Raw genomic sequence first — 72,089 nt, 5'->3', positions numbered from 1 at the left:
GAGGCGTATCAAATTTGAGCCTTCCTTGCTGAATAGCCCTCTATATATGCTACCGGAAGATTCTGCATTCATTAGTGGAATGAGAAGTAGCGTTATGGAACTTGCAGAACTTCTTATTCTTCAACTGATCAGGGGGTAACATAACATGACCATTGGGCAACTTGTTCTGCCCTTTCTCAAGCGAGAAATCGAAGAGCTTATCTGATTTGGTGACAACAAAGTCATAGCTCTCCTCAACTCCTCTTCCCCAAGGATTTGGCACCATTACTGTCTTCTTACCCCAATTCCATTTAGCTACAGCAACCTCTTCCTCTTCATCTTCATAGCCGTCATCAACTGAGCATGGACTATAAGCTTCAGCCACTGTGGTACTCTTCTGGAATCGGGTATCTCTGTGCATACTCTAGAATTGGCTATTGAGTGCTGCCACTCATTGAGCCAATTGACCCAAGTTATCAAGTTCTTATCCTAGCAACTTTTCTTTCCACATTGGCAACATTCCTTGAACAACTAAAACAGCTAGTTGATCATCAGCCAAGTTTAAGGAGAAGCATAAGTTCCTGGTTTCTCGGAACCTCTGACGAAATTCAGTGCCTGATTCATTAGTCTTCTATCTTATAGTTGTCAAATTGGTAATCTTCTTTTCTCCAGTCCCAGTGTAAAAATATGTATGAAATTTCTTCTCTAGGTTAGCCCAATTGGCAATGGAATTGACTGGTAGTGATGAAAACCAAGTGAAGGTTGGCCCTGATATGGACAAGGAGAAGAAACAAACTCGATGGGATCCTCAACTTATGCTTCGCCCAATTGTGTAAGATACCGACTGACATGTTCTATCATGCTTGTACTATCTTGGCCAATGAACTTAGCAAATTCTGGGAGCCTGTAATTTGTGGGAAGAGCGACCAAATCATACCATTCTGGATATGGGCATTTGTACGAAAAGGTCAGCCCTTTTGGCTTCAGACCAAACTGATTTTTTATCATCTCGGTCACCTTCAGCAGCAACTCATCAGCATTTGAATTTGAATTTCTCTGTACTTGCTAAACCATATGTGGATTAAAATCTCATGTGCCTTGATACCCTGGATTTGGAATCATGTGAAGGGTATTATAGTCTGATCCATAGTGATATCCTTGTGGAACCTCTATCTACTGGGTCCTTTGCTGGCTTGCTGCTTGAAGTCTCTAATTATAGATATAAGGATCTATATCTCTACGGATCCTTTGCATTGATGGTGCTATTTTTTGAGCCGACGATGGTATGTGGCCTGATGTGCTAAAATTGATCACCTGATTCTAATCTTGCCCCGCCGGCTATTGCACATGCTATACTGACGGTCTAGGATTGTACTGTATTTGATTTGTAGTAGTTCCTTGAGCTTGTTCAGATGAACCCTGAACTGCCTGGACATCACCATTACCAGCTAGAGCTGCTTCTTGATGGCTGGTACCGACTTGATTAGTCCCTTGGGTCGATAGATCTAGAATGTTGTAACAAGCTGGCCTAACTTGACCAACTAGACACCCATGAATCGCTTCTTTCATGGAGTTGTGGAATGTGTCCAAGAAAGCTTCATTTTGGCTTGATATGGCATCACGAATAGACTTATCTACAACCTCCATAAAGAAATGCCTGTCTTTAGGTTCAGTTGTATCTATCTGCCCATGTAATAGACCTCTTGGTAGTGGAAATTTCTGAACAATTGCGTTGTCACGTGTTTTGGTGTAGGACAACAAACACTTGTTCTTTAACTCTTTTGTAGCTTTGCTGATGACACCTTTATCTCCATCGGGTAGATCTTCATAATGTATCATAAGGATGTCGTTGTTGTTGTGAGCCACCATGACGATTGTGGTGTCCCACCAGGCACGACAGAAACGTATGTCAACATGGAATTTCATCCTGTGCTAAGGATACACAAGCAAGCCGAAAGGGTCCGCTCGATGGAGCAGGAGATCCGCCTAGCTTTAGCGCAGGGGTGGTTGATCCTACGCACTCCTCCTGAGACGTGCCAGTCAATTTGACCCTGTAATTGATAAGGAGAGAAAGTTTATCAGTAATTAAGGGCGAAACATGACGGTGTTGCTAGACAGTCCTGAATGTGCGGCTCTAAGAGCCAATATGAAAGGAGATCGACTAAATAGTCGATTCCAGCATATTCATAAGAATAAATCGGTTAAAGCTCATGGGGTTGTGTAAGAAGAATCGGTTATCACTCTGGATGAATATCATTGTTTAAACAAATATTGGTCAATGGCAATAAGATATTAACAATAATTAGTTCATGCTAAGCCAATGACTGCAAGTAACCGAACTCCTTTATAAAAGAAATAGTTCATCATCATTCTATCATTTAATAGAGATAAATCTAATGAACATATTAGATCTCATCTATCGCTATAACCAGTGGGGCATGAGGCAGAATCATGCAGGCTATAGAAACAACAATAGACTCAACGACCCTAACTTATTACTAATATCAATGGGGCACGAGGTAGAATCATGTAGGCTATAATACAATAATAAAATCATGGGGCTAATACATCTTTCAACCTATCGCTACTTCAACGATCTCGTGATGCGAACTGTTTGTGAAAGCACTCGATATCGGATAAAATGGCCGATTCAGGCATAACGCACAGTTAAGGTCATGCCCTCTCAGGAATAGATCTACCAAATAACGATCCCCACTCCACGGTTCTAACAGTGGGGTGTGAGGCAGAATCACATAGGCCATGATAATGGACCATGGAATAGTTTTCGCTAGCCAATAGATCTACTCAAGATCAAAATGCCTTAACCGCATGCTATGCACGATCAAGATTGACGTAAAATAGCCGATAAAACATAACTCATCATTTAAAATGCAGATTAAATTAGTTTAGATTAACAAACGATGGGTTGACAAACATATAAGGCCGATCTACATCAATCCCAATCGGGCGAAGTGATATTGCAGTAATTAAGTAAATAATGGAAGCAACAAGCAATATCGATAACTTAATGAATCTATCCAAAGGAATGCCACCCTTAGATAGAGCCGATAACTTGACCTTAATCTAGTTCAAGCAGTGGAGGTCGACCAGATCAATGCAGCCATACTTGAACTAGACAAGAGTCGATAACTAACTTATACCAGAGTCACAGTGGAGGTCGACCGGATTGATGCAGCCATACGAATAGGGGTATAAGCCATGACGATACTTATAGACAAGCAGTGGAGGTTGACTAGATCGATGCAGCCGTACTTGCTGAAGAACTTGCCGAGATCTACTCTACTCCTACTCCTAAGGGGTGGCTAGAGCCAAAAAAAGTAAGTAACATGTATTTGATTGATTGTGTGTCTTTTATAATAGCCGGGGTTTGATATTTATACCCAGGACCTACGCATGACTCCTGTCTAAGCACGATTCATCACAATTTTTGACCCTAGAGAAAATATTCCTAATTTAAGATAACTTGGACTCTAATCTTTCCCTTTTTGTAGAGTCCAACATGTCTCGTCCTAGCGCCGATCATAGCCTTTGTCATTATCCGCTAGCACTATCTGAAGAAAGCCGATTCTAGTTTTGTATTCGAATCAGCTAGTTCCGATCTACACGCAATTGATTCCTTGGTGACATGATCTTCAGAGTTTTTGAGTCCCTGTGACTCTTCTTTCAAATTTTGGTGTAAACAGACATGCAATATGGAGTTTGAATTACATGATTGATGAATTGGCTAGCAAGTGTGTTGACATTAAAAATGAGACATGAGGGTTTGCATATGGATTGGTCTCACTCATAAAGCTTGCTAGTTTAAACCAAAGATGATGAATATGGTTTCCAATGTTGATGGGTAGATGCTAATGCTTGAATGGTCTATAAATGGAAACTGTTGAGAAGGAAACTCATGAAAACAATCTAGTTCAAGCAGAAGACAACAATGCAAATGAAATGGTTTTCAAAGTTTGCTTATTGTTGGTTCAAATCACTATGTGGCTTGAGATGGCTTGAAAGGTGAAGATAACAAGGAAAGGGCTTTGAAGGACTAAGCAAGGGTGAAGGGAAAGCGATGGCTTGGGCACCGATGGACCGAGGGTGTGGTGAAGAAGAGAGTACTTGCATTGAGTCTTACATGAGAAGAGCGCTTTGAAGTCTTAGAGTAAGGAGGACCAAATCATTGTTGAATAAATTGATGAAAGTGACTTGAAGCCATGGTTCTGTTTACACCAAAATTTGGGAAGAAGAACACGGGAACTCAAAGCTTCTAGGATTATATCATTGTCGACATAGAATTTTCATCTCCATGCTAAGGATACACGCAGCAAGCTGGAAGGGTCTGCTCGATGGAGCAGATCCGCCTAGCTTCAGCGCAAGGGTGGTCGATCCTGCACAATCCTCCCGAGATGTGCCAGTCAATTTGACCCTGCAATTGACAAGGAGAGAAAGCTCATCAGTAATTAAGGGTGGAACATGCCAGTGTTGCCAGACAGTCCTAAATGTGCGGCTCTGAGAGCCGATATGAGAGGAGATCGACTAAATAGTCGATTCCAGCATATTTATAAGAATAAATCGATTAAACCTCATGGGGTCATATAAGAAGAATTGGTTATCATTCAGGATAAATATTATTTAAGCAAATATTAATCAATGGCAATAAGATATCAATGATGATCAGTTTATACTGAGCCAATGATTATAAGTAACCGAACTCCTTTTTATATAAAGAGACAATTCAACACCACTTAACCATTTAATAAAGAAAAATCTAATGAACATGTTAGATCTCATCCATCGCCATGACCAGTGGGGCATAAGGCAGAATCATGCTGGCCATAGTAACAACAATAGACTCGATGACCCTAACTCATTACTAATATCAGTGGGGCATGAGGCAGAATCATGCAGGCCATAATACAATAATAAGATCATGGGGCTAACATATCTTTCAACTTATCTTTACTTCAATGGTCTTGTAATGTGAACTGTTCGTGAAAGCGCTCGATATCGGCTAAATAGCCGATTCAGGCATAGCGCATAATTAAGGTCATGTCTTCTTAGGAATGGGTCTACCAGCTAACGATCCCCACTCCACGGTGCCAATAGTGGGGTGAGAGGCAGAATCCCACAGGTCATGATGATGGGCCATGGAACGGTTTTCATTAACTAATAGATCTACTCAAGATCGGACATGCCTTAACCGCACGCCATGCACGATTAAGATTAACGCAAAACAGCCTATAAAAACATAACTTATCACTTAAGATGTAGATTAGATCAATTTTAAATTAGTAAACGATGAGTTAAACAAGATATAAGGCCAATCCAGATCAATCTCAATCGGGCAGAGTGATATTGTTGTAATTAGATAAACGATGAAAGCAATAAGCAATATCGGTAACTTAATGAATCTACCAAAGACTACCATACTAAGGTAGAGCCGATAACTTGACCTTGATCTAATTCAAGCAGTGGGGTGTGAGGCAGAATCACATAGACCATACTTGAATTAGACAAGAGTCGATAACTAGCCTATACTAGAGTCATAGTGGTGGTCGACCGGATCGATGTAGCCATACAAATAGAGGTATAAACAATGATGGTACTTATAGACAAGCAGTGGAGGTCGACCAGATCGATGCAGCCGTACTCGCTGAAGAACTCGCCGAGATCTACTCTACTCCTACTCCTAAGGGGTGGCCGGAGCCAAAAAAAGTAATTGACTTGTATTTGATTGATTGTTTTTACAATAGCCGGGGTTTGATATTTATACCCAAAGTCTAAACATGAATCCTACTCAAGCACGATTTGTTACAACCTTTGGCATAAAATGAAAATATTCCTAATTTAAGATAACTTGGACTCTAATCTTTCCCTTTTTGTAGAGTCCAGCATGTCTCGTCCTAGCGCCAATCATAGCCTCTATCGTTATCTGTTGGCGCTATTTGAAGAAAGCCGATTCTAGTGCTACATCTGAATCAGCTGGTTCTGATCCACACGCAATCGATTCCTTGCTGACATGATTTTGGGAGCTCTCGAGCTTCTGAGATCCTCTTTCCAAATTTTGGTGTAAACACATGCCCCCAATTTTGGGATAAAAGTAATTTTATTCCAAAATTATCCTGTCTACATCCCTGATTGGTCCACAGTCACGGGTAGAGAACCTTGATCTAGGGTCCACCGTTTGTCACCGCTTGCGTCCATTCACGAGCCTATGCCTCAAAACTTTTGCAAGAGCACCACTGTTTCACGGGCATTTGGATTCATCTTCCCGAACCGGCTATAAAACGCTTGTCTGACCCTGGCGAGAGCAACTCGACACTTTAGCCATGTTTTTCTTCCATTAGTCTTTTCGAGTGCTCCCAACTCCGCTGGACCCTCCATGGCCTATCTCTGTGCGATAAAGATCTTGAGCGGTTAGAAGAATTCTTGTGCATAGGGTGATTGTGTCGCCCATTCTAGCACCTTGTCGAGCAAGAGGATCAGCTGATGCGGCTAGAAGAAGCGTCTAATCAAATTATGATTAAGCTAATCAAGAAAAAGATCGAAGAACAACCAAGGAAGTGGCATTCAACGCTTAACGAGGCATTATGGGCGTATAGGATGGCCTATCATGGATCGATTAAAGCATCACATTATGAACTTGTGTATGGTCATAATGCAGTCCTTCCCTAGGAAGTTCAAACTGGATCGAGGCGTGTCACGCTGCAAAATGATTTGTCAGCCAAAGTTTACAAGCATCTTAAGATGGATGACTTAGAAGACTTAAGTTGCCATCGACTACGTGCTCTTGAAAATATCAAAGCCAATAAACTAAGGATTGCAAAGTATTACAATAAGAAGTTCAAGAGCAAGCAATTTTTTGAAGGGGACTTCATCTGGAAGGTGAAATTACCGATCGGATCAAGAGACAGCAAGTTCAGCAAGTAGTCACCTAATTGGGAAGGACCTTATTGGGTCAAATGTTGTGCGCCTGACAATGATTATATTTTGGAAACACTAGGAGGAGAAGAGGAATTTGATAGAGAAATCAATGGAAAATATTTAAAGAAATATTATCCTAGCATTTGGATTAATACTTGATAGCTAATTTGTTCGGTCATCGGCTCTAATAGCCAATACCAGAAGGGTATCGCCTCTAGTTCAAAAATATACCCGAAGGGGTAAAAGCCGATACGAGATGTATCACCTATAGAACAAAAAACAAACACAGACAAATTGGTACATGGAATATGAGTATAGGGCAAAAGAGAAACCACTTAAAATGAATAGATTGTTTGTTAGCTTCTCCTATTACAAGCTAAATGCTAGAAAACACTTTGTTCACTATGTCTTCGGCCAGGGAAGCAAGGGCTATGGAGTTGGTGGCATTGAAGAAATCCTTGACCAGGCACTCATGATCCTTAGGGTGTTCGGTGGCTGGGAAACCATGGGGAAGAAGTTGAAGTTCATGGCTAGAGCGAGCTTGCACAACAGCCAATGCCATGGTAGCACCATGATGAACACCGTGAAGGGCAACCTCTCTGACGCGGTTTGGGACGTCATACAAGCGAACCACAGGCACAACACCCCTAGCGTTGATGAATCATGTTGTGTACTCTATAGCTGATCAAAGGCTTTCCAACTGGGCCAATAGATCTAGAAAGATTCGAGGAAGGGATAATCAAGATCTTGAAGACAAAACTAAGAAGAAACAAAAAATTGTGGTGGGAATCTCACCCATGATTCTGGCCTCGGCCTCGACCAACCTCTCCCCCACATGGTCGACAGATCTACCCCTTAGGGCATCTTGATGAATGGTGGCCGTAACCCCTGGAGTTTTCTGATTGGCCTTCGATAGATCAAAATCGGAGGGTGGTCAGTGCTGAACCAAAGTGGTCAGAGCTGATTCCACAATGGAAAGGAAGTCAACGAGCTTCTAGCCAACCTAATCGATGGATGCAATTAGATCATCATTGTTGATCTGCTTCCTCGAGTAGCGAGGGAGCGGGCGACGAATTGTTGATGAAGACGACCTCGGAGGTTGAGTGGAGTCGGCCCTATGTTTTGAGGTGATGGGAGCATCCTACAGCATGGTCAGATGAAGGTCCATCTGCCCAAGATCATGGGTTGCATCCTCCTGATGATGAAGACGCTGGCGTGGTGACATAGACCCATCAGAGGCCTTTTCAGCAGACCTCTTGCCGTTCTCCATGCCTTCGAGCCTATGGGAAAACAAAATCACACCAAAGACATGGAAGGTTTGGGATGAAGCAGGTTGTTTTTTGATCCACAGCCATGGCCCGTATATATAGCCCGGGAGGTGAGAAGATAGGCTTCGTCGGGGTTATGGAATTAAAGTTAGTTATGGAAACAGATCGACACTCCGAAAATTCAGGGGATGGATCATGAAGAAACAATGGATTCAGACTTATTGCTTTCCATAATTACAAGATACCATGGGATTGATACAAAATGTTTATATTAACTAACGATCAACCCACTAAGACTTCTTTGGATTAAAGGGAGTCCAAATCCCCACAAGGTCGAAGGTCATCATGGACCGAGTCATATCGGGCCGCTGATAGAAGTGCATCAGGGAAGAGAAAAGGCCGCCTGCTTAAAAGATGCCCATATATCCAACCGATTTCTTGGTGGCTGAGAAACAATGGGAAAGAAAGCCGCCTGCTAAAAGATGCCCATTTCTTGGAGGCTGGGAAACTGTGGGAAAGAAGTCTATGGTTTCCCCGATGAGCATTTGATAAAGTGAACAAGGGAAAGGTGTCCACACATTTTAGCCCTTGCAAACACTAGAACAGCTCTACGATCATGGTGAGAAAACTCAGGTAATGTCACAAGAATTCTTCTAACCATAGTAGCTGATCCTCATGCTCGATAAGGCGCTGAAATGAGTGACACAATCACCCTATGCACAAGAATTCTTCTAACCACTCAAGACCCTCATAGCAAAGAATTAGACCATGGAGGGTCTGGAGGAGCCAAGGGCACTTGAGGAAGCAAGCAGAAGGGAAACATAACTGAGTTGTTGAGTTGCTCTCACTAGAATTGGATAGACATTTATAGTCGGTCTAGAAAGATGGATCCAAGCACCCATGAAGCAATGATGCTCTCGTGAAGCTTTGAAGCATGGGCCCATAAGCAGGCAAGGATGGTGACAGATAGTAGGCCCTAGATCAAGATTCTCTACCCGTGACTATGGAACTATCTGGGGTACAGACATGGTAATTTTGGAATAAAATTACTTTTATCCCAAAATTGGGGGCCATGTGTTTACACCAAAATTTAGAAAGAAGAACGTGGGAACTTGAAGCTTCCAAGATTGTACTGTCAAGGAATCGATTGCATAAGGGTCGATATCAGCTGATTCAGATGCGACACTAGAATCGGCTCTCTTTAGATGACGTCAGCACATAATGAGAATAAGCTACGGTTGGCATCGGAAAAGACATGTCAGACTCTAAAAAAGGGAAAGATTAGGGTCCAAGTTATCTTAAATTAGGAATGTTTTCTCTTATACCAAAGATTGTAATGAGCCGTACTTGAGTAGGATTCATGCTTAGGTTCTGGGTATAAATATTGGACCCCGTCTATTATAAAAGGACATCCAATCAATCAATACAAATTACTTTTTTTGGCTTTACGCCAACCCTTAGGAGTAGGAGTAGTGTAGATCTTGGTGAGTTCTTCAACAATCAGGGCTGCATCAGTTCGGCCGACCTCCGACTTGTCTGTAAGTACTGTCATGGCTTATACTTCCATTTGTAAGGCTACATCGATTAAGTTCGACCTCCACTACGAGCTCCAGTATAAGATAGTTATCAATCCTTATCTAGTTTAAGTATGGCTGCATCGGATAAGTTCGACCTCCACTGCTTGAATTCAATTAAGGTCAAGTTATCGGCTCTGCCTAAGGGTGGCATCCTTCGGGTAGATTCATTAAGTTACCGATCTTGCTGATGTTCTTACTATCATTAGTTTTCAGTAATATCAACCAGCCCGATCGAGATTGATCTAGATCGGCCTCACGCCCTTTTAACCTATCATTTATCTTGTCACATTGCAACGGTTCTCACTTTAAATGATGGATTACATTTCATCGGTTGTTCTACTTCGATCTTGATCGTGCATAGTACGCGGTTAAGGCATGTCTGATCTTGAGGAGGTTTGCTGACTAGTTAAATCTGGTCTATAGTTTGCTATTATAGCTGTAACGATCTGGTCAATCCCCACTGATGGCACTTTAGATCGGAGGATGCAAGTTGGTAGATTTATTTTCGATCAGGCGCGACCTTGACTATTTGCTATGTCTGCATTGATTAAATAGCCGATCGTCCGCACTTTAACGTTCATAGCATGTTTTCATGACACTGTTAAATGTGAATAGATCTGTTTTCTTTAAAGGTTTAATATGTTATCTTTATTATGGCTACCATCGATCCGGTCGAACTCCACTGTTAAAGATAATAGGTTTGATTTGAGGAGTTTATAGGTCTGCTCATATTGAATAGTCGATTGTTCATATGCTATGACCCTTTTTTTACTTGAATCGGCTATTTCAGCCAATTCGCCTGTGCTTTCACAGATATGGCATGTCTTTCAGAAAACCTATCAATGTATAGACAGTTTTATGCATTCTTCGGTTTAGTTTGTTATTATCATCATAGCTGTCATCGATCCGGTCGAACCTCACTATTGGTGGTAACATATTAGATTCAGAGCGTTTGTAGACCCGTTTGTACTAGATAGTTGGTTTGTTTATATGTTATATCCTTTCTAGTTAGATTGATTGGCTCAATGCTTTACATCGGTAATATCCACCTAGCTGATGATTTTACTTATGTCTATGTGCATTGTACTTGTCATCATAAAATCAATCGCAACCCATGAGCTGTACAGTCCATAAATAGTCAATTTCTTTGCGTATCGGCTATTTAGTCTATTTTCCCGTTTGGCTGCTCCTGTAGCGGCACACTTGGAACTATCTAGGCAAAACCGACATGTTCCACCTTAAATTACTGATAAACTTTCTCTCCTTATCAATTGTAGGTCAAATTGACTGGCATGCCTTCAGAAGGAATTTGCAAGATCGGCTAGCCCTGTGTTGAAGCCAAGAGGATCTCCAGCCTTGCTCCATCAAGTAGATCCTTCTGGCTTGCTGTGTGCTAGGCGCATTGACCCATTTTTGCGCCGACAATAATACAGCTGGCTTGTTGGCTGCACGGTTCCTTACAGCCTTCTTTCATCCCACCCATATACCTCTGTCCCTAAAAGAATGCAACTATGGTATACGTGCTAGTTTAAGTGTTTTATGTGTGACCAAGTTTTTAGTAAATAATATTCACATTTATGGCTCCAAATCAATTTATTATGAAAATACATTTCATAATTAATCTAATGGTATTTATTTGATATTATTTATGCTTTTTATCTCTAATTTGTCAAACTTGGTATTCTAAAACATGATAATGTTCTAGAATTGCATTCTAATAGTAGTAGTTAGCTCTTCATAGTTAATATATGGCCCACTTGTCTCTCTCATGGAGTTTCTTGGTTCTTGTGCTCAAGCCGGTTGTAAGCGTACAACCCGCTTCTCATCTCTCCTTCCTTCTCTCCACCTCAACATTTAAGGCATCCTCCAACTTCCAACACCATCCCCACCACTTGTAACACCAGGAACCATCGTATACCTCATCGTGCTCCCTAAACCGTGCATCTTAACTGCACTGAGTCTAGGTGCAGCTTCAAGGTGAGTGTTGAATGTCCGAACTTCCAATACCATCCCCACAACTTGTTACGCCGGGAACCATTGTATACCTCGTCTTCCCGGATGTGTGCTCCCTAGATCACGCACCTTAATGGCATTGAGTCTAGGTGCATCTTCAAGGTTGGCCTATTTAAGTTGGGTCTAGGTGCACTAAGTCTCTCGCCCATCGCCCCTCCCCTCCTTCCAAATCCTTTAGCATTAGACTAAGTGAGAGAGTGGCAACTCCTTCCATTCACCATGGTTCATGGCATACTTCGGTGCCTCCGTCATTGCTAGGAGAAGGCTTTCAAGATCAGATTCTACAACGGCCTGCTGGTGGCCGTTTGTCTTAGGTGTTAGAGGAAGTTCCGCGAAGAGATGGGGAAGAATAATACCAACTTTGGTGGCCTTGGTCGCCGGTGACACGATGGCTAGGCTTGTTGATGGTCGGCCTGTGGGAGACTTCTAGGTCAGAATATCTATGCGAAATCCTAGAGGGCGGAGGGTGCCTTGCTATTGCCGGGAAACCTTTTGACCAATAGATCTCAACCTAGGATCTCTCGACGCCGTGTCATGTGTTCCTCCCCGACGATGAAGAAGATGGCATGGGCAAGGCTCCTCGTGGGGCTCCTCATCCTCTCGGATGTTAGAGGGAGTTCTGCGAGGTGGTTCTTCCCAAGGCTTCTTCCAGGCGTCGTCCCTACTCATGGCAAAGATCCAGAGGCATGGTGAAGGTTTAGTTACGCCTTCATCCAGCTTCTATGCTTCATGAGATGTCCATCACTAAGTGGGGGGATAAACCTATGCTCATCGCTGAAATTTGGCTTATGTTGATTTGTTGTGTGAGAAAAAAATTATTTGTTCACTGAAAAGTATTGCTAAAGTAGTGCTAAAAATTAGGGCCAAGCTTTTTGTCATCATAACTGTAGTTGCTGATAGATCCTTGTTATTGTACGCCTGGTGAATGAAAAGTGTAACAGAGTTAATCAAAAAAGAATGTCTTTTATTGATTTTGAACATTATTACCTCACTAAGATGCTGGTGGAGTGTTGCTTTGTATGTGCAAACTGTCGTATGGTACAGCTTTGTTATCGCGTCCATTGTTATTGCAGAGATCAGTACCTTTATGTGGGGTGTACGACCCCAAACACCCATGGCAGACCATATGGGCTGTGCCCCCAGGGGTGGCCTAGCCCACAAGACGAAGCCTTGCGGGGCACGACTCTGCTCGGCGCCTCCCGCAAGACACCGGGAAGATATCCTAAGATACTATGAGATCTGTTAGGATATGTATGATCCCAAGATTCCTGTAATCAGTTATTACTTTCCGGTTATCTCTCAGATCTAACCAATTTGTAACCCTGCTCCCCGGACTATATAAGGCGGGCAGAGACCCCCTCCAAACACACGCAATATCATACGATAGCTAATACAAACCAACAGACCATAGGAGTAGGGTATTACGTCATACTAACGGCCTAAACCTGTCTAACTCATGTGTCTCTGTTGCCTTCTTGTTCTTGATCTCGCGCTCCTCTGTCGATCAATCTACCTTTGTGGGATACCCCTTGGAGGACCGCCGACGATATTCTATCGATAGTTGGCGCGCTAGGTAGGGGTGTGCGTGCTGTTTCCTTATCGAACAAGATGGCTTTTTCCGTAGGCTCTTCGTCCCTTTCGCAGCCCAGCCAGATCTTCATGGCTAGATCCATCTCGTGGGTCATCAACGCTAACAGAGTCAGAGAGCTCCTCGAGCCAAGGCAGATTGGTTCTGTGCTGACCACCCCCGCACCTGCAACAGTAGATCTAGTCTTAGAGCTAATTCCAAGGTCTTCTTCAGCAATGACTTGCCGTCCGCTTCCTCGCTACCAGAGGAGGCAGATCAACAACGACGATCTGATCGAATCCATCGATCAGGTTAGACTAAAGCTCGCTGATTGTCTCTCCACCGCTGAATTGGCTCTGGACACTCTGGTTCAGTGCTAACTACCCTTTGATCTAGATCTATCGGAGGCTGCTCGAGAAACTACAGGGGTTATGGCCCAGCCCTTTGGGTTCACCAACACCGCCACCACTTACCAACATGCCCTGAGGGGCAAACTCGCCGTCCAGGTGGACTGCGCCCATCTACCTGCCGACTAGGTCACCGTCTAGCTTTCGCTAGCCGTCAACATGCTACACTTAGGCTAGAGCCCCGGGGTGCCCCTCCAGACCATCCTGGAAGAAACTCCGGGCTCTGAGTCTCAAGGCTCTATGGAGACCCTCGCCGAAACCTTCTCCGAGCAACTCCTCCTTCCACCCTTCTGGGGTGGTGTGATCTTCAACGTCAGCATCGATAGCCCTCCTCGGAATGGAGAAACCGAGGAGGAGCGCATTGCTTGGGAGAATAGGAACATCAACTATGCACAGCGGCAAGAAAATGAGACAGCCATTGCGAGGGCCGAGGCTACTTGGAATAATCAGCTTGATTCACAAGGAAGACCGCTCCCGCTCCACCGCGACCTTGACGAAGAATTTCTCTGCATTGATAGCCACGACGTCTTCAAGACTCCAAGCGCCAATTTGGTAGTAGCCGCCAATGAGCTCGCTCGTTTCCCTCAAACGCCCAAGCTCACCAAGATCGCTGCCATGCTTAAAGCGGCTCACTATCAGGTCAATGAGATTCATGAGGATTAGAGACCTTCGTGCTCTACGAGCATGATTCACCGATCAGCTATGCCGAGATCCAATCACTGCCCCAATCAAAGCTGTTTCACCGACCAGTTGCTACCTCTTTAGGGGGAGCCGGGGGTCATCACGCCGAACACCCTTGCCAACATGACTAGGAGATCGAATAGGACGCTCGAGTGCACCTCAGCAACCTCCAGGATGCACGATGACGTATCGAGCAACGTCACTTCGGTCGCCACAAAGACGAAGTGCATCACCGCCAGGAGTACGAGCGGGAGTACGACAACCCAGACTCAGCTCTCGAGCCTATCCCTAACCGCAATGCTATAGACGATGGTGTTGACAACCCTGAGGGGCCTCTAGCTTTTACAAGGGCACTCCAAATACTTCGGTGGCCTTGTGGTTTTAAGATCACTAGGGTCGAGCCTTACGAAGGAAGAATGAACCCGACACAACAGCTATAGGCTTACGCCACTGCTGTCCGCGCCGCCAGAGGAGACACCAGCATCATGGTGAATTATCTCCCCATCATGCTCACGCCACCCACCATGAGCTGGTTTACTAGCCTTGCACCGGATTCCCTCGGATCATGGGAAGAGCTGAAGAAAGTCTTCACCGACAATTCTATGGCCACGTGTACTCGACCCAGCACTAAGCATGACCTCAGCCGCATCAACCAAAAGCCATCCGAGCTCCTTCACAACTACATCTGACGTTTCTCCAAGATGAGGAACTCTATTCCAACATTACGGAAGCTGAAGTCATCACCGCCTTTATCCGAGGACTCCACCATCGCGAGCTTCGCTCCAAGTTCAACCGCAAGCCGCCCACCGATATCGGCGAGATGATAACTACGGCCAACCAGTACACCGACACCAAGGAAGCCGAGGTGCGCTTCAATGAGGATGCAGGCACTCATCGCCCATCTCACCGCTACGATGATCGCCCTGACGACCGGTGCCATAGCGACCGCCGCCCCGATGACCACAGCTACCATCACGACAGCGGCTGTGATCGGATAGGAGGACATAGGCCTGGCCCAAATTGATGCCGTCGGCCAGAACACATCATCGCCACCATCAGTCAACCTCGCGCCAAGCACAACTATGATGAATAGTACCAGAAGATCCTCGATGGCCCGTGCCCTCTACACAAGAACGCCAAACACAAGATGAAGGACTTCATTGGTTTGGCTAAGGAGTTCCAAGACAAGAGACTCAACGATGACACCAATGATGGAGCTGGAGGTCACTAACCACCTAGGGGCAACAACAATGCCTTTTAGGACCATGATAAGGTTGTCGCCACCATCTTCGGGGGCCTTGCCTCCACTGAGAGTAGAAGAGAGCGGAAGCTCGCCGCACGGCGGGTGCTCTCCGTTACCACGGAAGACTCCACCGCTAACCCTAGCTATTGCCCATGGTCCGAGGTCCCCATCACCTACAGCAGGGCCGAACAGTGGGTGGATATTCCCTACACAAGGCATTTTCCCCTCATCCTTGATGCAACCATACAGAAGGTGCTCTTTAGAAAGGTGCTCATTGACGGTGGGAGCGCTCTGAATCTCCTCTTCACCAGAGCCCTAAAAGAGCTAGGCCTTGGTTTATCCGATCTCACACCTTCCGACTCCACCTTTTGGGGTGTGGTGCCAGGCAGGGCCTCCAAACCGCTTGGAGAGATTACCCTACCGGTTCAGTTTAGCATGGCAAGCAACTACCGCGTCGAACATATCAACTTCTATGTCGCCGACTTCGACACCGCCTACCATGCCATACTTGGTTGGCCAGCTCTAGCCAAGTTCATGGCCATGCCACACTATGCCTATCTGGTACTGAAGATGCCTTCGCCTACTGGAGTTTTGGCCCTATGGGCCAACCTCACCATCGCCTACGCTTACGAGACAGAGAGTCTCGCCCTCGCCAAAGCTACCGACCTCTCCATCCAGATGGCTAGCGTGGTCACCGAAGCCAAGACGGTGCCTGCTAAAGACTTGGAGATCCTAGAGCTGGAGCCTCCCCATGCCTCTGCCAAGTCAAAGGAAGTCAAGGAGGTCGGCCTTGGCCTCGATGATCCCTCCAAGACCATGAAGATTGGGGCTCATCTTGACCCCAAATAGGAAAGTGCACTCGTCTCCTTCCTACGTGCCAATGCCGACGTGTTTGCTTGGAAACCTGTAGACATGCCGGGGGTACCACAGGAGAAGATCGAGCACTCCTTGAATGTCTCGCCGACCGTCAAACCGATCAAGCAGAAACTTCGCTGATTCACGCTAGACAAGAAGGAGGCTATTAGGGTAGAAATTAAATGGCTCTTAGCTGCCGGATTCATAAAAGAAGTGTATCATCCAGATTGGTTAGCAAACCCTATTCTCGTTCGAAAAAAGAATAAAGAATGGAGAATGTGTGTTGATTATACTGATCTTAACAAACATTGCCCTAAAGACCCCTTTGGCTTGCCTCGGATAGACGAGGTTGTAGACTCCACCGCTGGCTATGAACTGCTCTCCTTCCTTGATTGTTACTCCGGCTATCACCAGATTTCACTAAAGGAAGAAGATCAAATCAAGACATCGTTCATCATGCCCTTCGGTGCTTACTGCTACAAAACTATGTCCTTTGAACTCAAGAACGTCGGAGCAACTTATCAAAGGGCCATCCAGATGTGCCCCGACCAATAGATCGGCCACAATGTTGAAGCCTACATCGATGACGTGGTCATCAAAACCAAGGCCACCGATAATCTTATCATTGACCTTGAGGAAACCTTCGCCAACTTGAACAAATACCGATGGAAGTTGAACCCTTCAAAGTGCATCTTTGGAGTTCCATCCGGTATACTGTTGGGCTACATTGTCAGTGCTCGAGGCATTGAACCTAACCCTGACAAGGTCTCCGCCATCACCAATATGAAATGGCCGACATGCGTCAAGGATATACAGAAGCTTACAGGCTACATGGCTGCTTTAAGTCGCTTCATATCATGCCTCGGTGAAAAAGGGCTACCTTTCTTCAAGCTCCTCAAGGCCTCCGAGCGATTTTCCTGGTCAGAGGAGGCAGACACAGCTTTTGAGCAGCTCAAGGTGTTCTTAACAAAGCCTCCGATCATGATGGCGCCACATCCAGATGAAACTCTGCTAATATACATCGCCGCTACATCTTGTGTCGTGAGTACAGCTATTGTCGTCGAACGCGAGGAAGCTAGGTACGCTTATAAAGTGCAATGTTCGGTTTACTTCATCAGCGAGGTACTTAATGAGCCCAAAACTCGTTATCCTTAGGTACAAAAACTGTTATACGCCATTCTTATTACGTCGCACAAACTCCAACACTACTTCGAATACTACAAGATCGCCGTGGTCACTAAGTTCCCTCTAGGGGACATTCTCCGCAACAAAGAGGCCAATGGCCGCATCATTAAGTGGGTTGTTGAGCTTGGCACCTACTCCATTGAATTCAGAAGAAGACCTACCATTAAGTCACAGGCGCTTACTGATTTTGTCGCTGAATGGACCGAGATCCAAGAGCCCATCGCCACTACTTGCCCCCAACACTGGGTGATGTACTTTGACGGCGCTCTTAACATCAATGGTGCTGGTGTGGGCATTCTGTTCATTACGCTGACCAAGGATAAGCTACGTTATGTTTTCCGGATACACTTTTCGGCCTCCAACAATGCCGCGGAATACGAAGCGTGTCTCCATGGTCTCCGTATAGCCGTTGAGCTCGGCGTCAAACGCCTCATGGTGTACAGGGACTCCGCGCTGGTTATCAACCAGCTCAACAAGGACTGGTCTTGTTCCAGTGAGAAGATGGACGCATACTGTGCCGAAATCAGGAAGCTCGAAGGAAAATTCTACGGCATCGAGTATCACCATGTGGTACATGACCAAAATCAGCTCGCCAATCACTTATCCAAGCTAGGCTCTTCCTGCGCCATGATCCCACCAGGGGTCTTTGTTCAAGATCTCTTGGCGCCATCCATCAAAGAAGATAAGGAAATCGAAGAGGTTCCCCCTACCGAGCAGTTGGTACTTGCGGTACCTTCGCCGGTCGCCGATTGGAGGGTGCAATTCATCAAGTACCTCACCAGCATCGAGGTACCCGCTGACAAGACTAAAACTGAATGCCTAGTTCATCGAAGCAAGCTTTATGTGCTGGTGGATGACAACTTGATGAGGAAAACTGCCAAGGAAGGGATACTGCAGAAATGCATCACCCAAGAGGAGGGAGTAAAGCTACTTCTCGAAATTCACTCTGGTTCCTACGGCAACCATGCGGCCTCGAGAACACTGGTCGGCAAGGCTTTCCGAGCTAGTTTTTATTGGCCCACAGCTGTCACTGATGCAGAAGACCTCGTCCAACGTTGTGAAGGATGCCAATTCTTCGCCAAACAAATACACGTGCCGACGCAAGAGCTGCAAACCATCCTAGCTTCTTGGCCCTTCGCATGCTGGGGACTAGACATGATCGAGCCTTTCAAACCAGCACTAGGTGGTTTCTAGTACGTATATGTTGCCATCGACAAGTTCTCGAAGTGGATTGAATATAAACTGCTCGTCTCGGCTACTGCAAAGAAAGTAGTTGAGCTCTTTGAAGATATCATCCATAGATTTGGTCTACCGAATAGCATCATCACCAATCTTGGAACTACGTTTACTAGCCATCACTTTTGGGACTTCTATGAAGACCGCTGCATCTCCATCAAATATGTCTCTATTGCCCATCCAAGAGCCAATGGCTAGGTCAAACGGGCGAATGGCATGATCCTTGATGCCCTCAAAAAGCAACTATATCAGAAAGAAGACAAGCACCCAGGCAGATGGCTCAAGGAGCTTCCAGCTGTAGTCTGGGGACTGTGTACTCAAGCTAGTCGCAGCACCTATGTGACTCCATACTTCTTGGTCTATAGCTCAGAAGCCATACTACCAGCGGACATTGCCTTCCGAGCACCTAGGGTGGAAAACTATGATGAAGAGCAGGCCACAGCTGTTCGGTCAGAGGACGTCGATAGGGCTAAGGAAGAACGCCTAATCACCTGTGTTCGTACAGCTAAATATCTGGAAGGCTTGCGGAGGTACTACAACCAAAACGTCAAAGGTCGTTCATTTGCTGTCGGTGATCTCGTTCTTCGTAGAAAACAAAAAACTAAAGGGATGCATAAGCTCTCTTCCCCTTGGGAAGGGCCTTATGTCGTCAAAGAGGTTACTTGACCAGGGTCTTATCGCCTAAGTGGCTTAGGAGTCGATGTTCCCAACTCATGGCACATCGAACACCTTATACATTTATATCCTTGAAACACTCCAAATATGTACTCTGCACTTTTATATTGAGTAAAGTTTTGGTCTCCATAACTTATCTCCATTTTGCCTCTATTGTGGTTTAACATCCACTCGTGGTCGCCGAGCTCCATGCTACTTCATAACAAACTCCAATACGTAATCTCCATAACAGCGCTGACCACGTTTCTCCAAAATCGCTGAAAGATTTCTCCAAAATCGCCAAACATGTTTTCTCCAACGTAATCGCCGAACACGTTTTCTCCAAACGATTAGAGCCGAACATGATTTCTCCAAACGTTATCACCAAACACGTTTTCTCCAAATCGTCGAACACTTTTCTCCACATCTTTAGGATATTTCGCCGATCGGAGAGCAACATACTTTCTTTTTTGTTTTTCTTTGGAAAAGACCCAGTCTCTGATCTCTCCCTACATGTGCTACGGGCTCCACGCTCTATGTTATGGGTGGTCGGCTGTGGTTCCTTGGTCACGCCTGTTTGTCCTACACGTCTACGAGCTCCGCGCTCTATGTTATGGACTATGGGTTAGCCAAGGCCGAGAGTTCAGCATAGAATACATTGCACGGACGCCGCTTATGCTACCTTTATCTCCAAGTTTGTACACCAACTGCCGAGTAGCACACGTTCTGCGTTGTTTTTTATGGAGAAGGCCCAGTCACCGATTTCTCCCTACACGTGTCATGGGCTCTGCGCTTTGTGTCATGGGTGGTCGGCTGCGGTTCCTGGGTCATGCCTATTACTCCTACGCGTGCATGGGCTCCGCGCTCGACGTTATGGACTATGGGCTGGCCAAGGCCATAGGGATCAGTAGCAAACCAACTGTTCAGACGCTACTTGAACTATGCATAATTGCATTAGGATTGAAACTGCGAAGATTTTTTTGCCGAAATACAAGCAAACTGCATATACTGCATATACATGCACCTTGTAACATTTATTCGATAAATAATTATTTCTTGCGCTTTCACGTGTTCTAACTACACTATCCAGATTTTATAGATGATAATCTATGAGTAGATTACTGAGCTCCGCCATTACCATCCATCTCACCAAACAGATCTATATCACTGGCTAGCATCTTCGCTGCGTCCTCCACCTCATCCTCCAGCTACTAGGTCCTCGCGTCACTCAGTCCTTTGGCAAACCCACCCCCTATTGACTAAAGGTCGATGGTTGGGTAATGGGACCAAACAACCACGAGGACATGGGTAGCGACAGTCATAATGGCATCATGGTTGAAGGTCTTGAAGTTCTCCCATGCTGCCTTGCACCTCTGGATGACGGTGTCAGGACTTTGCCGCCTGCCGTCATGCTGGGTGATCGGTTCTAGGTCGACGCAGTCAAGCACCGACTTAATTGCAGCGATTACAGCGTCAAAGTTCTCCTTTTGGACCTTGGCCTCCTACACCAGCTTGTCAAACTGTGCTTTGGCTTTATGACAATAGCCTGCAAGCGTTATAATGATCCATTATACAAGGAAGCTACTTCAACAGTAATTCTGACAAGGAGGAATTCACCTTTTAGCTCCTCAGCAAGTTTGTCCGCCCGCTCTGCTTCCTTTGCCTTCTCCTGGCAAAGTTGATCGATGGCCTGGTGCATTTGGCTGAGCTCAGCGTCTTGCTCTACAAGCGCAACAGTTGTCACCAAAATGTGGCTATTTAGCAATACAAAAGTACATTCGTTGATATACCATACTTGCTTTCTGCTTGGATACACTGTTAAGTTGTTTGGTTTTCCTCTCCAACTGCTCGGAAGCACTTTTCAGTTGGCCAAAGCCAGCGGCTAGCTGCTCAGACTAGCTCCACACCTGCTTGGACACAGCAGCTAGCTTTTCGGTCAGGACCCCCTTTTGGTATTCCATGTCCCGCGTGTTGGACTACGCAAGGTCTCATTCGCGTTGGGCCCTCTAGATATTCTTCTCTGAGAGGTTCCTAGCCTCCTTGAGTTTTTTGTTCTCCTCAGCAAGGGGCTCCATTCGCTTTATCAGCTGGCGACGCTGCTCAGCAACTCAAGTTATTTCCTGCAGATGCACAATGACAGTATCATTATCCAATTCCAAAAAACAACCAGGACCTTTCCAGACGAAGTGCTAACCTTGATCTGCTTCATCACACCGGTAAGGGCAGTCTCTAGTCTCCTGAATTCCTTGGTGGTGTCCTCCTCTTCGACAATTACTATTTTGTTGCCGCGCTTTTAGAGGATCCGAACTAATTGGGGTCGAGGTTCGTCACGCACGATCTCCTCCACCTTGTCCTCCTCTATTGCAGCCGAGGACACCACCTGGGGGATTGGTGGCCGGATAGCGGGTCCAACCAAGCCCTCCAAAGCATCGAGGAGTGTTGTCTTCTCCTTCGGCGCTGAAAGCTTTTCCACCCTAGATTCTACCGTTGTCGAGGGTGCTGTCGCCGACTCGTTCACTGTTGTAGATAGCCTCTCGCTGCCGCCAAGTCCACCAAGGGCAGCGATTGGCTCCCTCGCGTGTTGCCGAGCACTCAATGACTCTAGGATGGGGTCTACTGGCATCTCCCCCGCTCTGGGGCTAGTTTCTGGTTGCTGCTCAGTCTGAGCGGGCGGGGCTAGATCTGTCGTTCACCTTGCACTGTATCAAATCAGTTATTTAGTCACCACAGAAGTAAAGAACATATAGCAAAGTAACTTCAGCACAAGGACACTTACGATTTGGTATGACGGTTCAATTTCTTGAACCGGTGATGCCGGCCCGAGCCTCCGAGCATAGCCGCGGGGTCGACTCCCGTGCTCTACGGGGGAATTCTCGGCTCTTCCTTGGTCGACCTCGGTTCCACCTGTTGCTCCGGGTCTGCTTCTGCTTGTTGCTTGGGGACTTCCGTTGCTCGCCCTGCAGGGACTTCCGTCATCTGCTATGTAGAAATTCCCTCCGCCTGTTGCTCGGGTACTTTCCTTGTCGATGCCTCATGGACTTCTTCACCTACCCCGGGTTGTTCCCCCATGCGTGGGCTATGTGGAGGCTCTTTCGTGCTCGGGGGAGGATCCGTAAGAATTTCATCGTCATCAGACCAATCAAACACCGCGGTCCTTCATGTCCAATTGGTCTGATCATCGCTAAGTGAGATGTCGCCTGGTTTATGGGGAACAGTAGCTGCTGTCTTCCTCTTCTTCTAGGCCAGCTCATCTATTGCCGGCCTCTTCCCCTGGATTTTCGCCGATACCGGGGGAGGACTCTCCATCCGACCAACATCCATACCTCTAGATTCCGAGGAAACGCCAACGAAGCTTTCTTCAGGTTGAGCTAGTGGTCGTGCATCCACCGCCGTCGGCCAATCGTTTTTCGGCATGCCTGAGAAATACACTGCCCTGTCCTGTGAATGGATCTTCACATGAGTGGATCAGCCTATTGCTCGGCAATGACAAAATAAAAACTTCTCGGAAACACATAGTTGGGATATTCACCTAAGGAGGCAGATTCTTGCAGTTAAAGGGCTTTGTGTACCCTAACAATCTGAATGAGGCAAGCGGAGCGAATAGCTCGGCAGTCCGCTCTTCAACGATGTTCCTAGACAGTATTTCTAGCCTTTCTCGGGTACCGTCGGTCTCCCCTTTGAATTCAAAGCCTAGGTGCGCCCTCTCTTTACAGGGCTGAACATGGTGCACTATGAAACTTGCTACTACCAATCCGCCATTGGTCCTAATGCCTTTTATTAAGCCAAGGAGTTCCTTCACTTGCTCCATATCGTCGTTGCTCGGCAGCTCCGACCAACTCCTCTGGCTTTCTAGGATGTGGTCAGCGTTGCAGTGAACCGCTGGGTGGCTTTGTTTCATGTAGAACCACCTAGTGTTCCACCCCTTCAGTGACGTGTTCAGCGGCACAGTAAGGTATTCGCTCGCCATTCCATCTCGCAGCTGAAGGTACACCCTGCCGACCACCTTGGAACCAGCGCCGCCTCTTTTCTTCAGCCAAAATAGGTGATAGAAGAGATTGAAGTGGGGTTGGATTCCGAGGTATGCCTCACAAAAATGGATGAAGATGGAGATGTGCAAAATGGTATTGGGGTGGAGGTTGCACAGAGTAACCACCCAGAGCTCCAACAGATCCCTCAGAAATGGGTGAACAGGAAATCCTAACCCTCGCCAGAAATAGTCCTCGAATACCACTGCTTTGTCAGTATGGGGTGTTGGGAAGGACTCACCGAGGGCTGGCCGCCATCTGGCGGTAGCACGGTCAGGGAGAACGCCGGCTTCCACCAATCTGTTTAGCTCCGCTTCTCCTATTCGCGACGGCACCCATTCCTCGTCGTGTCGGGCCACGGCGCCCGTCTTCTTGGGACTACTCTTCTTCGATTTCACAGCTCCCTTCTTCAGCGCCATCTCCCAGGTCTGGTTAGGGTTTGGCGGCAGAAAAAATGTGGTTGCGGATTCGGCGGTGCTAGAGGTGAGAAGGAAGATGAAGTGGAAAAGGTGGGAACGGCGTATGCGGCGGCACTATTATAAAGGACTTTCCCCACCATTCTGCATTCAAGGGTTTTTTTGGGAACCATTCCCATGATCTGCGCCGCTCCAATTTCTCCACTGCGGTATATGGGCCGTTACCAGGGCTTCTGCGCAACCGCAGCCCATGTCACCCATTTATCGCTGCCATCAGTTGCTACTCGCCGAAATTATCGCTGACTTCTCCACCATTTATTGAGGCTCAGTAACCGACACTATACAGCCGTTACTCCAGTTTTTTCTCCATGGTTTGATTTCTCTGATGTCTCCACTTGTAGCTAGGGGACTGACTGCCTACTCGGCTGATCTTTGATTGTTTTCTATTTCTGACCCTGGCACCACATGACTGCATCACCTACTGTCAGGCTCGGGGACTAAGTGGGCACACTTCACCTCGCGGTGAATGTGTGGGATTTTTTCTTGAAGACTACATGGCTATAGAAGAAGAATGACTCCTACTACCGTGGTCGGACTATAAGTGGGCACACCTGGTCCACTGTGAAGAAATTTTTTATTCTGAACTTGAGCTCCTTACACCCTTATGGCAAGCTGTACTTGGGTCATGCTGCTTGGCAGCAGGTCATGCTGCTCAGCAATGGCTCACTCTGCACGGCGGTAGGTCACGCTGCTCGGCGATGGTTCACGTTGCTCGGTGATGGTTCACGCTGCTCGGCAACTCATCACGGTGGTTGGACCATGAGTTTGATTGCTCAGCTTTATTCGCACCTGCTCGGATGAGCTCAAGATGGCATTGCACAATGGGTACAAAGGCGCTCGGGGACTAGCTGTGGGGTGTACGACCTCGGATACCCACAACAGACCACATGGGCTACGCCCCTAGGGGTGGCCCAGCCCACAAGACAAAGCCTTGCGGGGCACGACTCTGCTCGGTGCCTCCCTTAAGACACCAGGAAGATATCTTGAAGATACTATGAGATTTGTTAGGATATGTATGATCCCAAGATTCCTGTAATCAATTATTACTTTTCGGTTATCTCTTAGATCTAACCGATTTGTAACCCTGCTCCTCAGACTATATAAGGCGGGCAGGGACCCCCTCCAAACACACGCAATATCATACGATAGCTAATATAAACCAATAGACCATAGGAGTAGGGTATTACGTCATACTGACGGCCTAAACCTGTCTAACTCGTGTGTCTATGTTGTCTTCTTGTTCTTGATCTCGCGCTCCTCTGCCAATCAATCTACCTTTGTTGGATACCCCTTGGAGGACTGCCGATGATATTCTATCGACACTTTATTATGCAACATCAGCTGACAAACTTTGTCATGTTAGCGTCCATTGTTATTATAAAATGTATGTTGTGTATTCAGTAAGCAATTGAGGCCCAGCTGAATTAGTATCAACATTGTGCAATTTTATCACTGTCAGATATAAAGTATCACCTCCGCTAGGTGCTATGTCCTATCTTCTTTAAGACCCAATAACCACCGCTAGAAGCCTTCACCGCCAATATCATCAAAATTTGCAAGCCAGCGCGAGACTCCCGCATGTTTTTAGAAATTTTGGAGAACATTTCTGTTCCCGCAAGTCCTACTTTGTAGTTAGCGTACAAAGACCGCTACCCACCTAGCCACCCTATCCGTCTCCTCCTCAAGTGTTGCTATTCCTTACCTACACCTTGGCGTGCAAGCTGCCACTCACCACCGACAAGCTAGTGCTCCGCGCCGGTACACCTCACCGGCTTGCTCGCATAGATCCACCGGTGACCAGGCTGGTATTCATCACCACCATGGCCGCTCGAGCTCACTGCCGAAAGATCCAAAGGTAAGGGTAATGCTTTCTTGTAGTTCCCTTATCCATGTTTCTTGGCTTTTTATTCCCCTCTTATCTCATCTTAGTACGACTCAAGCTTCCATCAGATCATTAAGGAGCTCACGAGCACATCCTCGTAGGTGCTCCTACTTTGATTCAGGCGATAGCACCACTGCTTCCATCGCCAGCCCCGCTCCACCACATCCTAGTCACGATGGAGGAGGAGGCCACGAACAAGAGCAACGAAGTAGACATCCTCACAGACGAAGTCTTGGTCCTTATCCTCCGCTACCTCATTGCCTGCACCTTGTGCAGCTGCAAGTGTGTGTGTCGCTCCTGGTGGCGCCTCATCTCCGAATCTGAGTATCGTAAGGAGCTGCCCCAGTTTGTCGTCAGATTCATGTATGGCAACTGAAAGGCAAACGCCAATTCGCCAGCTTCACCGGTGAATACCCCTCCTTTTCCTCCTTACCCTTCCCCATTTAGGATTTAGTCATCTCAAATTGCTGTAGAGGCCTCTTCCTCTGATGGTGCTTTTGGCTTTGCTATGTTGTCTGCAATCTGGTGACTAGCAAATCAGTGGTACTACCGCATAGCAACCTTTGTTATGGTTCAGCTCGCTTGGGGTTCGATCCCACAATCTGCTCGCACTTCCATATGGTAGAACTATGGGTAAGGTCACCTAGGGTGTTAGTTGTCAGCATCTACTCATCCAAAACTAGAGCATGGATGTGTAAAGAATCTAAATGGGGAGAGAATATTCTAGTATGCAAATTTTTAGGAACTATGTTTCTTAATGGTTTTATGCACATGTTGGAGATGTCCTAGATAGTTGTTGTTGATATGGAGGGAAAGACATGGAGGAAAATTCTTAGGCCACCAGGTCCTACAATGTCCATCCATGGAGATTAGGGTCAGTTGTGTCAATGTATTGCTGATATTTTTAATAGATATGACCTTTCAATCTAGATCCTTAAAGACTATGGTACTAGTAAATGGACATTGAAGCATATGGTGAACACGCTGTAGCTATTTGGACTGAACAATATTCGACTCAGTTCTGAGGCTGCCAATGCAGACTATAGAGTGATTGCAGTTCACCTAGAATGGAATTTGATTTTTCTTGGTGGAGAGTATAGAACACTGATGGCATATGACATGAGCTGCAGAAAAAGTTCATGTCCTCCCTACTCGGGTCGTCCACTATCCTAGAAGTACCTGGAGTATTTATTTGAACGGACCTCACTATCTGCCTTATGTTCCCTTGTTCATGAAGTCATTAGTAGAGCAGTGAAGGTGCATATGCTGTATTTTGTTAGTAGGACATGTCTTTGTTCAGGTAGGGAGTTGTTTTGATCTATATATATAGTCCAATTTTGTTCAGAGCAGTAAAGCTTTGCATTGTGCAGGTTTTAGAGTGTCAGTGCTTTTGAACGATTTTCCTGCAATGGCTATGGGAGGAAGAAGAGGGGTTCCATGGTGCATTGGTTGCTAAGTTGATCAAGGAGTGCCAATCTAAAGGAGTGGAGCGCATCTACCTCGTTTTAGTTATGAAAGTCTATAGGGAGCGGAACCTTTATTATGCTATCTATGTACCGCTTGTGTTAATTTATTAGTTGACACAGTTGTTATGTTAGTGTTGAGCATTGTTATTATAACAAGTACTCTTCATTGTGGACATGATGAATGATGTGTAATGATTATATCTATATGGTATGTGTTCAGTAAGTTATTAAGGCCAAGCTAAATTAGTAAATACATTGTGAAAATCGGATGCAATTCTGTAACCGTCGGATGTAAGGGTCGTTGGTTGTTTTATCATCACCGTCATACCACTCGCCGTTGGTGAAGCAAACGATCATCACATTTTCTATTTGTCTGATGTGGCAGAGGACAATAGTGTATCACCGCCGCATCGTTTAGTAACCCAACACCGACTAAAGGATCATCATGGGATGATCGTACTGCAACGCGACGGTGACTATGCCCTATGACCAGATGGTTCATACGCTGAAGCGATGGTGATGTTCGCCTCGACATAGGTGGGTCATGCTCCAATGCGACAGAATAAGTATCTAATCATGGATGGATCATAAGCCATGCGGCGGTGTTAGTGCATACCCACACAAGTGGGTCATGCTCCAATGCGATGGAAGTAAGGACCATATCACATACGGATGATAAGTCAATACGGTAGTTGTTGGCGATGCTTAACTTATAATCCTACTGCCAACGTTTAAACAACATAAACAAATGTGCACACCAAAACATAGAATTAGGGATTTTTACTCACACTTTCCACAAGTTTTGGTACAAGCATGTTTTGTAGGTCACAAACATAAAATGCATAGAGAAATTCACCGAAAGGTGCTTTCCAACGCTGAATTGCACAAAAAAAATGACAAAGGCGCCTACCAACTCAACTCAAACAGAGCAAAGCACCAGTGGGACGTGATCTAGGACCAGCCCAAAGCCTACCACGTGAAGGCGGTGGTCGAGGGGCGGCCGACCCACACCAGGTGCCTCCCTGCCTCTCCTCACTCTGGCAGTGGTATGCCTCCATGCTAAGGCGATGGAGCTCCTGTTTCGCGCCAAGAATAGCCTCTAGCACCGCCTAGGCTCTTGTATAAATAGAGGGGTACCCCTCCTCTACAACACACTCAACAAGGAAAGAGTTTCTCCACTTTTGACCAACACTCCAAGGGCGTAGGCCCTAGATAGCTAGTAGAGTAGTAAGGGAGAGATGTGAGGGAGAGCTTGGGGAAGCGCCAGGCTTGTCGGTGTCTCCCCAACTTGTACCTCGATGAGCATCTTTACTTCAATGGGTTCGTCCGCTAAGTGAGTGTTCATGGTTCTTTTTATTATAAAGTCTTTGATTAGTTAAGCTATACTCTAACTTATTTGCGGGTTCATTGTCTGTCCCCATGGCGGATGCTCTAGTAGAAGGGCCTTGATAGAGACTAATAACCCTTGCATGCACGCTAGAGTAATAGTCGATAGCGTTGACATGGTGTCTAGGCTAGAAGCTATCTTCGTTTGCCTCATTCCCAACAGTTGAGGGGTAGACGGCAGGTGGTGACAGCCCTGTCCGTCCCTCATATTCCCCCACGTCTGGGTTCGACGTAGGCTACAAGCCGATATCGCATGGCAGACTAGGTGCGCTCTGGTGCCCGAAGTGAGCAAGTAGGAGTAGCGTTTATCTATCCTTAGACCATAAAACCATAGGAATCCATTTCAACCTCTGCTAATTCTACCCTTGTGTTGTCCTTGGATGAACTAGCTACAAGAGTACCTCCATTCCCTGTGGAAAATACGATACCTTGAATACTTTCGGGTGAAGTGCTACAACGGTAATTACATGTGCTTGCGGATTATTTTTGTATGCGTTAAGAAATACCAACAAGCATTTCTAGCGCCATTGCTAGGGAACGGTTATCGTATTTTCTTCGAACCTAGTTTGTCCTCATATGTTATCTAAAAAGAAAAAGAGAAAAAAAATTATTTTCTCTTATCTTTTCTATCATGAAGCCAACTCCAAATCCAACCCTTTCCACTTTAAAGGGCGAGTTCCCTGAGCCACCTTCTAAACCAAACTTTTCATCTGGCTGTGAACTCCGCCCTGGCTTAATAGCCATGGTTCAGGTACAACCCTTCTCTGGGCATGATAATGAAAACCCCAACCATCACTTGCATGAATTCGAGGAGATGTGTTCATGCCTGAGCATCTTAGGCATGACACAAGAAACTCTAAAGTGGAAAATGTTTCCCTTTTCTCAAATAGAGAAGGCAAAGTAATGGTACACACTTGTCGTAGAAAGTTCGAATGGGGACTGGGATGAACTTAAAGACAAGTTTTACCTTGCATTCTTCCCTATGTCCCGTATTGACTCTCTACCAAGGGCAATCCTCGACTTTGAGCAGTACGAGAAGGAGTCTATAGGTGCAGCCTGTGCCAGGTTTTCAATGTTAATACACACCGGCCTAGATTTGTCTTTACCTAACAACATATTGCTTCGACTCTTTTGTTTGAGTATTGATATAAATGCTGACCTATGCCTAGACGCGACTGCCAGAGGCCAGTTTACATACAAACCCATGACAGAACAAGTTAAATACCTTGAAAATTTCCAAGAAAGCAACACTTCTTCCATCATAAGAACCAAACCACTCCAGGAAAAAGTCATGTCGAGTGTTAAGGAGTCCTCATTAGTCGAATCCAAACATGTACCATCCCTAGATTCGACTAATGAGCCCTCACCCGAACCACGAACACTGAAGGAAAGAGTGATTTATCCTTCAGAGTTCCCTATCAAATTTGGGGATTTCGGCAATACCTCAAAATATTTTGGGCACGAAAAGCTTTCATGTCCTTCTGAGGAAGTTTCCCCTAAAATAGAGCCATCAAAGGAATGGTTGTTGGAAGTATAACATTCTTCCAAAGTAATTTGGATTCCTTCACCTTCCACGACCATGCCTTGTTCATTAAGGGGAACAAACATAGAAGCCCTGTACAACCCCACAGTCAGAACTAGCATCATGTTAGAATTCCTTGCAAAAAATCTTTTGGGTGACATGTCGCTAGTCCCGACCAACAAACTTTTCAAAAGCCCATCAGGACTCATCTTTGAGTGTAGTGGGAATGCTAGGGCCGCGCCAATTAAAATTGACAAAACTATGGTTCACTTAGATTTCTACATCTTTGCCATCCTCGAATTTTACCTTCTCATAGGCTACCCCTAGAAAAACTTTTCCAAGAAAAATTTTCCCATGGAAGCCTAAATGAAGAGTTTGGGGGAACTACATCCACCACTCACAAAGATATTCCAAAGGTGGAGCATCATCCCAACACTGACCCATCCGAGGAGGTGAAATTCATATCATCGTTTGTTGCATTTGAGCTTTCTTGTGAAACAAAATGTCCATTATCACCTTCGCTCGAACCAAAACCTTGTCCCTCTGGCCATCAAAACGTTGATCTTGATAATGGTCGAGATTCAACATTTCCCTTACATGATATATCTCGTAAGAACAAAAACTATTGTGCCATGGACAATCTCAAAGCACAAACTCTAGAGCTCGAAAAGAATAATTCCACTAACAAGCATGAAGGTTTCCCTTTTGAGACCCCTCGCGTTTCATGCTCACTCTTGGAATCTCTAGAGCTAATCACACTTAGTGCCACGTGCTTATACGAGGACCACAACCATCTCTTAGTCTTTGTTTTCAAACTTTTTAGAAGGATGGTTGTGGATGCTTTCATCTATCATAAGTATTGCAAATCTCATAGTGGCACTATAGTATTAACCTTGCAGCTTGAACGATAATGATAAATGCCTGGTGGTGAAGCTAGGAACTAAACCACCATTGTTAGCTACAAGATGTAGTTCCCATGGTCAAGCTTAAGACCATAAATTAAGCACTGCCGGGAGATACCCCGGATTATCATAGAAAACAAATATATACGTAATAATTTTTAGAAAAAAACACTTTTCTTTTAAACAAAAGCAAGAACATGTTATCAAGTTAGTATGCACCTTCGGGTATTCCTGGGTGTTAACCCTTTCAGGTTAAGATCAAGAAGAATAGGGACATACGATGCTTGAGAACATGGGAGCAACATCAACTGCATGCCTTGATGTTCTTCGCTAATAAGAACACACTCGAAAGAAGACCCCCAAACATTGCACACTTAACTTTTACATAAAAGTCCAAGTGTGGGGGAAGATGGTAAGAGTCTAGGGTTTTATACACACCAAAGATCATCTTGTTTTAAAAAGAGATGATGATGTTAGCTCTACCTTGCTATAAAAAATGAGTATTATAAAAACAAAATGTTCACCATCTCCCTTACTCATATCTGTCTCCATAAGAATTAACTTGCTCATACAAATTCATGCTTCCTTTGTTTATGTTGTTTATGCTCTGGTTTGGGTGTACTCATGAGTACATCCATAGGCTTTTTAAATTAAGCATTGTGCTTAGGTTAAAATAGCCTTCTTTAATCAGAATTTGACATGGTGTTCAAATTTGGTTAATGAACTTTGAGTATTACTTTCATAAACAATAGAAGTAATCTACTATGGAGATAAAACAAGGCTATGTTTATTTTTGCAAACTTTACCTTGGCTTTGTTTATGATAAATGATAAAAAGTTAGGTGAACACGTAAAAATAAAAGAAAATAAAATAAAAAATATTTTAACTTAAAATTTACAATAATAATAATAGTAGTAATTAATAAAATTAAGGCTCCCCAGTATTTCAACTGGTAGAGCCCTTATCTGTTTCTTTTTGTCTTTCTTTAAAAAACAGGTACAAGAATAAGTGTGGGGGAGATCTCTCAGGCATAACTAACATACATTCGAGATCTCCCACCAACACATTGCACAACATCGAATGATTCGACATGCAAAAGGACAAACAGAGGGCTCCAGAGAAGGTTGGGTGAACCTTTCGTTTAGTCAAACCACCTCTGACTTAGCTCCTTCTTCTTCAATGATGGTTTGTGCAACACAACCCCTTACTGCCTACAATCTTGAGTTTAAAACAAACATAATTCTAATCACTAAAACTAAACTCAATTTATCCCTGCTAGCTCCTAATGATGAACAATGCCCCTATTTTATAAACCACACTTCGTTTAAAATTTTGAAATGTGACATGGTCATAACATGTTTAAGATAGAAGCTTGCATAAAGGTTTGTTCCATATACATACACTTATGCTTGTGGGAAAATATTCTAATAGGACAATCATGTTGACTAAGTTGTTGTGAGGTGTGATATAGTTCTGTCTTAGAAATCTTACCATTTCTATTCAAACTACTTGGAGAATTTGTTTTGATAAAAATATAAAACCATAGTATCACATACTCCTCAATTGGTGAGCAATTCCTACCAAAGCCAAATATGATATCCAACAAAATTTAAGCCTTATACATAAGTTGCTTGTTATTGTGTTAAATTTGGTCAAGTCTTGTTGACCCTTGTCGAGAGATTTATCATGCTCCCAAGATCAAGATCACGTACACTCCACATACACATGCTGCTCCTACACTGGGAGTGCGCAAAGCATGCTTTCATCCACCAAAAACTCTGCTCCCACACGGGAAGTAGACAAAAAAAGTATTTGTTAGGCAAATACTCTATGTTCTAAAAAGATAACGATTTCTCTCTAAATATGTGGTTTAGAAGAAGAGACACGGGCTATGCAAAAAGCTAAAAAAATATGGACACATGAAAGTCCAAGTACAAAAGAAAAAAATGAGCACATGAAGGCTCATGTATTGAAAGAAAAGAAAAAAGAAAGAAAGAAGAAAGATAGCCATGTTTTAAAATAATAAGTTATAGAGAGATCATATCTACAAAAGGAGTATAGTTTTAGTTTACCTTTTTCCACACACATGCACATCTTGATCTAAGAGTATGGCACTTTTCTCCTTAGATCCTTGATTTGACTTTACAACATATACAATACATGTATGCTATATTATTTATCCCTACCTAAAGCTCCACATAAACCATTTTAGAAGTAGGAGAAAACGATAGAAGGCAAAACTTTGATATGACTTGGTAAGGAGTTATATACCATTGAGTGATTTGAGAGTGCTAATTGAGGAGTATAAAGTGAACTATGCTTTTTTCTTGACAAAAACTTTCAAAACTCCGAGTTACTGAGATGTGAAATTGGGAAGATGACTTTGTTTCGAGAACTGTTCCAGTTTTCAACAACCCAAGAAAACATGTTAGCTAAAGCCACATATCCCACTTGTGTAAGGAATGTGTTGGAATAACTTTTATGTAAGCCATATATCTTAGGATGTTATGCTCATGATTACTTTTATCTCTAAACTTTGCTCGAGGATGAGCAAAGGAGTAAGTGTGGGGGAGCTTGTTGGTGATGCTTAACTTATAATCCTACCGCCAACGTTTAAACAAAATAAACAAATGTGCACACCAAAACTTATAATTAGGGATTTTTACTCACACTTTCCACAAGTTTTGGTACAAGCATGTTTTGTAGGTCACAAACATAAAATGCATAGAGAAATTCACCGAAAGGCGCTTTTCGACGCTGAATTACGCAAAAGAATGACAAAGGCGCCCACCAACTCAACTCAAACAGAGCAAACCACCACCGGGACGCGATCTAGGACCAGCCCAAAGCTTGCCACGTGAAGGCGGTGGCCATTAGCGGTGGTCAAGGGGCGACCGACCCTAGGGTGGGTGACCCCCTCTGGGCACCTCCCTACCTCTCCTCGCTCTGGCGATGGCATGGCTCTATGCTAAGGCGGTGGAGCTCCTGTTGCGCACCAAGAATAGCCTCCAGCACCACCTAGGCTCTTGTATAAATAGAGTGGTACCCCTCCTCTACAACACACACAACAAGGAAAGAGCTTCTCAACTTTTGAGCAACACTCCAAGGGCTTAGGCCCTAGATAGCTAGTAGAGTAGTAAGGGAGAGATGTGAGGGAGAGCTTGGAAAAGCGCCGGGCTTGTCGGTGTCTCCCCAACTTGTACCTCAACGAGCACCTTTACTTCAACGGGTTCGCCCGCTAAGTGAGTGTTCATGGTTCTTTTGGTTATAAAGTCTTTGATTAGTTAAGCTATACTCTAACTTCTTTGCGGGTTCGTCGTCTGTCCCCATGGTGGATGCTCTAGTAGAAGGGCTTTGATAGAGACGGATAACCCTTGTATTCACGCTAAAGTAATAGTCGATAGTGTTGACATGGTGTCTAGGCTAGAAGCTATCCTTGTTTACCTCGTTCCCCACGGTTGAGGGGTAGACGACAGGTGGTGACAGCCCCGTCCGTCCCTCGTATTCCCCCACGTCCGGGTTCAACGTAGGCTATAAGCCGGTATCGCTTGGCAGACTAGGTGCGCTCCGGTACCCGAAGTGAGCAAGTAGGAGTAGTGTTTATCTATCCTCAGACCGTAAAACCATAGGAATCCATTTCAATCTCTGCTAATTCTACCCTTGTGTTGTCCTTGGACGAACTAGCTAGAAGAGTACCTCTGTTCCCTGTCGAAAATATGATACCCTGAATACTTCCGGGTGAAGTGCTACAATGGTAATTCCGTGTGCTTACAGATTATTTCTGTATGCGTTAAAAAATACCAATAGCGGTGTAGTGTACACCCTAGTCGGTCTCAGATATCGATGGTGATGGCTATAACTATCACTGCCGACAACTTACTGCCAAGACCGAAATTAGACTGCCATAGGGTTATGACGTGGCTATGAAAGGTCCGAGTGTAATAGTGATTAGAAGAGAAGTATATTAAAATGGTCTACAATTTAGAAGAGAAGTATTCTCTCCATTCTAATTTATATGTCATTTTGGCTTTATATACAACTTTTATTATGTACTCCCTCCGTCCACGAAAGAATGCAGTTATGGGATCTGTGCTGATCAAACTGACATAAATTTGACCAAGTTTATTGTAGATAGTATTAATATTTATATCTTTAAATAAATTTATTATGAAAATATATTATGTAACTAATCTAATGATACTTATTTTGTATTATGAATGTTGATACTTTTTCATAGAAATTTAGTCAAAGTTTAAATTATTTGACTTCTCAAAAAAACGAGAATTCTATTCTTACGTGGACGGAAGGAGGTGTATAGTAAAAGCTATGCACTTGGAAAAAAAAACTAAAACGATCTAATAATTTGGGAAAAGGATGAATAACGGGAGTATAATATAACAATAAGCCATTATTAGCCCATTACAAAGGCCATACAATAAGCCATTACAATTACAAAGGCCATATGCGGATAACGGGACAAGCCCATACCCGCACTAAACGTCGTTCATAACCGAAGCGCACGTCAGCTCACGCACAGGTCGGACGGAGTCTCGGATGGAAAAAAATTGTGTGGGCGACGGGTCCACTGAACCACTGGTGCGCCCATACGTTAGATCACTGACGCGTGGCGAGGAAAAACTAATCAACATGCGTCGGCTCCTCCCCCGCATGTCTCGGCTCCTCGCGTAGCGACGTGCAGGCTCGATCATCGGCTCGGCTCCAAGCGCAGCACCATGCTGAGCACTTGATTTGTTATCTTCTCCACGTGTCGATGATCCAGCCTAGGGGCGCATGGGTGGTTTAATGGACCCGTCGCTCACCCAATTTTTTTCCTCTCGGATGCCCAGGTGGCCTCTCACGCCTGTCCGCCTGCCGGCCCACCGTCGATGTGCGGCACGCAGCATCCGACGCTCGTGGCCTGTTGACCACGGACGAGAGCCAGAAGGCTGGAGCCAAGCGCGTGAGAGCGCCTGGAGGCTGGACGCACTGGATGTTACTCACTCCGTCCTTTATTATTCGGCGTTTTGGGTTTTGTGTAACAATTTGATTAGAATTATAGAAAATACGTGTAACATTTATATCTCTAAATAAATTTATTAAAAAATTAGATTCAAAGATCTATCTAATAATATCAATTATGCATCATAAATATTAATATTTTTATATAAAATTAATTAAAGTTATTTTTCAAAAAATGAGAAAGATAGATATTTAGAGACCGGAAAATATCTGTTGTCTACGTGGCAGCAGATTAACGGATGTATGCACCGAGTCACTCAATTTTTTTTCACCGCGGGGCTGGCCACGTTCACGATCCCGCGGGTGTGAGCGGGTGCGAACGCATCTGTCGGCTGTCGCAGCAGGCCTTTCAAGGCCGGGTACGCTAAGGGTGTTTGTTCCCCTGCTATTTTATAGTCTCGGTCACATCACACGTTTAAACACTAATTTAGAGTATTAAATATAGATTAATTATAAAACTAAATATATAGATTGAGATTAATTTACGAGACAAATCTATTAAACCTAATTAGTCTATGATTGGATAATATGGTACTACAGTGAACATGTGCTAATAACAAATTAATTAGATTTAATAAATTTATTTCACGGATTACTGATGACTTCTGTAATTTATTTTATTAGTACTAATACTCGATGTGATACCTCACATATCACCTGATATGACACCTCTTAAATTTGGATCAAGTACCGCCGGCCTCGCAAGGCAAGGCCGCCCCCTGGACTCTACTGAGTTTCTGGTTGATCGCCACTCCGGCTGGCATGGCCGCATGCATGGGTTCCAGTTCCAGGCTTTGACTCTAGTGTGCAGAATGCAGATAAATATAGCTCGAGCCCCAGCGCACCAGAGTGAGATGTGTGTTTCCTGACTCCTGAGATGCTGCAGAACGTTGCATGTGTGACACGAGCGTTTCCTGCTGACTGGCTCCGGGCCACTTGCATGTTGCATGTCAGCTATATGCCTATGTCGGAGATACGTCGGCGTCCACCCTAATTCGTCCCTCTTTGGTTGCGTGGAGCAACTATACTACTCTACTTCAATAGTCACATATGCATTGAAATTATGATCTTTGGTCTTGTTTAGTTTCTTTCTCAAAAGTTTACACCATATCTCAGCGAATATTTGGACATATGTATGGAGTATTACACATACAATAAAAAAAATAACTAATTGCACAGATTACGGCTACTTTGTGAAACGAATCTTTTAAGCCTAATTAGTCTATGATTTGACAATAAAGTGCTGCAGTAACACATGTGCTAATGACGAGTTAATTAGGCTTAATAAATTCGTCTCGCGGTTTACTGACGGATTCTGTAATTTGTTTTTTTATGAGTATCCGAACACCCTATGCGACACCCCCATGTGACACCTGATGTGATACCCCAAAACTTTACACCCTAGAACTAAATAAGGCCTTACTCCATCCAATCACAAAATTATAAAATGCTTCGACTAAAATCCAAAAGAACATTTTAAACTTTGATTACTCATAGTCCTCAAAGTATTTACTTTTGAGATTAAAAAAATGATATCGGTAGATTTGTCTTCTTCAATAAAAATTTCATAATACAGACATTTATTTGACACTAGTTGAATGCCCGTGCGTTGCTACGCGGATCACTTATCAGCCATCTCATATGCATGCATGAATCAGTATTTTAACAAAAAAAACTCAATTCAACTTTACAGTGGTCCTTTTTGTTACAACATCATATATGTAATAGGCATGTTTAAATCTTTTTGTTACAACATCATATGTGTGATAGGCATATATTCATTTAAACAAAGGTATTGACACGCACATTGTTACTGTATATATAATTTGTATGAAACAATGTAATTAAAAAAAGACTTATTTGGTGCTTTTCCACACCAAACAAATTAAATCAAACTGAAGTAAACTCTTATGCATGACGAATTAGAGTGGAAATATTGTATCCATCATAATATGTTTATCAAGTGTTCCTAATTACACCATTTCATATAAAAATTATGTTCGTAGCAATGTATGCCAACATCTTTAGTAGACTGAAATTAGTATAAAACACTCTAATTATAGACTTCAGTTCCTTTAAAAATTAAAAGATATATAGACCTAGCTTGCAGTTATTATAGTCTTTATTTACTTTGTTCAGAAATCACAGCCGCGACGAGCAGTGAGAAATTCCAAATTACTTCCTCCTGACTCTTCTCCAGTCTCCTGTCCTTCACTTCCCCCACCGCCGACTGCGGTCATTATACCATAAAACAAAGCATCTAAATCTAGTATGGTTACCTTTAAACTTTGCAAGTCAACACCATCAACTGCTATCTTGTATTCCTGTATGGTTGGGTGGTTTTTTACTCTTTAACATCTACCCATGCAACAGTTCCAAAGCCCCTGATCATTATGGTTATTAGGAAGAATAGTTTGTCACAGCTCCTAATTTACACAAGGCTAATGACAAGCATAAAAACAACTTTTTCATGAAAAGGAAAGTGCATGTTTCAAGATGTTTTTTAGATTTTATAGAGCTGAACTCTAATATAAATGATAGGCAAACACAGGATAAAGGGCAAGACCAATCAGAAGTTCAAACCTTATGTTGGGCATCCTGTAATAGTAAAAGTTTCCCCACTGTTGTGATTGCTTATGGGCCCATTCCTGGTGAATATGAACAAATAAGTTAGTTCACAAAAGTTCTAACCAGGAATGGCAGAACAAAATATGACCCAACATTTCATATAAACAGTTTTCAAGATACATCATATATTCCGAATTCAAATCATGTCTCAAGAGCATGAAAAAGCAATCGCTCCATTCCCTTCTCATCCATGAGAAAGTGTTACCGATTCCAAAAAATAGTAGCTCACACAGGAGTTATCAATTAGGGACATCTTGTTGAACATTTGGTCAATTTACGACTTATATTAATCCATAAAAACAACTTAACCAATAGTAACAGTACCACTAACCATACTGTAACACCACCACTACTGCAGATAGTATTTAACGGAGCAGCAACCAAGTACACTATCAATGCTATCAGAAAAGCATATGAACAATAGCGCACAGTGGGATTAGGTTTATACCCTAGGGTGGGACTGACGGTACCCGCGGACAGTGAGCCACCATCTTCTCCGTCGGTGGCATTGGTGCGGGCACCAGTCCTCCTCGTGTCCACCATGTTGCAGAGGAGGTCGCGCCAGGAAGCTTCTGTAGATGCGGTGTCGAAGCAGTAGCACGAACTCTCCCGTCAGGAAGCAGAAGCAGCTGCGGTGTCGTAGCAGTAGCACGGACTCTCCCGTCAGGAAGCAGAAGCAGAAGCACCCGAACAGGAATCTGCAGAAACGGTGACGGGGCAGCAGTCGCGCCGTGAAGCCGGCGCTCCCCAAAAACTTGATTCCCTGCCTACCCGTGCAGGTACGCTTGACGGGGGAAGTTCCGGTGGCCTGCTACCGAAGCTCCCTGTGCGCGCAGGGAACTCCGGTTGGAGATGCTGACGAACAGCTCAACACTCAGATGTTGCAGAGAGGAGGAAGAGGAAGAGTCGGGGGTCTTTTGCCGCTGGACAAGGCGCCCCCCCTTATAGCCGCGCCGTTCCCATCTGTCTGTTAGGCCCTGTCGGGGGAATGAACCTGGATAGGGTGGTTGGGCGTTGGGAGTTGGCCCCACGCCCACGCCCTCGGCCCGGCGCGGCACGTCGCGTACGGGCGGGCGGGCGGCTCGGCTCGGCGGCGCGCGTGTGTGGCCTCCCGGTTCTCCCTCTCAACTTGTCTATATGAGAGTCTTAAGACTCACTATTTAAGTTGAGAACCTTTTTAGTGAATTTCCCATGTGGTACTAATCACTTTTCCACTTAACAATAATTATGGGCCTTTGAAGTTTATTTGATTAATTAGAATAAATAATGGGCCTGGCCCAAATTAATCTAACAATCCCCACCAAACTTCAGAAGTCCATAGTTAATGTCTTCAGTCCTGAGCTTGTTTGATATACCAGTGTTTCGATGGAGACTGTTAAGTTGAACATCCATCTAGAAAAGGAGTTTACACTCATTTGCAACTGACCAATGGACTATGCCTTGAATTGATAGTTTTGTGCAAAGTGAGGCTCACTCGATTCCTTTACTGATACTAGGCTGCCTGTAGCATCCCCTCTGGTTGGAGCATATAAGTCATACTCCTGGCCTATTCATGAGTATCTAGAGATCACTCAAATCTCATAGATTGTGACTAGCAATCGAACTCACATAGGTGTGTTCCTTTAAGATGCCCTGTAGGCCGACATCTTTGCTTCTCATTAAGCCACTCGGATCACATTGAGGTATTTACCAACCTGCCATACAGATAGGAAGAGAAGTGCATTACTCAAGAGATTGACCTTTATTAAAAGGGTCTCTTCCCTCAGTCTACCCATAGCTTGTTTCACCATCCTAATTCACGGGATCTCCGATCACATAGGACAGGCTGCCACTATGATAGAACTTCATGTGGGTATCAGTCCCATCTCACTCGATGCACTATCTATCACATTACGCGATAGTCCCTTAGTAAATTGATCTGCCAGATTTTTAGACGTATGGACATAGTCCAATGCTATTACTCTGGAGTTTCTCAATTTTCTGACAGATTTTAACCGCCGCTTTACATGTCTAGTGGTCTTCATGTTGTCCTTTGAACTGTTTACCTTGATAATTACTGTTTGGTTATCACAGTTCATAGAAATTGCGGGCATAGGTTTTTCAACCATCGGCAAATCCATAAGGAGCTCACAGAGCCATTCAACCTCAACAGTAGCAGTATCGAGTGCTACAAGTTCTGCTTCCATTGTTGACCTCGTTAAGATGGTCTACTTGCAAGACTTCCAGGAAACAGCGCCACCTCCAAGTGTGAATGCATATCCACTTGTGCCTTTAACTCATCAGCATTAGATATCCAATTTGCATCACAATAGCCCTCGAGTACCTTCAGGTACCAAGTATAGTGAATGCCAAAGCTCGACGTTCCCTTTAGATAGCGCAATACTCTTTCAAGAGCATGCCAGTGATCATCTCCCGAATTTGAAACAAACCGGCTTAATTTGCTCATAGCAAATGAGATGTCAGGCCTCGTTGCACTAGCCAAGTACATTAGCGAGCCGATGATTTGGGAGTATCTCAACTGATCCCTCATTATTCTTCGGTTCTTTTTTAGGATCATGCTTGGATCATAGGGAGTGGACACATGCTTGCAGTCACTATAACCAAAGCAACTCAGTATCTTTTCCACATAGTGAGTTTGTACAAGTGTTACCCCACCGTTTTCTCCCCTTAGTAGTTTGATGTTTAGTATCACATCAGCCACTCCCAAATCCTTCATGTCAAAGCTCTTTGACAGAAAGTCCTTGACTTCCTCAATTACATTGAGGCTTGTCCCAAAGATTAGTATGTCATCCACATACAAGCACAGGATTACTCCTTCTCCCCCACCATAGCGGTAGTATACACATTTGTCGGCTTCATTCGCAACAAAGCCAGCAGATGTCATAGTTTTATCAAACTTTTCATGCCATTGCTTAGGTGCGTGTTTTAGGCCATACAAAGACTTCAATAATTTACACACCTTTCCTTCTTGACCTTCTACTACGAAACCATCAGGCTGGTCCATGTAGATCTCCTCATCTAACTCTCCATTTAGGAAAGCCTTCTTAACATCCATCTGATGAACGAAAAGACCATGAGATGCAGCTAGGGCAAACAGTACTTGGATTGTGGTCAATCGGGCCACTGGTGAATAAGTATCAAAGAAGTCCTCGCCTTCTTTCTAGGTATAACCCTTAGCCACAAGCCTTGCCTTGTACTTTTCAATCGTACCATTAGGCCTAAGCTTTTTCTTGAACACCCATTTACATCCTACAGGCTTGCACCCATAAGGACGATCAACAATCTCCCAAGTTCCATTGGTCATAATTGAATCCATCTCACTTTGCACTGCTTCCTTCCAGTAGTCAGCATCGGGAGAGGAAAATGCCTCAGCAATGGTGCTTGGAGTGTCATCCACGAGGTATATAGTGAAATCATCACCAAAAGACTTTACAGTCCTCTGTCTCTTACTCTTTCGAGTAGCTCCACTATTATCCTCCTCAGGATTCTCAACACATGTTTGTTCAAGATGTTCTGTTGGCGCCATGGGGGAATCAACAGGTTTTTGACTAGATGTGCTAGGTACATTTCCTCTCATAGGAAATTCATTCTCAAAGAATGTAGCATCTCTAGACTCAATCACTGCACCGACACGCATGTCAGGTACTCCAGAGCTTACAACTAGGAATCTATAGCCGACGCTGTGTAAAGCGTAACCGAGGAACACACAATCTACAGTTTTTGGTCCAAGTTTGTGCTTTTTGACGATTGGCACATTCACCTTGGCCAAGCATCCCCAAGTGCATAGGTATGAGAGAGTCAACCTTTTCTTTTCCCATTCCTCGAATGGTGTTACTTCTTTATTCTTTGTAGGAACTCTATTCAGGACATAACATGCCATCAATATAGCCTCACCCCACCATTCGTTAGAAAGTCCCGCAGTGTCTAACATGGCGTTAACCAAATCAGTTAGAGTGCGATTCTTTCGTTCGGCAATCCCATTGGATTGGGGGGAGTATGGAGGCGTCCTCTCATGAATAATTCCATGTTCCTCATAGAATGAATCAAACTCATGTGAAAAGTATTCTCCCCCACGATCAGACCTCAACCGTTTGATTTTTTCTTTCCAATTGGTTCTCTACTTTAGCTTTATAGATTTTAAAATAATGCATTGCTTCATCCTTTGTTTTAGCAAGTACACATAGCAAAATCTAGTGCTATCATCAATAAGAGTCATGAAATATTTCTTTCCTCCTTTGGTCAGCACACCATTCATCTCGCATAGATCAGAATGAATGAGATCTAGCGGTGCCAAATTTCTCGCCTCTTTCACAGCCTTGTGAGGCTTGCGAGGTTGCTTCGCTTGAACACAAGCATGGCACTTAGACCCTTTGACCAGATCGATTTTAGGGATTAATTTTAAACTAGCTAAGCGCGTCATACAACCAACATTGATGTGACAGAGTCGGGAATGCCAAACATTAGGCTCATCATCATTTCTCACATGGTTCACAATTTTATCACAAGAATCCATCAAAGAGAAGCGGAACAAGCCTCCGCTTTCATAGCCTTTTCCAACAAAGGTTCCATACTTGGATACAACACATTTATTGGACTCAAACACAAGTCTAAAGCCATCTCTACACAATAGAGACCCACTAACGAGATTCTTCTTGATGGAGGGGACATGCTGCACGTTCTTTAGCTGCACGATCTTTCCCGAAGTAAACTTCAGATTGATCGTACCAACACCAAGTACAGCAGCATGCGTACCGTTTCCCATCAGCAAGGAGCAACCTCTTTGTTCCTGATAAGAAGAAAACAAAGAAACATCAGAACATACATGAATGTTAGCACCCATGTCAACCCACCACTCAGGCGAGAGACAAACTGAAAAAACTGTAGGTAGATGATTACCGTACCCAGATCCTCCAGATTCGCTAACAACCATGTTTGCGGTCTTCTTCTGCTTGTCCTTGCGGTCAGGGCACTCTTTTTGCCCAATGGTCAGATGCACCGCAGACAAAGCAAAGACCCTTTTCTTTTTCCTTGCCCTTCTTCTTAAAAGTTGCAGCTTTAGGCTTGACTGCAGGCTTGTTTTTCTTCTTCCTCTATGCGGCATGAAAGTTCTTCTTTTGCACCAGATTGGTGCTAGAACCTTCCTCATGCGCTTTCTTGCCATGAGTGTCCTTTGCCCTAGCATTCTCCTCCACACCAAGAGTAGCAATGAGATCAGTCACACTAAACACTTGCCTCCTGTGCTTTAGAGTAGTGGCAAAGCTCAACCAAGTAGGTGGCAGCTTAGCGATGATACCGCCGGCCATAAACTTGTTAGGCAACTCACACTCATTGTTCTGGAGTTCCTTTGCCAGCATCTGTATCTCATGAGCCTGCTCTACTACAGATCGGTCATCGACCATCTTGTAGTCATAGAACTTCTCCATGATGTACAGCTCAGTACTAGCATTGGCAACACCGAACTTGGCCTCAAGTGCATCCCATATGTCCTTGCCAGTGTCCATATCCATGTACACTTGCACCATGCTTTCAGCTAATATGCTGATGAGAGCCCCCTTGAACAAGTTATCTGCCTCATTGAACTTAATCTCCTCATCGTGAGAGAAAGGAGGTTCAATGCGCTTTCCCTTGATCACGTGCTCACAACGCATACTAGTGAACCACAGCTTGGAACGGACACGCCACACTTTATAGTTGGATCCATCATCTTTCAATGGTGGTGGTTTTAGTGACGCAGCAAAATTAGCAGCCGAAAAAGACCTATCAAGTTTTTGGATTGTTGAACATTTGGTCAATTTACGACTTATATTAATCCATAAAAACAACTTAACCAATAGTAACAGTACCACTAACCATACTATAACACCACCACTACTGCAGATAGTGTGTAACGGAGCAGCAACCAAGTACGCTATCAATGCTAACAGAAAAGCATATGAACAATAGCGCACAGTGGGATTAGGTTTATACCCTAGGGTGGGACTGCTGGTACCCGCGGACAGTGAGCCACCATCTTCTCCGTCGGTGGCATTGGTGTGGGCACCAGTCCTCCTCGTGTCCACCATGTTGCAGAGGAGGTCGCGCCGGGAAGCTTCTGTAGATGCGGTGTCGGAGCAGTAGCACGGACTCTCCCGTCAGGAAGCAGAAGCAACTGCGGTGTCGGAGCAGTAGCACGGACTCTCCCGTCAGGAAGCAGAAGCAGAAGCACCGCTCCCCAAAAACTTGATTCCCCGCCTACCCGTGCAGGTACGCTTGACGGGGGAAGTTCCGGAGGCCTGCTACCGAAGCTCCCTGTGCACGTAGGGAACTCCGGTCGGAGATGCTGACGAACAGCTCAACGCTCAGATGTTGCGGAGAGGAGGAAGAGGAAGAGTCGGGGGTCTTTTGCCGCTGGACAGGGCGCCCACCCTTATAGCCGCGCCGTTCCTATCTGTCCGTTAGGCCCTGTCGGGGGAATGAACCTAGACAGGGTGGTTGGGCGTTGGGAGTTGGCAGCGGCGGCTAGGGTTTCGGTTGGGCCAAGCGACAAAACCAGGCCACGGCCCACGCCCGGCGCGTCACGCGCGGGCGACGCGGCTCGACGGCGGCGGCGGCGGCGCGCACGTGTGGCCTCCCGGTTCTCCCTCTCAACTTGTCTATGTGAGAGTCTTAAGACTCAGTATTTAAGTTGAGAACCTTTTTAGTGAATTTCTCATGTGGTACTAATCACTTTTCCACTTAACAATAATTGTGGGCCTTTGAAGTTTATTTGATTAATTAGAATAAATAATTGGCCTGGCCCAAATTAATCTAACACATCTGATGTTGAAAAATCTCGGTCCAGAAAAGACTATGTACCAAAGAACAGTTGCTTCACAATAGGATTCGGAAAATCAGTCAGAACCCTCTTATATGGCTAAAAATGCCTGTAGTCAAGAGAAAACTAATTATCTAATTGATTACAAAATCAAGCAACAAAAGGAGATTAAACAGAAACTTATTGTTCAGCTGGTAAAGGGTAAACATCACCAAATGTTGTGACTTGTGCGTTCGACAGTCCACTCCATCCAGGCACCTGTGAAGAAGATACCCACGACATTACAAAGAATGAAAACTTATGCTCCACGGCTCCAGAAGGGGTACTAAGAAACTTCAAACCTGGACAACAAGCATGCATATTGGGTCAGCGAGTAAGTTACTCGTATTGATTGCTAAGGGTGACAGTGATTTTTTTCGAGGGAAATAGGAGGGGTGATCCCCTATTGGGCTTTTACTGCACAAGACATCAACAATGACAGTTGGAAACAGTGACCTAACATAGTTTACCATTATTTTCTAAAATTGTACCAATAAAAACGATACACATCCAGAAACTTATTTTAAGGCAACAGAAAATTGTCATTTCGTAATAGCAAAGTAACGTTTTTCAAACCCATTTGTGCTAAAACAACAGGCATACAGCGCATCCCTAGATAACAGCTAGCAGACCACTCACAGTTTGTTATTTCATCCAGGCACAGGGCACACGAAAATCTTAAATGAATGAAATGCAACTGTCGACAGGAATGATTATGGGATGGTGCTTCAGTTTCTATAAGAGCAAGGCTAATAATACAGCCGACTTGTTGGCCGTAAGGTTCCTTGTAGTCTTCTCTCAGCTCACTCATATAGTAGTCAGCTTTTTACAGTTAATACATGGCACACTTGTCTCTCTCACAGATTTTTTTGGTTCTTGTGCCCAAACCGACTGTAAGCTTACAACCCGCTTCTCATCTCTCTCCTGCTCTCTCTCCTCCATCTCAGTATTTAGTCGGCTTACAGCCTGCTATTATACTTGGTCTAAGTTGCTAAGACTATGGACGTGGTAGAAGAGAGGCACAGAAAAACCGGAAGTCTGCTGGGATACAGGGGTATTTAAAAATGTAAGGATTCGGTTCAACTTCTGGAGCGATCCTCGATAAAGTAGTCAAAATTAAAATAACTCAATGGTTGTTCCATGGACTTATCAGTCATCGGCGTTGAGCTTAAGCTCTGCTCTGAACCTGGAACTCACTGGTGATTTCTAACTACTAAAAGGAGCTTGGTAATGCTCAGTGCACCAATGCATTGCATAATGCAGTGATTTCTAACTGATGATAAATGTAGCGCAGTCACGGATATTATTATTATTATTCTCTCGAACACACGAGCATGATTAATAAAACAGAGCATGATTAATGTATCACCCATTGAAGGCGATTCCGCGGGACAAAAAGATAGCGCGCGGGGCAGGGCCAATCGTGCGAGGTGGGCGGCGGTTCCGCGGAGAGAGAGAGAGCAGAGCGTTAGATTAGTATAGGGGCGGGATTAGTTTAGGAGCGGGACGATTAGTCTAATCTGACGATAACACTTGGGTTCTTTTTAGTTGTATTTGTATTTATATATACTAGATAAATACTCGTGCGTTGCACGGAAACATAACAATGATATGGTTATTTAAGTACGAACGTATGTTGTATTTATTTTTAAAAATAGTATGAACATGTTAAAAAAAAGCAATTTTCTCTAGCAGATTGGGACGAGGGGCGTCGGATGTTGTCATGATCCTGTACACCCCTACGTGTCTTTTGAATAATTATTAAACTGATGAGCCCAGCCTGTATGTGTATTTGGAATTATAAATAATGTGAGGCTGCCGATCGTCCCGAGGAGGCTGCTGAGTGCTGACCGTTTCAGATGCGAAGTCGTGAATTGTGCATAATTGGCTCCGATGCGGACTCGGTAGAAGTGGGCGCGATTTTGGATTTCAGACTCGGCGCGGCCGGATAGTGTACATATTTGACCGGATAGTATACGTATTTGGTATGACTTTGGATTTGTGGTGCGGACTGCGGAGGAAGGGTGGCCGGATAGTGTACGTATTTGGTCGGATAGTATGTATTTGGTATAGTTTTATTTGTTGTCTTTGTGACCGGATAGTATACGTTTTTTATCACCAGGTAGATGATTACTTTAGAGCATTTTTAGGTATAGATATATGTATATATATATAATATAATATATTATAGATAGAGATAGAGATTATAATATAATCGTGTGTTTGTAGAAAAAAAATGGTCAAAGTCACGTACCTATAAAACCAAAAAGTTAAAAAAATCATATATTTTTTTAAAGAGACAGAGTTAAAAACGAGTTCTAAGCACACTGAAACACAAAGCACATAACGAATAATTATATTGAATGACATATAAAACAGCAGTAAGGGCAGTCCCTGAAAGATTTGTTGCAATGACTTATCCTTAGACTGTTATTCGGTCTGTTCGTTGGTTGGTTTCTGGGTTAATAAGTCCGGCTGGTGCTGGTTTGTTGTGAGAGGAAATACTGTTGGCTGACTGATAAGCCCTGGCTGAAACCAACAAATGAATAGATTGATTATGTAATGTCTGATTGTCCTCGTAAGACTTGGTACAGGATTGAGCAGGATTCCAAGTCAATTCCTAAACCTATTATATCTTGAATTTTATCTCTATCCCTAACCGTATAATTTTATACTTCTATCATTCCCTCTCAGGCCCGTTTGGCTTGCTGAATCTTGGCTGAAACTGGCTGAAAAATACTATTCTGGCTGAATTGTTGTGAGAGAAAAATATTATTCCGACTAAAAAAACAAGCCGAATATGGGATAAGCCGAACGGAACCTCAGTCTGATGATTGCGACCGGATTTAAAGTGTGGTGCTTCTGTCATCTTCTCTCATGTCTCTCCTATATATTAGCAGTAGAGAGGCGGATCAGGTGGTCCACACTTTAGCAAGAAGAGCTCTGCAACATAGGTAGAATTGTATTTGGATCGATAAGCCTCCTAACTTTATTTTAGATCCCGTGATCAATGATGTAACAATCTTGAATGAATAAAGTTTGGCGCATTGATTTTTTTTAAAACTTATGCAATAAAACAAGCTATCTGGATGTGCAACTAAGATTTTGCTAGTTGTATTGCTATCTCTACAGCAAAAAAAGAGAGTTTATAACTTATATTCAAATCCTATCAACTAACCTAGCAAGCTAAACTAGAAATATAAGCACACCAACTAGGTACACAAATTAAACGCGGAAGTTTAAATGAGATAGAGATGTAAACTCCTATCGACGACTCTGGTATTTTTACCGATGTATCGAGAAGCTTATGCTTCTTTCTAGTCCTCGTTGGAGCCAATCACAAGGGTCAAGCTCCTGATCGGGCAACTCTGTGGATAGCCTCCGTACCTTCCCCGCGCAAGTGGGTCTTTGGGATGGCCTCTCTCAGACCGCTTCCCCCTGATACATGGTGACGGCTATACCAAAAACATGATTGGTGTGGTCATGACTTTAAACTCTTTCGATGTATAACAATGGTGCGCAAGTCCATCATTCCTAACGAGCTAGTCTTGTCAACTAGTTCCTGACGGTCTCATCAGGAATGTGATTCCTGTCGGGTTTTGGTCTTTCCTGATGGTTTCTTACTATAAAAAAAATCCCGGATCTGGTAGTTCTCCATTCCAAATTATAAATTATTTTGTTTTTTTAAGTATATAGCTTTTGCTTTACATCTAGTATGCTATGTCTAAATACATAATAAAAATAACTTACACAGAAAAGTTAAAATGACTTACTGCGTGGTTGACATTTTATGATCGATCAGCGCGGGCGAGACTACTGTGGCAGACAGACGGACTCGGGAATGTATTTATGGTCAAGTTAATTATCAAGTGGAACTGTGGAAGGGGAATGGGCTGGAAAGGCCCATGGACTTTTAGTTCGCCTCGTATCCAAACTGATGGTTTATAATGAGAACATGCTACACTCAAGCTTTGGCTCCGCCAAATATTTGTCCAACAAAAATGACATAGTACTTTTGGCTATCTTTTTTTAGGGCTTTTGGCTATCTTTGGCCAAAAAAAAAAAATGCAACATGCCTAGCTAGCCATCTACAGCACGACACAAATCTGGCGGTAAAGTAAACACCGGAAAACTTTAGACAAGTTGAGTTGTGGCCAGCCGTGGCGTGTTATGGCCGTCAACCAAACACACCCTATGTCTAGCTATCCTTGCCAACATTGTTCACCTTCATCAGCGTGCAACAAGTCATATGTTTAAGTAATCTCCACTCAAATATGGGTGTGTTGGTAGAGCTCTGACTTTAGTTAAAACTACTCTGGCTCCCCTCAAGCTCCTCTAGTGGAGCAATTTTCTTTGGCTCCAAACAGCTCTTATAGAAGAACATTTGATAAAACAACTTCTACTGGTAGGCAAAATGTATAAAATATCCATAACACCTTTCTTGTTTTTCCATTTCTATTTTTCTATTTTTATTTGTTTCTCCTTTAACAAACTGAGCTTGATTTTTTTAAATTCTTTACACGGCCACCTGGAGCGGCAACTCGCGCGCTGAGCCCAACGCAAAAACGCATGGGTTATCATGCCTTCGAGTTCATTCGGCATCGCCAGGCACAAGCCACTCCGACGAGCCGTGCCCGTGCACGAACCGCCGCCGCAGCCAACCCGCATTAGCATCAGCAAATGGTCAAACCCAGCGCCGTTTCCCGGCCTTGCTTCCTCCTCGTCACGGCCGCAGCGTTGTGGGCCTTGACACTCTACCTGCGCCTGCTCGCCCTCATAAGCGTGCCCGTCGCGTTCACGGGGCGCGTCGCGTCGTTCGTCCCGGCGGACGACATGACGAATGCCAGCGGCGCCTGCGGTGATCCCTGCCGCGGCCGGTACGTCTACGTCCACGACCTCCGGCCGCGGTTCAACGCTGACATTGTCCGCGGCTGCGCGGCGGCCAACGACCGGTGGCAGGGCATGTGCGAGGACGTGCGCAACGCCGGCCTGGGGAGGCCTCTCTCCGGCGGCGCGCTCACGGGCGCGACCGGGTGGTACGCCACGCACCAGTTCGCGCTGGACGCCATCTTCCACGGGCGGATGCGGAAGTACGGGTGCCTCACCAACGACTCCTCCGCGGCGGCCGCCGTGTTCGTCCCGTTCTACGCCGGCTTCGAGTTTGCTCGGCACATCTGGGGATACGACACCGCGGCCAGGGACACCGCCTCGCTCGACCTGGTGCGCTGGCTCGTGCGGCGGCCCGAGTGGCGCAGGGCGGGGGGCCGCGACCACTTCCTCGTGGCGGGGCGGACGGGGTGGTGTGAAAGTTCAGAGGCGCCTTTGGTGGTGAAACGTCGGAGCCCTATCTTGGGTCGACGGCTGCGTGTTAATTTCTATCACCGAACAGCCAGGTGACAGTGGCTTTACATAGGGCGTGCACCTCCTTGATTGTAGGTTGCAGTTACCATATTTGTTACAATGATTACTATATTTGTTACACTAAATATTCTCTATTCTATTCTAGATGATTCTACCACAACCGTACATATCAAGGAGATTACGCACAAGGATAGTTACAAATATATATATCTTTAACACTCCCCCTCAATCTAAACTTCTCAAGTTGAGATTGTTCTTGAACATCTCTAGTTGTCTTACCGACAAAGGTTTTGTGAAGCCATCCGCAACTTGATCCTTTGTAGATATATAATCAATAACCAGTAATTTTCTTGCCACCCTTTCACGTACAAAATGATAATCAACTTCTATATGTTTCGTCCGAGCGTGAAAAACTAGATTAGCAGAAAGATACTTAGCTCCAATATTATCACACCACAGCTTGGCGGTTTTGGGTGCCTGAATTCCCAATTCATATAACAAGGTTTGTATCCACATTACTTCAGCAGTTGCATTTGCCACAGCTTTGTATTCAGCTTCTGTACTTGATCTTGATACAGTAGCTTGTTTTCTTGCACTCCATGATATGAGATTAGAACCCAAAAACACAGCAAAACCTCCAGTAGACCGACGATCATCAAGATCACCTGCCCAGTCTGCATCTGAAAAGGCACTTACCAAGAGAGAGGATGTTTTGCAGATGTGAAGTCCAATTTTCATGGTATGTTTTAAATACCTCAAGATTCTTTTCACAGCCGCCCAATGGATAGTTGTTGGTGCATGTAAATACTGACAGACCTTATTAACAGCAAAGGATATGTCTGGGCGTGTCAACGTAAGATACTGTAATGCACCTACTACACTTCTATATGTTGTAGCATCTCTTGGTCCAAGAAGATTACCTTCATGTGCCGATAGCTTTTCTGACGTGGATAATGGAGTAGCTACCGGTTTGCAGTCCATCATATTTACACGCTGCAGTACATCTCTAGCATATTTTTCTTGAGTTAGGAGAATACCATCTCGTATTTTACTCACTTCTATCCCAAGAAAATAATGCAGCACCCCAAGATCCTTGAGAGCAAACTCCTTCCTCAAATCCTGCAACAAGCATGTAGTGGCTTCGTGGGTAGAGCTGGCAACAACAATATCATCAACATAGATGAGTATAAATATGGTGACCGCCCCTTTATGATAAAAGAATAGAGACGTGTCAGCCTTTGATGCTTTAAATCCTAGATCAAACAACTTGCTGCTCAACCTAGAATACCACGCTCTTGGTGCCTGTTTCAAACCATAGAGAGCTTTATCTAGTTTACAAATATAATCAGGAGTTGCCTTACTTTCATACCCAGGTGGCTGACGCATGTACACTTCTTCTAGAAAACCATGGAGAAAAGCGTTCTGCACATCAAGTTGTCGCACACACCACCCTCTAGACACAGCAACAGACAGAATTGTTCTGATGGTGGCATGTTTAACAACCGGACTAAAAGTATCCTCATAATCAACACCATACCGTTGTTTAAATCCTTTGGCAACTAGCCTGGCTTTATATCTATCAAGGCTTCCATCTGCTTTGTGCTTCACTTTATAAACCCATTTGCAATCAATAATATTAACCCCCTTTCTTGGTGGAACCAAATGCCAAGTTTTATTTTTAATTAGAGCATCATACTCGGCATCCATTGCTGACTTCCCGTCTGAATTATGCATGGCCTCATCTAATGTTTGTGGCTCTCCAGAGGCTATAAAACAACCATACCTGACCGTCCCATCTGTATATACTTTTGGCTTGCGGACTCCAGCTTGAAGGCGAGTACGAGGTCGTTCTGGTGCCAAACCTTCACCTGAGGGCGAGTCCGTCGAAGGCGGCGGATCGGAGGCCCCCTCGCCCGCACCTGGTGAAGGCGTCGTGGTGCCACCGGATTGGGTCGCACGTGCGTGATCAGGAGACCGGCGCCGCGTGTCGTCCGCTGGAGGAGGGCTGGGCGCGGTCGGCCCACCAGGCTCCGTTGGCTCAGCAGGCGAGCCGGAGACCGGCCCTGCGCCCGAAGCTGATTCGCGACTGGATTCATTGGACGCGGTTGAAGGCACCGATCCTGGAGCTGTTCGGATGGAATTTTGCGCCGGATTTTCCTCGTGTCCTGCGCCGGGAAGCTGAGTTTGATCTCTGCTATCACAAGTACTGGAATCCACCTGTTTAGTGGGGTTAGTGGAATTAAACACACGGTCTGCTACTGATTCCGCCCCATGGTAGAGGAACAAGGTCTGATGGTAGAAGGGCAATCTCGGCACGGAGACGAGCCCCAGCATTGGCGTGTAACTCAGCGAACGGAAAGACAGTCTCATCGAAGACTACATCACGAGAAATAAAAACACGGCCAGAACTAATATCTAGACACGTGAAACCTTTATGAAGAGTGCTATACCCAAGAAAGGCACATCGTTTGAAGCGGAATTCGAGTTTGTGCTTGTTGTAGGGACGTAAATTAGACCAGCAAGCGCAACCAAATATCCGAAGGGATGAATAATCAGGAGCCTGTTTAAACAGGCGTTCTAAAGGTGTGCCATGCTGAAGAGCAGTGCACGGCATACGGTTAATGAGAAAGACGGCCGCTGTAAATGCCTCATCCCAGAATTTTAGGGGCATGCATGCATAGGCAAGGAGCGAGAGTCCAACCTCAACAATGTGACGGTGTTTGCGCTCAACAATTCCATTTTGCTGGTGCGCATGGGGACAGGAGACGTGATGGATGATACCGGCTTTATCAAAGAAACTATGTAATCTCTGATACTCCCCGCCCCAATCGGTTTGCATGGTGAGAATTTTGCGATCAAACTGTCTCTCTACCATGGTCTGAAATTCATGAAATTTCTGAAACACCTCAGATTTATATTTAATGAAATAGATCCAAGTAAACTTGCTGAAATCATCGACAAAACTAACATAATATTTGTTTCTTCCAACAGAATCTATAGCAGGCCCCCACACATCAGAATGAACAAGTTCTAAGGGAAATTTTGAGGAACTAAGGGATCTATCATAAGGTAGCTGGTGGCTCTTTGCCTTCTGACAGGCATCACAAACGGATTCTTTATTCGACTCAAACGAGCAAGGAAGCTTATTACTGCTAACAATTTTTGAAACAACTGGAAACGAAGGGTGACCCAGACGATTATGCCATCTAGACAAGGACGGCTTTACTACTCCAAACGCCTGCTTTATTGATCGATCTGAAGGAAGCGGATAGAGCCCCCGATGGCATCGCCCTCTAAGGATGGTGTTCTTCATGGCCTGATCCTTGATAAGAAAGTAATCAGGGTGAAATTCTAGAAAAACAGAGTTGTCTTTGGTAAGACGATGAACAGAAGCAAGATTTTTCTTGGCTTTTGGGACATGAAGAACATTATTTAGATGTAGATTGCGGAATTGAGTTGGAACAGTAGTATGACCAATGTGTTTAATTTCCATACCTGAAACCATTGGCTGTGTGGATCTGATCGTTGCCCTGGTACTTCTCGCGGAAGGACAGCTTCTCTAGTTCGCTCGTCATGTGATCTGTGGCGCCTGAATCAGTGTACCAGTTGGTGTCGATGTTGTAGGAGTTCATCGCCGCAGCCACATGACGTTCTTCAGGGACATAATTTTCGTCGAAGCGATGCCAGCATTTGGTCGCAGTATGCCCCTTCTTAAAGCACACCTGGCAGAGGGGGCGATCATCCACGGTTCCTGATGCAGGACGCTGAAACCCGCGCTGTTGGCCGCGTCCGCATGATGACGACTCGCACGAAGAGTCGCGCGATGGGCCACGCCCACGCGAGCCGCGTCCTCGGCCCACGCGGTCAGAGTTGCCACGACCCCCGTTGTAGTTAGATCGGCCACCACCGCTCCTGTTGGCAGCGTTGGCAGAGACACTGCCATCTTGCAAATCAAGCCGAGTCTCGAAACTGAGAAGTTGGGCATACAACTCAGGGATCGAGATTGGCTCAATTCTGGCGGTAACAGATGTCACCACCGGGTTGTACTCAGCGTCCAGTCCGATGCAGACGTGGGACGCCAAATCCTCGTCGTCCATTGGCTTGCCCGTCGCCGCCATCTCATCTGCATAACCTTTCATCTTGGCGAAATATTCAGCGATTGACAGGTTACCTTTCCTGGTTGTAGTCAGTGCAAATCGCACGTTCATTGTTCTGGCACGAGTTTGGGCAGAGAACATGCGCTCCACCGTACTCCATGCCTGTGCCGCCGTCTCTGCGGCGACGATCTGCGCCTGAACCTCCTTGCCGACGGAGGAGAGGATCAGCCCTAGGACCTGCTGATCCCGGGCGAACCACTCTTCAAACGCTGGATTCGGCACTTTGATGGTCGTGCCGTCGCTCTTCTTCTCTTCAACTTCTACCGCTGGAGCTTGGGACTTGCCCGTGATGTGGCTCTCCATGCGTGCGCCGCGTACGGCCGCCAGAATCTGCGCCCTCCATAGCGCATGGTTGATCTTGTTCAACTTCTCGGTGATCTGATAACCGAGGAACGGATTTGGAACGCTTGAACTCGTCGCCATTGGAAACCTAGGCTTTGATACCATATGAAAGTTCAGAGGCGTCTTTGGTGGTGAAACATCGGAGCCCTATCTTGGGTCGACGGCTGAGTGTTAATTTCTATCACCGAACAGCCAGGTGACGGTGGCTTTACATAGGGCGTGCACCTCCTTGATTGTAGGTTGCAGTTACCATATTTGTTACAATGATTACTATATTTATTACACCAAATATTCTCTATTCTATTCTAGATGATTCTACCACAACCGTACATATCAAGAAGATTACGCACAATGATAGTTACAAATATATATATATATCTTTAACAGGTGCGACTTCCGCCGCGACGACCACAACTCCACCTGGGGCACGAGTCTTTTCCTGCTCCCGACCGTCAAGAACATGACCTTCCTCGTCGTGGAGATGGCCACCATGGGCTGGGGCAACGACCTGGCCGTGCCTTACCCTACCTACTTCCACCCACGCACGGACTCCGACGTACTGCGCTGGCAGCAGAGGATCCGGAGCTCCGACCGCTGGTGGTTCATGTCCTTCGTGGGCGCAGCGCGGCCGAGCGACCCGCGGTCCATCCGGTCGCAGGTGATGGCGCAGTGCGGCCCGTCGCCCGCGTGCCGGCAGCTGGGGTGCGCCTTCGGGAGCGCCCAGTGCCACTACCCGGGCGACATCATGGTGCTGTTCCCGAGCTCCACCTTCTGCCTCCAGCCGCCAGGGGACTCGGCGTCGCGGCGCTCCACGTTCGACGCCATGGTCGCCGGCTGCATCCCGGTGTTCTTCCAGCCGCGGTCGGCGTATCTCCAGTACAGGTGGCACCTGCCGAGGGACCACGCCACGTACTCGGTGTTCATATCGGCAGAGGACGTGCGCTCGGGGAATGTGAGCGTCGAGGCGGAGCTGAGGAAGATAACGCCGGCAGCAATAGAGAAGATGCGGGAGGAGGTCATCAAGCTCGTGCCAAGGCTGCTCTACGCTGACCCGAGATACAAGCTGGAGACGGTGAAGGATGCGTTCGACCTCGCCGTGGATGGCGTCTTAGAGAATGGCGGAAACAGAGGAGAGCCAAACAGGTTCCTACTGCCGGTGAACACCTGTGGAGGCAACTGATGCATATCTGTTGAATGAAATCGTTCAAATTTCATATATCACTCCGTTCCAAATTATAAAACGCTTTGACTTTCTGGTATATCTAGCTGATACATAGCAAAATTGATGAACAATAAAAAAAAAGTCAAAATAATTTATAATTTGGAATGGAGGGAGTAGATTCTCTTCAAGGTGTGTTTAGGGTCACGGATTGAGTAACAAGCTCCTGTCCTTTTCCTTATAAGGCAACCTATACAGGGTCTATTTAGTTTAATGCTGGTGGGCGGCATACAGGAAGACGAAGAGAATAGGAGATGGGGTGACCCTGTTCGTTTGAACTTATCAGCCATGGTACATTGTTTTTATCTCACAACAAATCAGCTTCAGCCGACTTATTAGCCGCAGAAACCGTCAGGCGAACAGTGAGAACAGGAGATGGAGATGGGGATGTCAATGAGCTTTGGTGAGAACTACGGCCGGAGGAATAGGAACAACCGGGACAAAGGAGGAGAAGCTGGAAGCGGGATAGCGACATCTCACGATTCACCAGTCAAGGAGAAGGGACAGACATCTGACTGTCACTGATGGAAGGAAGAGAGGCACATGGAAGATGATTTTTAGAGGTGTATCTCACTCTCTCTCTCTATCTCATAGACAGTTGTATAAAAAGAAAGGGTCTTTAGAAATGGATTCAAAGATGGATTACACGTTTAGACCTTATTTGGTACGGATTCTTGAATGGATTCAGTTGTGACTTCTTTGGCTCTTTAGATGAAGCCCAACCAATCACTAACTTAAGAAACTGTTTCGCGTGAAAAGGTCACAAGGGGCCGAAAAGCCATTTTTCATACTATAGGGGTGAAGCCATCTTTACGTGTCTTCTCAAACTTCTTAGGGCAAGCCCATTGCAAAGAAGTCATGTCCACACTTATAGCCTATTTGTTTTTTTTTATGAAAACAGGCGAGGTTACCTCCTACTAATTTTTTTATTAAAACAGAAAGTAAGGAGCTCAAGTTACAAGATCACGAAACAAAGAAAATCAAGAGAACTACACAAGAGAGTCTAACCATTGATCTGTTTGATATTGCCCTTAGGATAGCTAGAGCAAACTCTTTCTTGAGCTTTAACTTTTAGGTTTTTAGATTAAAAGCTGGCATTTTGATTTTTGGCTTACCATTATTATCTCTTTGCTACTGATTTTTGTAATAAATTTTTAAGTCAGAAAAGCTCCTATCAGCTTGCTTTTTAACTTTTAATATATTTCCTCAAAAGTTAGTTTTTTTAGCTTTTCAAAAACCAGCTCAATAGCTAGGTTGTTTGTTTCATCTTCTGGCTTCTAGCTGACAGAAGCTAGTAAAAAGCAACCCTTAGAAATCAATTTCCAGGAGTAATTGGTGTTACCGATCACCTATAAAAATGTCTCTATTCTCAAGGCTGGTAGATATAACCAACCGTCTATAGAAATACATACTAATTTTAGAGGTGGTTAGTATTACAAAACCATCCTTGTAAATAGAGGCATTTCTAAGGGTCGTCCGTAACACTAATTGTGGTTAGAAATCGATTTTCAACTGCGATTAGTAATGTGAACCACGACTACAAATAGATGCGGCACAAAAAATCCACAACTTTCAAATCATGCGGGTGTTGGAATAGACAAATTAATTTAGTTAAGAATCTAACGCTCCTGGAGACTCCTCAGACTTGCCTTTCTTTGTTGAAAGGTGAAAGCTGACACTTTCACTCCTTTGGCCATGGGCCATGGGTTTCATTCTCATATTGCTTTTATTTTGTAGCATGGGCCATTGGGCCATAATAGGCCACTACAGATTTGGTCTTCTCATTTTTGTTACGCTCGTAGAAGACACATAATGATCTAAGATTTAATAATATTCATTGTTCTATGAGAAGAGTACTTCACGAGTCTTATGCCATTGATAAATCCTATAGCTATGCCATTGAGACTTTGTTTGGATGGACTTTTATCCATCTCCATCCATATGAGTTGGAGTAAATTAGAGTGAAACTTGGTTTAATTTTCGCCCCCAATCCACACTAACACATGTAGGTTAAGATGGATGAGTGTATCCAAACAAGCCCTGAAGATAATGCACCTTCCCTTATTAGTCATTTGCATTTATGCCTTAACCATCTCTCTTCTCCAAATCCTAGACCTACTTCTCCTGTGACAAATACTAGGGACCTAATAATTTTAGAAACCTCAAACATACACGTTCTCTGAGCTGTGAGATATCGCTCACACGCGAGTTGGATTAAGTTCCATTGATAGTTTTGAAGTGTCGTTTTCGAAAGATGACACGTAAGATAAATATAGTGAAACATGGATGAAATCAGCACTCTTAATGCATAATTTTATTCAATTATTTCATAAATATTTAATCCCATGACTCATTGGAAACTGAGCCAAGAGAGTTTCCTTATACTCAAATTTTCTTCTCTTCTTAATAAACCCATTGTCATGTCAAGAGAAATGCTTATCTGACAGGCCATGAAAAAGGGATAAAACTCTACCGACGCTCAAGTGGAACTAAACAAAAATCCTACCTGATGGCCGTGGAAGCATCTAATAGGAATCGGAGAAAAGAAAATGCACAGGCGGTACTGACAATAGATGACAAAATACATGGATAAGCCAATGAGCTGAGCTGATGAGCCTAAAGCAGCCATGCTGGTCAACACTAACCGCGCACGCCATTAACTCTCCATCTCCGATCCACATACTGCCGGGATGCATCTCGTTGACATGGCAGCTGGTGAGCTGACTTCGGATTACTCTACTCACTCGCACGTGAATGGCAAGCGCTCCGGCTTGCATCCCCAGGCAACAAGGCAGGCCTGCTGTTACGCAGCTTAATTAGCCTTGATTTAGATAGTCCAGTCGGAGATTACTGTAGAGTGATTCACTAGAGATCCCCGCAGTTTCCGACTTTCCGTGTCAGTGACAGCCACTGGCAGCGATTTGATTCGCCCGACGCAGGCGCTCGGCTTTTCATGGCCTCGCCCCGCGCGCGCTTCAAACACCGGCACCTCGGATCCCACGCGACGCGACGCAAGCCAGCCTCCGCAGCTCCACCCTGCCCGCAATCGGCTCCCCCGCCGTGCCACCTAGCTCGCTCGCTCGTCCTTGTCCCGGGGCGCACGTCTGCTGTGCGGCATGAAGCGGCACAACGCGAGCGAGTTGCCGCTGTCGTCGTCGTCGCAGGCGGACGACGGCAGGCGGCTGCTGGCGACGGAGGAGGCGGAGGACAAGATGGACAAGTACGACAAGGGGCGGGTCCGGTGTTCCCGGCTCTGCTTCCTCTTCGCGCTCGCCGCCACCGTATCCATCCTCGCGCGCCACTGCTACGACGCCGGCCTAGGCCGTGGCGATAGTGCCGGCGTGGTGCGCATCGAGGCCGTGCAACACGGTCTGCCGCCGTCCGTGCATCGGGATCGGAAGATCGTTCCGATCGCTCGCGGCGGGGAGCCGTCGGAGTCCCAACGCTCCACCTCGGCTCCGGTGGACGCCGGCGACGACGCGTCGTCGAAGCCTTCGGCGTCACGGTCTGACGAGTCTGCCAATGGAGGCAAAACATCGTCGAAGCAGGGCTCGCCCTCGGGGGCTCATGCTCATACCAAGCAGCGCGGCGGCCACCCTTTCGCCCGCGCGCTGGCCGCGGCCGACGATAAGGACGACCTTTGCGGCGGTCAGTACATCTACGTGCACGAGCTGCCGGCCCGCTTCAACAAGGACATGGTCCAGAACTGCGACAAGCTGTCGCCGTGGACGGACATGTGCAGGTACACCACCAACAGCGGCTTTGGCCCGCTGCTCCGCGCCGGCAAGGGCGCGTTCCAGGGCAACGGCAACGGCTGGTACGACACCGACGAGCACGCGCTGGACATCGTCTTCCACGAGCGGATCAAACGGTACGAGTGCCTCACCGACGACCCTTCCCTCGCGGCCGCCGTCTTCGTCCCGTTCTACGCCGGCCTCGACGTCGCGCGGCACCTCTGGGGTAACAACGTCTCCGCGAGGGACGAGCTGGCGCTGGACCTGGCGAGCCTGCTCACCAAGAGCCCCGAGTGGCGCGCCATGGGCGGCCGCGACCACTTCTTCGTGGCCGGCCGCACCACGTGGGACTTCCGGCGGAAGGATGATGCCCATGCTGAGTGGGGGAGCAGGCTGCTGAATCTCCCCGCCGCCAAGAACATGATCGCGCTCGTGGTGGAGGCCAGCCCGTGGCACCTCAACGACGTCGCCATTCCCTACCCGACCTCGTTCCACCCGGCGAGCGATGAGGACCTCTTCTTCTGGCAGGACCGGGTGCGCGCGCTGAACCGCTCGTACCTCTTCTCCTTCGCCGGCGTGCCGCGCCCCGGCGACGCCAAGTCCATCGAGGGCCACCTCGTCGACCAGTGCAAGGCGTCGGACTCCTGCTCGCTCATGGAGTGCAGCACCACGGGTCCGGACAACAAGTGCGAATCCCCGGCCAGCGTCATGAAGCTCTTCCAGAGCTCGACGTTCTGCCTCCTGCCGCGAGGAGCCACCGACACGCGCCGTCACGCCTTCGACGCCATGCTAGCCGGGTGCATCCCGGTGTTCTTCCACCCGGCCTCGGCGTACGTGCAGTACACCTGGCACCTGCCCAAGACCCACACCGACTACTCGGTGTACATCCCCGAGGATGACGTGCGCAAGAAGAACGAGAGCGTGGAGGAGAGGCTCCGGAAAATACCGCCGGCAACGGTCCGGGCAATGAGGGACGCCGTCGTCGGCCTCATCCCGTCAGTGACCTACGGCGACGCGACGTCGAGGCTTGAGACGACGGTGAAGGATGCGTTTGACATCGCGGTGGCCGCTGTCATCAACAAGGTGACGAAGCTGAGGAGGGGCATCGTGGAGGGTCGAGCGGAGGAGGAGAAGCTGGAGAGGTATAGCTGGAAGTACCCGTTGTTGGCAGAAGGGCAGAAGGCAGAGGACCATCATGAATGGGATCCCCTCTTCAATTAGCTCGTCAGTGATGCACCCATTATGCGTGGCATTGTTTGATGAAGAATTTAGGGGTCGTTTCGAACGCGAGAATTTCCTTTTCCCGATTTCTGCTGGAATTGAGTTGTTTCTTCGCGAAAAATTCCTGTCTTCCAAGCATTCTCTTATATTTTACTCGGTTGTAGAGCTCTATATTATCATTATATATGTAGTGAGAATTGAGAACAAGCTCACGGCTTCCAAACTAGATGTACCTCGTTTTGTTCTAGAGAAATCCTCGAACGCAGTTGCCTGATAATTTGTAAATCCATCAGTCACCTGCCTGAGAGACTGCATGTTGGACAGCGTTTGTGAGAGAGACCGGGCCGGGAGTGGTTTCCCATGATATCTATAAAAAAGAGTAGCGATATACCTGTCCAAACGGCTACACATAATAAGAGGTAGGAGGCCTGCCTCACTAAGGGCATGTACAATGCCCGTCTTTTTACAATATGGGAGACGCCATTTTTGCAAAACACCCCTCGACTCAGTTAAGAGACGGGTACGCCATCTCTTCGTGAAGAGACGACGAGGGCTTGTGCTCCCAAGTCATATCGCCCGCTCCAGCACCGTTGTACGATGGGGGCTCGTGCTCCCAAGGCATATTTGAGCACCTTGATTTATGAGTCTACGCAAGAATTAATTAGCTTGTAGATAGCCTAACAGACAACTCATTGTATAAGTTGTCTGTATTGCTGTCTCTATGTGACATGATCAGTACTTGCAGCCGGCAGCCGTATAAACTGTTGAACATGCCCTAAGGACTGATCTAAGCACGGCACGGCCCTCTTGCTGTCGTGCTGGGGCTGTAAACTAGTGTGGTGATTAGGCCTGATATTAGGCCTATCGTGCTGCCCCGATGCCTGAAGAAATACAAGAAGAAGAGTTACTTGGTTGGGTCAATGGAAATGAGAATGCCCTACAGCCTCCACAGCAAGTTAATGAGAATATTCAGTTAGGCTTTGTTCAAGTACAGGATTCCTGGCCTCAGAGGGTTAGTTTTGGACCCTACCCTGAAATGCTGAATAAAAAATCTTTTTGGTCAGGTTTTAAGTCTAGACAGTCATCCAAGCAGCCTTGACCTGTGGACCCATTTACTATTGAAAATTTTACTTGTGCCAATGCATCTACTGGTGATAGTATGGGGAAAGCAAGTAAGAGCACTCCTAGCCCTGCTACTTATAGGATGTGGGCCAAATTCTTCTCCAACAGAGATCCTGGGCTGCCTTCTGTCACCATACCAGCTGAATGGATGGATTTCTTTACTATGACGCTCCTTAAAGATTCATCTAATGAATGGGCCACCCAATTCCTCAAGTCTCAAGCCTGGACTCATCTCTCGAATTTTTCTTCTTGTAATTGCTATACCTTCTCCCTTCCTATTTCCAAGCCTTCAGTCATTTCTGAATTGTGCTGCTCTGACCATGCAGAAGAGCAAGTTGGTCCTTCTGATCCTTTTCAGACAATAGAGGGGCACTCCTCTATTAGATAATCTGCTGCATCCCCGAAAAGGTACCCTGCTATGGTACTGTAGTCACAGCAGGGGTAGACGCCGAACGGCTCACCTGCCGCACTGTAGCCACAGCAAGGGCAAGCGCCAGAGTCAGCCCTATTGTTACATCTAGTCACTGTAGCAGCATGACAGCTGTACTAGGACTAGATGTATAGAGTTGTATATATAGTTTGCCACTGCAACTCAGTAACCGAGAGCGAGTTCAGTTTTGTCATATCCTCTGCAGAGCTCCGGCCAACGCTGGTGCTTGTGCTCTGTTCTCCCTCCCTTCTTCTACCCCTAGCCATAGTGTGTGGTCGGACAACGATAGTCGTGGTCGACAACACTGGTGAGTGGTCGACTCACCCGTACCGGAGATCCTGTGGGCTAACAGGTGGTATCGGAGCCATACTAGCGCCGTCGCAGGACTAACTGCTGGCGATGACGGACGATTTAGAGATGGACGACAGCAGCTGAGCTGCTGCGGGAGGTCAGCAGCACCAGTTGGCCGACGCTGACTCACACCAACTATGGAGAGTGGTCAGTGACCATGAAGGTCAAGCTCAGAGCCCGACGGCTCTGGAATGTTGTTGACAAGGGCACCGAAAATGAAGAAGACGACATGTCAATGTTGGAGGCTATCCTCGCTGCTATACCGGTGGAGTACAGGGAGCCGTTGGGGGCGAAGAGCTCTGCTATGGAGGCGCTTGAGGCTATTGCGGCGATGCGCGTCGGTTTCGACCGCACAAAGAAGGCGATGACCCAGCTTCTAAAGCAGGAGTACGCCAACCTCTAGTTCAAGGATAGTGAATCGGTGGAGGACTTCTCCCTCTGCCTGCAGACGCTCATCAGCAAGCTAAAGAGCCACGGCGTTACCATCGACGAAAAGGAGGCAGTCTCCAAGTACCTCCACTCCATGTCGGCAAAGTACATCCAGATCGGTCTCTCCATAGAGACGATGCTGGACTTGCCCACCCTCACCATTGAGGATGTGACAGGCCATCTGCGGGCAGTGGACGAGCGCCTAGAGCAGGCGACAACAACGAAGGACAGTGGCAAACTACTGCTGACAGAGGAGGAGTGGGCTAGTCGGAGGAACTCCGTGGTATCCTCTAGCCGCGATGGCGATGGCAAGCGCCACGGCAAGGCTTCTTTGGAGAAGAAGAAGCAGGTCGACCCCAACGCCTGCCGGTGTTGGGGGAAGACGGGCCATTGGGCAAGGGAGTGCCCAAATCGCAAGCAGGAAAAGAAGGCTAAGGCTCATCTGGCGAAAGCTGCTGATGATGATGAGGCAACTATCCTGATGACAAAGTTTTGTGCACTACACGACGTCGAGGCCGAGGAGAAGGGAGAGGTGATGGCGGTGGAAGGGTCTGGGAAGGCCCTGAAGGCTGTCAACCTCGACGAACCACGCGCCCAAGTCCACATCAGACATGTGGGCGGTAAGTAGGAGTAGCAGTGGTATCTGGACTCTAGTGCCAGCAACCACATGACGGGCTCCAAGGCAGCCTTCTCCGAGCTCGTCGACGATGTGACCGGAATGGTGAAGTTCGGTGACGGCTCAAGGGTGGCAATCCAAGGGCGTGACACCATCATCTTTAGGTGCCAGAACGGCGAGCACCACGCGCTAACGAATGTATATTATATCCCACAGCTGCATTCAAGCATCATCAGCATTGGCTAGGTGGATGAGCGCGGTAGCGAGGTAATAATCAAGGACGGAGTCCTCCGGATCGAGGACCAGTGAAAGGTCCTAATAGGCTAGAGGGGGGGGTGAATAGCCTATTTAAAATTTTACAAATCAACTAGAGCAATTTGATTAGTAAGACAAATAGCGAAGTGCAGACTTGCTCTAGCTCTACGAGGGTTGCAAGCCACCTATCCAATAATTCTAGTTGCAATGATTACTAGACACACAACTTGCTATGAAACTACTCACTAAGAGCTCTCAAACTTGCTACACTAAAGAGCTCCACTAGATCAACTTAAATAACAAAACAAGCTCTCAATTCTAATTACACTAAAGAGCTTGGCACAACTAGTTTGCAAGAATATAGAAGAGTGAGTAGGGTGATTATACCGATGTGTAGAGAGATGAACCAATCACAAGATGAAGATTAAGCCAATCACCGGGAGAATGCAAATGACAAGAGACAACCGATTTTTCTCCCGAGGTTCACGTGCTTGCCAACACGCTAGTCCCCGTTGTGTCGATCAACACTTGGTGGTTCGGCGGCTAAGAGGTGTTTCACAAACCTCGTTCACACGATTGGACACTGCAAGAACCTACCCACAAGTGAGGTAACTCAATGATATGAGCAATTTACTAGAGTTACCTTTTGGCACTCCGCCGGGGAAGGTACAACTCCCCTCACAATCACCGGAGACGATCACGAACAATCACCAACTCGTGTCGATCCTCCACCGCTGCACCAAGCCGTCTAGGTGGTGGCAACCACCAAGAGTAACAAGCGAAATCCGCAGCGCAACACGAATACCAAGTGCCTCTAGATGCAATCACTCAAGCAATGCACTTGGATTCTCTCCCAATCTCACAAAGATGATGAATCAATAATGGAGATGAGTGGGAGGGCTTTGGCTAAGCTCACAAGGTTGCTATATCAATGAAAATGTGCAAGAGTATGAGCTTCAACCGGCCATGGGGCTTAAATAGAAGCCCCAAAGAAATAGAGCCATTGTACCCCTTCACTGGGCACACTGCGGGCTGACCGGACGCTCCGGTCAGACTGACCAGACTCTAGACCCAGCGTCCGATCAACCGATGTAAGCCACGTGTATTGTCCATTCAATAGGAACCACCTGATCGCAATGGCTAAGTAGCGACCGGACGCTCCGGCACAAGTGACCGGACGCTGGACCCCCAGCGTCCGGTCGTTTACAGTAAGGTTCCAAACCAAGTTTTCTTTGACCGAACGCGTCCGGTCCACCTCGACCGGACACACCTCAGCATCCGGTGCAAAACCCTGGATACTGTGCTGACCCGTCAGTTCGACCGGACCTAGACTTCTAGCATCTGGTCAATAGACCGACACTGGCGTCTTCACTGCTACGCCTGACCGGATGCGCCGGTCCACCCAAGACCAGCGTCCGGTCACAGTGAAAACAGTGAGACTGAGTTCCTTTCTCCTCTATCTTCTTCACCCTTGCTCAAATGTGCTAACCACCAATTGTATCACCTTGTGCACATGTGTTAGCATATTTTCATAAACATTGTCAAGGGTGTTAGCACTCCACTAGATCCTAAATGCATATGGAATGAGTTAGAGCATCTAGTGGCACTTTGATAACCGCATTTCGATACGAGTTCCACCCCGCTTAATAGTACGGCTATCGATCCTAAATGTGATCACACTCGCTAAGTGTCTTGATCACTGAAACAAAATGGCTCCTACAATTTTACCTTTTGTTTTTCTCTTTCTTCTTTTCCAAGTTTAAGCATTTGGTCATCACCATGCCATCACCATCGTCATGATCTTTGTCATTCCTTCATCACTTGGAGTAGTGCTACCTATCTCATAATCACTTTGATAAACTAGGTTAGCACTTAGGGTTTCATCAATTAACCAAAACCAAACTAGAGCTTTCAATCTCCCCCTTTTTGGTAATTGATGACAACCCTTTCACAAAGATATGAATTGAGATTTAATTGAATTCACGTTGCTTGCCCAAGCATATCTACCATGTGTAGAAGAGTATGGGAAAGTTTCATGGACTCCAAATGGTAGTAATTGCTCCCCCTACATATGTGTTAAGAGTTTGGATTGTAGCTTGCACATATGCTTAGATAGGAAATATAGGAGTCAATTTCTACCAAATGATGCTAAGGTATAAGAGATGGACCTTTGAAGCGTGATTCCAATCGGAGTGCACCAATATACCATCCTTAGAATCATTAGTAACTAGACATACACAAAAACTAGAGTACCCCGTGAGATCAACATTACATGCAAGGGTCTAGTTTCCATAGAATGAACATAAGTCTAGTTACTTTAGCCTATGCATGCTAGTTTTTCATTTCATCATTCAAACCTATAACTAGCATACACCACACAAGCATGAATATTGAAATTAAGAACTTGTACCATGCAAGCAAATATATGAAATGTTCATTCAAATGCATCATACAAGTTTATGAGCTTGCTCCCCCTACTTGTGTGATCAAAATTTTAATTGATCCCCTTTCCTTTATCATATCTCTCCCCTTATGTCAAATACTCCCCTATCACTCATATCTTTGTTTCTCTCACCCTTTGTCAACAATTAGCACAAAAGGTGAGCTCAAATTATAGATAGGTTGGGGTGAAACCATGTGAAATGAGGATCATTTTCCCAATTTGGTTCAATCTAGATTACTTTGCAACAGATATTTAACTCAGTTTGATCCAAGGACAAGCTTCTTCACACCTCCAAATAAGGGTTATCTTGTACCATGTTGAGTTAAAACACTTATAGCTCATTTTCTAAATCAAACACTAGGTTTACAAGCCCACAAACATGTCATATGCTACCACTAGATTATTTCAAACATACAAGCAATAGTGGTACCATACAAGCATCAAATTCATTTGATTTTCATGAATGAGCCTAGGACATGATAGGAATGACTAGATGCACTAAACAAGTCCTTAGCAATGGATGGATGACATGTCAATCAACTTTACCTTGCTTGGCTCGAAGGAGAGGCATGTCATATAGTGGGAGTGCATCAACACATATTGGAGAAGTCAAGTATGTTCAATTCATTCCTTAGCTTGCAAAACCTCTTCTCATCAAGTGGCTTGGTGAATATGTCGGCAAGTTGATCTTCGGTGCCCACACTCTCTATGCAAATATCCCCTTTTTGTTGGTGATCTCTTATGAAGTGATGACAGACATCTATATGCTTTGTTCTTGAGTGTTGAACCAGGTTGTTGGTGAGCTTTACGGCACTTTCATTGTCACATAGCAATGGCACTTGCTTGAACTTGATTCTAAAGTCACTCAAAGTAGCCTTCATCCAAAGTAATTGAGCACAACAACTACCGGGCGAAATGTACTCCGCTTCGGCGGTTGAAAGTGCTACACTATTTTGCTTCTTTGATGACCAAGACACAAGTGATCTTCCCAATAGTTGACATGTGCCCGATGTGCTTTTTCTCTCAACTTTGCATCCCATATAATCAGAATCCGAATATCCAATCAACTCAAATCTTGCTCCTTTGGGATACCATAATCCAACATGTTGTGTATGCTTCAAATACCTCAATATTATCTTAGTTGCCTTCAAATGACTTTCTCTTAGTGAGGCTTGAAATCTAGCACACATGCATACACTAAACATCACATCCGGTCTTGATGCGGTCACATAGAGTAGGCTTCCAATCATAGACCGATACATCTTTTGATCCACCATGTTGCCACTAGCATCACTATCTAAGCTTCCACTTGTCCCCATTGGTGTACTAATAGCTTTACTCTCATCCATTTCAAACTTCTTGAGCATGTCCTTGATATACTTGCCTTGACTCACAAATGTGCCATTCTTCATTTGCTTGATTTGAAGACCAAGGAAGTAACTAAGTTCTCCAATCATAGACATCTCAAACTCACTTGCCATCATCTTGCCAAACTCCTCACTAAATTCTTGATTTGTTGATCCAAAGATGATATCATCAACATAGATTTGCATTACAAACAAGTCATTTCCAAGCTTCTTGGTGAAGAGAGTGGTGTCAACCTTTCCTATTTTGAATCCCTTAGAGAGTAGGAAATCCCTCAATCTCTCATACCATGCTCTAGGTGCTTGTTTCAATCCATACAAAGCTTTTCTCAATTTGAACACATGGTTGGGTTTCTTTTCATCTTCAAAATCGGGAGGTTGCTCAACATACACAAGCTCATTGATGTACCCATTGAGAAATGCACTTTTCACATCCATTTGGTACAACTTGATGTTGTGGGCACAAGCATAAGCTAGCAAGATCCTAATTGCTTCCAATCTTGCAACCGGGGCATATGTTTCTCCAAAGTCAAGACCTTCAACTTGAGTGTAACCTTGAGCCACTAATCTTGCTTTGTTCCTTATTACTATCCCTTCTTGATCTTGCTTATTCCGAAAGACCCACTTGGTTCCAATCACATTATGATCCTTAGGCCTCTCAACTAAATCCCATACTTGGTTTCTTGTGAAGTTGTTTAGCTCTTCATGCATAGCATCGATCCAATCAACATCCCTCAAAGCTTCATCTATCTTCTTAGGTTCAATGGATGACACAAATGAGAAATGCTCACAAAATGAAGCCGATCTTGATCTTGTTTGCACGCCTCTTGAAATATCACCAATGATAGTGTCCAATGGATGATCTCTTGCAACATTGGTTGGTTGAAGCACTTGCACTTGATTGCTAGCATTTGATTGATCACTTGGTTGAGATGATGAACTAGCCATTTGTTGATCTTGCACATTGCCATCACTAGTGCTTACTTGGATTTGATCATGAGAACCACTAGCTTGCACATTTGAGTTAGAGAGTACTTGATTCTTGTCATCTTCAACATCAATCACCTCTCTAGGCCTTATATCACCAATGTCCATGTTCTTCATTGCATTGACCAATTGGGTGCCTCTCACATCATCTAGATTCTCATCTTCCTCTTGGGAACCATTTGTTTCATCAAATTCCACATCATGAACCTCCTCAAGAGTACCACTAGCCAAATTCCAAACTCTATAAGCCTTGCTAGTAGTGGAGTAACCAAGCAAGAAACCTTCATCATATTTCTTTTTAAACTTACTCAATCTAGTGCATTTCTTCAATATATAGCATTTACAACCAAAACCCCAAAAGTATGCTATGTTGGGCTTTCTTCCATTTAAAAGCTCATAAGGTGTTTTCTCCATCATGGGGTGACAATAGAGTCAGTTGCTATAGTAGCAAGCCGTGTTGATTGCTTTGGCCCAAAATGAATGACTCACATTGTACTCACTCAACATTGATCTTGCCATATCAATCAAGGTTCTATTCTTTCTTTCAACTAGCCCATTTGATTGAGGAGTATACTTGGCCGAGAATTGATGTCTAATTCCAAATTCATCACACAACTTATCAATTCTAGTGTTCTTGAATTCACTACCATTGTCACTTCTAACTTTCTTGATGGTTGTTTCAAACTCATTGTGAATGCCCTTGACAAATTATTTGAATGTTGCAAACACATCACTCTTGTCACCAAGAAAGAAGACCCATGTATATCTAGTGAAATCATCCACAATCACAAATCCATATTTGTTTCCACCAATGCTAGTGTATGTGGTTGGTCCAAACAAGTCCATGTGCATCAACTCAAATGCCTTGGATGTGCTCATCATGCTCTTCTTAGGATGTGTGTTACCAACTTGTTTTCTGGCTTGACATGCACTACATAGCTTATCCTTCTCAAATGTGACTTCTTTCAAGCCTCTAACTAAGTCATGCTTAATCAATTTGTTCAATTGTTTCATTCCAACATGACCAAGCCTTCTATTCCATAACCAACCCATGCTAGACTTAGTGATCAAACATGTTGACAATTGAGCTTCTCTAGCATTGAAATCAACTAAGTATAGATTCTCATATCTAAATCATTTGAATATCAAGTTAGAGCCATCTACACTTATGATCTCTACATCATCCACACCAAATATGCACTTGAAACCAAGATCACACAATTGAGCTACCGACAAAAGGTTGAAGTTCAAGCTCTCTACTAGTAGCACATTGGAAATGCTCAAGTCATTGGATATTGCAATCTTACCAAGCCCTTTGACCTTGCCTTTGCCATTGTCACCAAATGTGATACTATCAATCCCATTGCTCTTGCTTTCATTGATTGAATTGAATATTCTTGAATCACCGGTCATGTGTTGTGTGCATCCACTACCAAGCACCCAATGCCTTCCTCCGGCTTTATAATTTACCTACAAAAGAAGATCAATTCCTTTTAGGTACCCAAACTTGCTTGGGTCCTTGTAGGTTAGTAACCAAGGTCTTTGGTACCCAAATGGCCTTCTTCTTTGGGCCCACAATTGGTGTACCAATGAACTTAGCCTTCACACTATTGGCACCCTTATAAAGCATATAACAAGAATCAAATTTGATTGAAGATACATTAGGTACCTTGTTCTTGTTAGTCTTGCAATTTTGCTCTATATGCCCAACTTGCTTGCATCTATTGTAAAACCGACCATTGCCCTTCACAAAGCTAACTTTAGGAGTGACAAAGGCCGCCTTGCCTTTCTTGGGGGTATAGCATAATCCCTCTTTGTTGAGAGAAAACCTTTGGCTACCCAAGCACTTTAGCAAGCGGGCATCTCCACCATAGGCATTGCCTAAGGCACGAGTGAGCTCATTGACCTCCTTCTTGAGGGTCTCATTTTCCACTTTTAGTGAGTTTTCACAAGTGAGACCATCACTCAAGGGGGAAGTGGAGGTGGTAGTGCTACAAGAAGTGTTAGTGGGAGCAACAAAAATAGATTCATTAATAAGATCACATGTTAGTCCCACATCACATGATATGATCATTTGCTCCTTCTTAGCTTCCTCCACTTTGACTTGCTCAATAAGAGAGGAGTGGGCCTTTTCAAGCTTAGAGTGAGCTTTGCCAAGCTTCTCATGGGCTTCCATTAGCCTCTCATGAGTAGCATTGAGCTCATCAAAGGATTGCTCAAGAAATTTTACTTTCTTGCGCAATTCTTTGCACTCCTTTCTCTTCATCTCATTGCAAGCGTGCACTTGCTCACACATGTCCAAGAGCTCCTCCTTGGTGTACTCCT

General features: G+C 45.3%; 3 protein-coding genes and 1 non-coding gene across 4 annotated transcripts; 2 read left to right on the top strand and 2 right to left on the bottom strand.

The window, feature by feature from the left end:
• Positions 1–41,098: 41,098 nt before the first annotated feature.
• Positions 41,099–44,423, bottom strand: LOC136459047 (uncharacterized). Its single transcript, XM_066458952.1, has 4 exons — positions 44,039–44,423; positions 42,335–42,522; positions 41,861–41,956; positions 41,099–41,224 (listed from the first exon to the last, which is right to left on the bottom strand). Exons 1-4 carry the CDS (start codon positions 44,421–44,423, stop codon positions 41,099–41,101), a joined length of 795 nt encoding a protein of 264 aa, XP_066315049.1.
• A 5,990-nt stretch (positions 44,424–50,413) lies between these two features.
• On the top strand, positions 50,414–56,773 carry LOC136459036 (xyloglucan galactosyltransferase KATAMARI1 homolog). Its single transcript, XM_066458941.1, has 2 exons — positions 50,414–51,033; positions 55,981–56,773. Exons 1-2 carry the CDS (start codon positions 50,414–50,416, stop codon positions 56,771–56,773), a joined length of 1,413 nt encoding a protein of 470 aa, XP_066315038.1.
• Positions 55,056–55,194, bottom strand: LOC136512228 (small nucleolar RNA Z247). The gene has a single exon (XR_010773010.1). It is a non-coding gene; the product is annotated as a small nucleolar RNA Z247 (small nucleolar RNA).
• A 3,155-nt stretch (positions 56,774–59,928) lies between the features above and the next one.
• Positions 59,929–61,767, top strand: LOC136487587 (xyloglucan galactosyltransferase KATAMARI1 homolog). Its single transcript, XM_066484710.1, has one exon. The coding sequence runs from the start codon at positions 59,929–59,931 to the stop codon at positions 61,765–61,767; it is 1,839 nt and encodes a 612-aa protein (XP_066340807.1).
• The last annotated feature ends 10,322 nt before the right edge of the window (positions 61,768–72,089 follow it).

This window comes from Miscanthus floridulus, chromosome 1 (assembly GCF_019320115.1).
Source record: "Miscanthus floridulus cultivar M001 chromosome 1, ASM1932011v1, whole genome shotgun sequence".
Classification (NCBI taxonomy): domain Eukaryota; kingdom Viridiplantae; phylum Streptophyta; class Magnoliopsida; order Poales; family Poaceae; genus Miscanthus; species Miscanthus floridulus.
Note: the sequence above shows the minus strand (reverse complement) of the source record. Positions and strands in the feature narration are given on the sequence as shown.

Excerpts from the sequence above, each read along its gene's own strand:
- LOC136459047 (XM_066458952.1), bottom strand. The coding sequence starts at position 44,423 with ATGGTGCAAGTGTACATGGATATGGACACTGGCAAGGACATATGGGAT. Across the intron at positions 42,523-44,038 it reads CAAGAAAGCGCATGAGGAAG|TGATTGAGTCTAGAGATGCT; the intron begins GTTCTAGCACCA and ends GTGTCGGTGCAG. Across the intron at positions 41,225-41,860 it reads TAGAAGGTCAAGAAGGAAAG|GTACTCGAGGGCTATTGTGA; the intron begins GTGTGTAAATTA and ends TGGTACCTGAAG.
- LOC136459036 (XM_066458941.1), top strand. The coding sequence starts at position 50,414 with ATGGTCAAACCCAGCGCCGTTTCCCGGCCTTGCTTCCTCCTCGTCACG. Across the intron at positions 51,034-55,980 it reads GTGGCGGGGCGGACGGGGTG|GTGCGACTTCCGCCGCGACG; the intron begins GTGTGAAAGTTC and ends TATCTTTAACAG.
- LOC136487587 (XM_066484710.1), top strand. The coding sequence starts at position 59,929 with ATGAAGCGGCACAACGCGAGCGAGTTGCCGCTGTCGTCGTCGTCGCAG.